Raw genomic sequence first — 70,958 nt, forward strand, 5'->3', positions numbered from 1 at the left:
TACACTACATTGGTTTTGCTCATGCTGGGTATCGGGTCCTTCGTCCTGGTGAGTTGTTGTCTGAGAGTGGCTGTTGGTTTGTGTGCTATTATGAGTCCTAGTGGTCGCAGTAGTCTGGCTGTCAGTTCAGAAATGCTCTTGATGTATGGTAGTGTGGCTAGTCCTTTGGGTCGTGGTATATCCTCATTCCGTTGTCTTTCCCTTAGGCATCTGTTGATGAAATTGCGGGGTATCCGTTTTTGGCGAATACATTGCAGAGGTGTTCTTCTTCCTCTTTTTGTAGTTCTGGTGTACTGCAGTGTGTTGTGGCCCTTTTGAACAGTGTCTTGATGCAACTTCTTTTGTGTGTGTTGGGGTGGTTGCTTTCGTAGTTTAGGACTTGGTCTGTGTGTGTGGCTTTCCTGTATACCTTTGTGGTGAATTCTCCGTTCGGTGTTCTCTGTATCATCACGTCTAGGAATGGGAGTTGGTTGTTCTTTTCTTCCTCTCTCGTGAATTGGATTCCTGTGAGTGTGGCATTGATGATCCGGTGTGTGTTCTCTATTTCTGTGTTTTTAATGATTACAAAGGTATCATCCACATATCTGACCCCGAGTTTGGGTTGAATTTGTGGTAAGACTGTTTGTTCTAACCTTTGCATTACCGCTTCTGCTATGAGTCCAGAGATGGGTGAGCCCATGGGTGTGCCGTTGATTTGTTCATATATTTGGTTGTTGAATGTGAAGTGTGTTGTGAGGCACAGGTCCAGTAGTTTGAGTATGCCATCTTTGTTGATAGGTTCCCTGTTTTGTTTTCTGTTCTGTATGTCCAGCAGGTTGGCTATTGTTTCTCTGGCTAGGGTTTTGTCGATAGAGGTGAACAGTGCTGTTACATCAAATGAGACCATAGTTTCTTCCTTGTCTATGTGTATATTTCTGATGATGTCCAAGAATTCCTGTGTTGACTGTATAGAGTGTTTGGATCCGCTTCACTATCCTATCTACCTGCGACTCCACTTTCAAGGAGCTATGAACCTGCACTCCAAGGTCTCTTTATTCAGCAACACTCCCTAGGACCTTACCATTAAGTGTATACGTCCTGCTCTGATTTGCTTTTCCAAAATGCAAAGAGTGAAAGCAGCCTATAATAGATAGGGCAGGCAATCCCACACCAAGAGGTCAAATCGAGTTTCTGTTGTTCTTTCACAGCCAGTTCGGAATAGTGGTGGGCAATTAACCAACTAGCAGGAGTTGGAAATTGCATAAATATCTCCATCCCCCACAACATGGATGCCCAGCACATTTAAAAGTCAGGGGTGGTGATGAAATTCTCTCCATTTGTCTGGATCAGATTCAGACAACTGTTTCAACAACAATTTCAACAACACTCAAGAAATCATCTAGGACAAAGCATCTTCAACACTCACTCACTTCATCACCGACGCATCTCGCCCACACATTTAGATGGCTTTTAGATTAGATTACTTACTTACAGTGTGGAAACTGGCCCTTCGGCCCAACAAGTCCACACCGACCCGCCAAAGTGCAACCCACCCAGACCCGTTCCCCTACATTTACCCCTTCACTTAACACTACGGGCAATTTAGCATGGCCAATTCACCTAAGCTGTACATTTTTGGACTGTGGGAGGAAACCAGAGCACCCAGAGGAAACCCATGCAGACACAGGGAGAATGTGCAAACTCCACACAGTCAGTCGCCTGAGGCAGGAATTGGACCCGGGTCTCTGGTGCTGTGAGGCAGCAGTGCTAACCACTGTGCCACCATGCCCCCCCGTAATCACAGTGATAACTCTGTGTGCCATCTACAAAATGCACTACAGTACCTTACCAAAGCTACTTGAAGAAATCCTTTCTAACCTGTGACCTTTACTACTTTGAAGGACAAGAACAACAGATACACGCAAATGCCACCACTTTGACATTCCCTTCCAAGGCACACATCATCCTGACTTCAAAATATATTACAGTTTCTCCACCATCCTTTGGTCAAAATATTAGAACCTCATTCTGAGCAGAATTGTGGATATTCCTACACTCCAAGGATTGCAACAGCTCACCATCACCTTCTTGAGAACAATTCAAGATGAGCAGTGAATACTGGTTCATCCAGTGACATCCCATTGCTAGAGCAAATAAAAATAATCTTCAAACAGTCACGGTATAACAATGAGGCAGGTAGATTGTCCTTTATTGAAAAGTGAAAAATGACTGTTCATCTGAAATGGACTGAACTACTAAAACATTAAATCTCAAGAATCCCCTTTCAAAACTGTTTTGCAGTATTTGTCATTGGTTTGCCAATTAGATATAAAAAAATGTCACAATTAGTTTTTCTTTTATAAAGGTTCTTGATGACAATAAAGGAACGGGAATGAATTAATGTCACTTGTAATTAACTTTTCTCATACATCTAGGAAACACGGAAAACGTATCATCTTAAAATAACTCGAAGCCTGGTCAATGGGACAATGGGTTTACATGAAGGCCCACGATGTGGTGTGGCTGTTACCAAGGGCGTCAAAGTTATTCCACATCAATACATATTTGAAAAACACAACATCACCTACAGGTATAGATCTTGTCTATGTGACACGTACTGTTCATTCAGTTACATTGTACAGCCTTATGGGAATTATCTCAATTGAAAACAGCTTAGCTATTAATTAGTTACTGTGTGGATTCAATTTCCATCCATCTCTGTTGGAAAGATTGATTAGGTACAGCTTAACCAGCTTTTTCGTAATCCAGAAAAAGATATGAAATAACCAATGCCTCATTACAATCAGAATCCCTGAACTGTGTTCCAATTGCTCAGATTTTGGTCACTTTGCTTGACAGATGATAAAAAGGTTGCTCTCCAAAATCATATAGCAAATTGTAAATTGCTGGCCTTTTAAGGATACATTAATTTGTTAAAACTGCAATCATCTAAATTACTTAATAGTACTTTGACAGTGGTGTGACTGTTTCATATTGATATTATTGCTTATTCTTGCTAATATTGATATTGGTTTCTTTTTAACAATGGTACTGTGACAGTTCAACAGTCCTAATAAGTATGTGCACGTTTTTGAAAATTCTGACCTACTAAAGGCATCACACACCTCCACCCTCCCACCCAATCACCACCTCAAGGTGCAATGAGAACATACCCACAGCATCTCAGTTCTACAAAAGATACCCTGACTATACAAAAATAAACTCACGGGGACAGACCCACTCTGATCTGTCCATTCCACATTCTACACACTGGGGATTTCAAAATGGGATTCAAACAGAGAGAGTTGACCAGGTAAATGACCAGCCATCTGTCCCAAAACATACTGCTGTGGAAGTCAGAGATGATGCTGCAAGGATATAACGCCTGATTTTCAGCAATTTCACCTTTTTGTATTTGCCCCGATGAAAAGCTTTCTCAAGCATGGAGGAAATCTGAGCTGAGATCGAATAACCAGAGCCTCAGAATTATGTTACTGTTCGATTCTGCTTATGTTTCAATGATTGCAACTTCTAAAGAGCAGCCTGCTTGACAGTTAGTGGAGAAATCCCAGAGCGCAAATTGTCGGTGTCAGGGCTTAAAGGATGAATGTTGATTTGTAAAGACTACAGTCGAAAACTGTGGTGCTGGAAAAACACAGCCGGTCAGGCAGCATCTGAGGAGCCCGAGAGTCAATGTTTCAAGCATAAGCTCTTCATCAGGAATTGGAATGACTACGCCCGATCTCCAATCTGAAAGTGAAAATGACACTTAAAATGTGCACATGACAATGACCCATTCTTGCTGCTGAATCTGGAAGAATCTGTAGCAGCTAACCCTCAGCCCATGATAATTGGATTGAAGATCTGCCTATAACAACTACCATCTTTGTCTGAGGCTCTGACAGAAATGTGCAGATTGAAGAAGCCACACTATATCGGGGACTCAAGGGTTACAGGGAAACTGTGGGGATGTGGAGGTGAGGAATACTGGATTGGCCGTGAGCCTCAGAATAGCAGAGCAGGGTCAAGGGACCAAATACTCGCCTCCTGTTCCTACTTCCTATGGCCTTGTGATTATGGGACACAGACAGATCTGTCAATGATTGCCAGGTGATCATTGTCCAGAGATTTGTTTTAGCTGCTGTTGTTTCTATACAATTGTTGAGGTATCTGTCATTTTCATTGCTGACCATTGCATGTGCCAGTTCCTGGTTGGAAGGTTTTCTGAAGGACAGTATAAATAGGATGTATATAGAACAGTAACAGTACAGGTTCACAATCAAGATGAGTACCATCCTCAACTCATGTCAGAAGAGAAAATTAGTGTATTTCTCTACAAATGGTCCAGTGAGCTTGAGCCGGAGATAGTGACATACGCTTGACATGAAGCCTGAATGTGTCTGAGTGTCACTTCAAGGACCCTGACTGCTTCACTGCTCCTTTACTGTTGTTGGAGCAAGATCTTGGAATTGTCTCCAGAAAGACCTTGTTGGTATTCCAGCCCCACAGAGACTGCAGTGATGCAAGAAAACAGCTCACTTTGTCAGGGCAAGTAGGGGAGGTCAGTAAAAACTGACCCAGCCAGTGAATACCACTGCCTAGATTGAATTTTTAAAAATATGCTGAGGTGTTTTCTGAAGGGTATTAACTGATCTCAGAAACAACTGCATGTGATCAACATCATGATCCCCTCCTGTAGTGGTTGGAAAAAGGGCCTGGTGGATCTCACTGACTACACAATCCCTGATTGGGGTTGTTAACCTGGGCCAATCAGGGAGCCCTGGCTGACTAAGATAACCATTTATTTTGATTTAATCCCTACCCTCCCCTTCACTGTTTTGATCACACAGCATTGCCCTTTGATGTGAAGGGCCGTGCTTGTCACTGGCTACTCGGGTGTTTCCTATCTTCCTGGTGGTGGAAACTGAATAAAGATTTGTGCACCTTGTGTCTCTCACTGTGTCTCACACACCTACACACACACACACACACACACACCATGGGAAAAGAAAAAAAAGTATAACCATTTATTTTGATTTAGTCCCTACCCTCCTCCTTCACTTTCCTCAGGTAAGCCTTGCCCTTATTTAGCTTTGCTTGTTAATGTCGTTGCTACGTGGTGTTTTCCTAGTGGTGGCAAATGTAGAATGAAGTTCTTGCACAACGGTGTCATTTGACTGAGTCACTACATACTGACCCATGGGCAAAGCCGGTGAATTTGAAACACCAGTGCAGGGGCTCTTGTGGGTCTGGTGGCAGTGTGGGGAATGAGTGGAAGAAGGAAACACTACAACAGGAGATTCAGGGAGTCTCCTCAGCCTAGGGCCTGGCTCTAAGCTGGCTGGTTAGAATCCATGTATTGTGTACACGTAGATAAGCAGGGACTTGGCGATGGGATACCAGCCACTGTGCAGTTATTTCATCCACAAAGTGCTTAAGAAAGTAATGTATTGACTCTGACATCATACAGTGTAAAGGAATATACAACTGACTTACCACGGAGAGTTGTGGATGAAGTTCTGAAGCGGGCTTTCGAACTTTGGAGTAACGTCACTGCATTGTCATTTACAAAAACAACAGCTGCAGCAGACATTGAAATTAGCTTTGGTGCTGGAGGTACGCTCAAACATTCAACCAATGTAATAAATACAAACAAGGGCATTAAACATCATGTAGTGGTCCATGCTTTAACAGCCCACCTCAAACCCGACTCTGCATGTTCCCCAGCAGCACGGGAGGTGCTAGGGGCTTGGGTAAATTGACAACATTAATGAACGGTTTCTTAAGGGGCTCCTGTAACCAGCACTGGGATTATACCTCCAGAGCAGTGTGTATGCTCTCATTACCTCCTGGTTAGGCTTGAGCAGGGGGCGCTTCCCTCTTCATACCCACATCCCTTTCCCTCCAAACCAGAATTCTCCTTCTTTAACCTTCCTGCCTGGCCCATGTGAAATGGTTGACTCACCTTCCTTTGTTGAAAGCCTTCCTCAGGACTGCTGCAGGTTAAGCAGCAGTCCCAGCTTATTATCACAGCCTACTAAATTTCCCAGAAACTGTAGAAGATGAGACTTCCTCTTGGAAGGATGTGGAGGCTCATCCACAAGCCAATTAAGGATCTGACATCTGTGGAAAGGGATGTGGGATGTATTGGCCAAATAGAGGGAAGCTTTTATTCATTTCCAAGGTTAAAAGAAATCCTGGGGTAAAATTTAGACCATGAATTCAAATCCCAGCTCAACCACTGCAAATTTAAATTCAAAGTATCTGTTTGTCAACGGATATTACCAAAATATTTTTACTTCAGAATCAAATAAGTAGTTATCATATTTTTATCTGCAGTTGTCAATGAGTATTTCCTGACAGATTTGGTTATATTACCTTCTAGATCATGGTGATCCTTTTCCATTTGATGGACATGGTCATGTTCTGGCTCATGCCTTTCCTCCTGGACCAGGCCTTGGAGGAGATGCTCATTTTGATGACAATGAAACTTGGGTAACAGGAAGTAACGGTAAATGTTTTTCATCACTCCTTGAAACTCATGGAGTTCAGTTGCTAATAGCAAACACCGACTGCTGCTCCTGCATCTTCAAGTTTTGTCAGGAACAGATTATTTGCCCTGGACGTAGGTTTCCTCGCTGAGCTGGAAGGTTCATTTTCAGATGCTGTGTCACCATTTTGAGTAACAGCTTCAGTAAGCCTCCAGCCAAAGCAACGCTAATGTTCCTGCTTTCTATTTATGTGTTTGGGTTTCCTGTGGTTGGTCATGTCATTTCCTGTAGTGATGTCATTTCCTGTTCTTTTTCTCAGGACATGGTAAATCAGGTCCAAGTCAATGTGTTTGTTGTTAAAAATCACACAACACCAGGTTATAGTCCAACAGGTTTAATTGGGAGCACACTAGCTTTCGGAGCGACGCTCCTTCATCAGGTGATAGTGGAGGGCTCGATCGTAACGCAGAATTTATAGCAAACATTTGCAGTGTGATGTAACTGAGATTATACATTGAAAAATTGATTGTCTGTTAAGCCTTTCATCTGTTAGAATACAGTGATAGTTTCACTTCTTTCATGTGTCAATCACAAAACCTTTTTTTAAAGTTGCATTCTCGGGTTAGCTGTTAACAATGGTGATAGCTAGACAATATGTTGAAGGTGTTGGCCCCCTGTGTTCTCTGTCTATGACATGATGTTTAGATTGATTCTAATCTAAAAAGTGAGATAACAGAGTTCGACATGAATGCATGCAGTTTTTGAGCAACGGATGAATGGGCACCGCACAACAATCAACAGACAGGAGGGTTCCCTCCCAGTTGGGGAAAACTTCAGTGGTCCAGGACATTCGACCTTGGACCTTCAAGTGAACATCCTCCAAGGTGGACTTCGGGACAGGCAGCAGAGAAAAGTGGCCGAGCAGAGGCTGATAGCTAAGTTCGGTACTCATAGGGAGGGCCTCAACCGGGACCTTGGGTTCATGTCTCATTACAGGTGATCACCATTGCACTACACACACGCACAGATATTCCTACACACACACATTCTCACATACACATGGACACAGGTACACACAGACGCACACACGGACACCCACACACACCCTTATAGACACACACACACCCACACATGCACCCCATCACAGACTTAAGACACTCTGCACTTACTACACACACACACACTTTCTCACACTCACAACCCCCACCCCAGACAGACACACACACAGACAGACAGAGACCCACATGCACACATATATTTTGTGGGGTGAATTTGTCCTTTCAGGGTTACATTGTACTTTGCTCATTAACTGCATACATTCATGTAGAACTCTGAGCTCCAAAACTGCATGAATTTATATAAAACTCTGTTATCTCACTTTTTAGATTAGAATCAATCTAAACATCATGGCATAGACAGGGAACACGGGGGGGGCCTAACACCTTCAACATTTTGTCTAGCTATCACCATTGTTAACAGCTCACCCGAGAATGCAACTTTAAAACAAAATGTTTTGTGATTTACACATGAAAGAAGTGAAACTAGCACTGTATTCTAACAGATGAAAGGCTTAACAGACAATCAATTTTTCAATGTATAATTTCAGTTACATCACACTGCAACTTTTTGCTATAAATTCTGTGTTACGATCGAGCCCTCCACAATCACCTGATGAAGGAGCGTCGTTCCGAAAGCTAGTGTGCTTCCAATTAAACCTGTTGGACTATAACCTGGTGTTGTGTGATTTTTAACTTTGTACACCCCAGTCCAACACCGGCATCTCCAAATAATGTGTTTGTTGATAGAGTTCCGATTGGAATGCCATACTTCTAGGAATTCTTGTGCATGTCTCTGTTTGACTTGTCCTAGGATGCATGTGTTGTCCCAGTCGAAGTGGTGTCCTACCTCATCCATGCTTAAGTTATCGAACTGACCCTTAACAGACTCTCGAAAAGCCATCTTAGTAAGAGGATAAAATTACAACCTCCAAGATGTGGACAAGATCTCTTAGCCGCATTAGAAACAACACTGAAAGACAACCAATTCACAGAAGAACCCCAGCAATCTATCAGACAGGTAGTCGCACCAACATTAAGCAGGAAAAAGGAAGGAAACACAATCAATACACAAGGAAGGAAAGCACTAGAAAGACTTAAGAAAGATAAAAACATTGTTATCCTACCTGCAGACAAAGTATGCTTGATAGTCATTTTAAATCAAAGAGACTATATTGAGAAAGTGAACATATTACTTGCAGATGCCAACACTTACTGACAAGTGGTGATGGACCCGACCCCACAACTTTAGAACCAAATCACAGCCTTACTCAAAAACCTTCAGAAATCAGGAGAAATAAATAAGACCGACTTCCAAAAAATGAAACCTGATGGATCCAACACACCACGCTTCTACGGATTACCCAAAATTCACAAACCAGGACCCTCCCCCACCCCCCCCCCCCCCCCCCGCCCCTCAGACCTATAGTCTCGCTACCTGGAACACCAACTTACAGATTAGCCAAGAAGCCACACCATAGACTAGAACGCTTAGTAAAACACACTCCATCCACTCTATTCAAGATTCCTTGAGGACCATCAAAGACACCAAGACAGAAGAGGATGAAATAATGGTTTCCTTTAATGTAACAGCCCTGTTCATAGAACATAGAACACAGAACAGGCCCTTCTGCCCTCAATGTTGTGCTGACCTGTGAACTGCTCTTAGCTCATCCCCTTACACTATCCCAAAATCATCCATGTGCTTAGAGTCATAGAGTCATGGAGATGTACAGCACGGAAACAGACACTTCAGTCCAACTTGTCCATGCCGACCAGATATCCCAACCCAATCCCATTTGCCAACACCCGGCCCATATCCCTCCAAATATTCATATAGCCATCCAGATGCCTCTTAAATGTTGCAATTGTACCAACCTCCACCACTTCCTCTGGCAGATCACTCCATACTCATACCACACTCTGCAAGAAAAAAGTTGCCCCTTTGGTCTCTTTTATATCTTTCCCCTCTCACCCTAAACCTATCCCCTCTCGTTCTGGACTCCCCGACCCCAGGGAAAAGACTTTGCCAATTTACCCTATCCATGCACCTCATAATTTTGTAAACCTCTATAAGGTCACCCCTCAGCCTCCGACGTTCCAGGGAAAACAACCACAGCCTGTTCAGCCTCTCCCTATAGCTCAAATCCTCCAACTCTGGCAACATCCTTGTAAATTTCCTCTGAACCTTTTCAAGTTTCACAACATCTTTCCGATAGGAAGGAGACCAGAATTGCACGCAATATTCCAACAGTGGCCTAATCAATGTCCTGTACAGCTACAACTCCTGTACTCAATACTCTGACCAATAAAGGAAAGCATACCAAATGCCTTCTTCACTATCCCATCTACCTGCAACTCCACTTTCAAGGAGCTATGAACCTGCACTCCAAGTCTCTTTGTTCAGCAACACTCCCCAGGACCTTACCATTAAGTGTATAAGTCCTGCTAAGACTTGTTTTCCCAAAATGCAGTACTTCGCATTTATCTGAATTCAACCCCATCTGCCACTTCTCAGACCATTGGCCCAGCTGGTCAAGATCTTGTTATTAACTGATGAAACCCTCTCTGTCCACTATATCTCCAATTTTAGTGTCATCTGCAAACTTACTAACTGGACCTCTTATGCTCACATCCAAATCATTTATGTAAAATGACAAAAAGTAGAGGACCCAGCACCAATCCTTATGGCACTCCACTGGTCACAGGCCTCCAGTCTGAAAGACAACCCTCCACCACCACCCTCTGTCTTCTACCTTTGAGCCAGTTCTGTATCCAAATGGCTAGTTCTCCCTGTATTCCGTGAGATCTAACCTTGCTAACCAGTCTCCCATCGGGAACCTTGTCGAATGCCTTACTGAAGTCCATATAGATCACGTCTACTGCTCTGCCCTCATCAATCTTCTTTGTTACTTCTTCAAAAATCTCAATCAAGTTTATGAACATGATTTCCCAGAAACAAAGCCATGTTGACTATCCCTAATCAGTCCTTGCCTTTCCAAATACATGTATATCCTGTCCCTCAGGATTCCCTCCAACAACTTGCCCACCACGAGACTCACTGGTCTATAGTTCCCTTGCTTGTCTTTACTACCCTTCTTAAAAAGTGGCACCACGTTTGCCAACCTGCAGTCTTCCGGCACCTCACCTGTGACTATCGATGATACAAATATCTCAGCAAGAGACCCAGCAATCACTTCTCTAGCTTCCCACAGAGTTCTCGGGTACACCTGATCAGGTCCTGGGGATTTATCTACCTTTACCCGTTTCACGACACCCAGCACTTCCTCCTCTGTAATCTGGACATTTTGCAAGATGTCACCATCTATTTCCCTACAATCTATATCTTCCATATCCTTTTCCACAGTAAATACTGATGCAAAATATTAATTCAGTATCTCCCCCATTTTCTGTGGCTCCACACAAAGGCCGCCTTGCTGATCTTTGAGGGGCCCTATTCTCTCCCTAGTTACCTTTTTGTCCTTAATGTATTTGTAAAAACCCTTTGATTCTCCTTAACTCTATTTGCCAAAGCTATCTCATGTCCCCTTTTTGCCCTCCTGATTTCCCTCTTAAGTATACTCCTACTTCCTTTGTACTCTTCTAAGGATTCACTTGATCTATCCTGTCTATACCTGACATATGCTTCCTTCTTTTTCTTAACGAAACCCTCAATTTCTTTAGTTATCCAGCATTCCCTATACCTACCAGCCTTCCCTTTCAGCCTGACAGGAATATACTTTCTCTGGATTCTTGTTATCTCATTTCTGAAGGCTTCCCATTTTCCAGCCATCCCTTTACCTGCGAACATCTGCCTCCAATCAGCTTTCAAAAGTTCTTGCCTAATACCATCAAAATTGGCCTTTCTCCAATTTAGAACTTCCACTTTTAGATCTGGTCTATCCTTTTCCATCACTATTTCAAACTGAATAGAATTATGGTTGCTGGCCCCAAAGTGCTCCCTCACCGACATCTCAGTCACTGCCCTGCCTTATTTCTCAAGAGTAGGTCAAGTTTTGCACTTTCTGTAGTATGTACATACATTTATCTAAGGATTGTTTAAATCTCCCTAATGTGGCTGAGTTAACTACATTGGCAGGCAGGGCATTCCACGCCATTACCACTCTCTGAGTAAAGAACCTGCCTCTGACATCTGTCTTAAATCTATCACCCCTCAATTTGTAGTTATGCCCCCTTGTACAAGCTGACATCATCATCCTCAGAAAAAGACTTTCCCTGTCTACCCTATCTACTCCTCTGATCATCCTGTATGTCTCTATCAAATCCCCCCTTAGCCTTCTTCTTTTCAATCAGAACAGACCCAAGTCCCTCAGCCTTTCCTCATAAAAGCTTCCCTCCAGACCCAGGCAACATTTATGGGCGGCACGGTGGCACAGTGGTTAGCACTGCTGCCTCACAGCGCCGGAGACCCGGGTTCATTTCCCGCCTCAGGCGACTGACTGTGTGGAGTTTGCACGTTCTCCCCGTGTCTGTGTGGGTTTCCTCCGGGTGCTCCGGTTTCCTCCCACAGTCCAAAGATGTGCAGGTCAGGTGAATTGGCCATGTTAAATTGCCCATAGTGTTAGGTAAGGGGTAGATGCAGGGGTATGGGTGGGTTGCGCTTCGGCGGGGCGGTGTGGACTTGTTGGGCCGAAGGGCCTGTTTCCACACTGTAAGTAATCTAATCTAATCTTAAAACATCCTGGTAAATCTCCTCTGCACCTTTTCCAATGCTTCCGCATCCTTCCTGTAATGGAGTGACCAGAACTGTGCACAATATTCCAAGTGTGGCCGCACCAGCGTTTTGTATAGTTGCAGCATGATATTGCAGTTCCAAACTCAATCCCTCTACCAATGAAACCTTACATACCGTATACCTTCTTAACAGCACGATCCACCTGGGTGGCAACTTTCAGAGATCTATATACATGGACTCCAAGATTCCTCTGCATATCCACAGTACCAAGAATCATTCCATTGACCAAGTACTCTGCCATCCTGTTATTCTTCCCAAAGTGAATCACCTCACATTTATCTGTATTGAACTCCATTTGCCACCTCTCAGCCCAGTTCTACAGTTTATCCAAATCCCCCTGCAACCTGTAACATTCTTCCACACTGTCCAATACTCCACCGACTTTAGTGTCATCTGCAAACTTACTAATACATCCACCTATGCCTGCGTCTAAGTCATTTGTAAAAATGACAAACAGCAGTGGTCCCAAAACAGATCCTTGTGCCACACCACTAGTAACCAGACTGCAGGCTGAATATTTTCCATCAACCACCACTCACTGCCTTCTTTCAGAAAGCCAGTTTCTAATCCAAACTGCTAAATCACCCTCGATCCCCTGCCTCTGCGTTTTCTCCAACAACCTACCATGTGGAACCTTATCAAAGGTTTTACTGAAGTCCATGTACACCATGTCAACTGCCCTACCCTCATCTACATGCTTGGTCACCTTCTCAAAAAACTCAATGAGGTTTGTGAGACACAACCTGCCCTTGATGAAACCTTGTTGACTGTCTGAAATCAAATTGTTGCTTACTAGATGATTATAAATCTTATCTCTCAAAATCCTCTCCAAAACCTTTCATACAACAGAAGTAAGGCTCACTGGTCTATAATTACCTGGATCATCTCTGCTGCCCTTCTTGAACAATGGCACAACATTTGCAATCCTCTAGTCCTCAGGTACTAAACCCGTAAACAATGATGACTCAAATATCAAAGCCAAAGGCTCTGCTATCTCCTCCATAGCTTCCCAGAGAATCCTCGGATAAATCCCATCCAGCCCAGGGGACTTGTCTACTTTCACTCCTTCTAGAATTGATAACACCTGTTTGTAACTAACCTCGATCCTTTCTAGTCTAATATCTCGTACCTCATTCTTCTCCTCGACATTATTCTCCTTTTCCTGAGTGAACACTGATGAGAAATGTTCGTTTAGCACCTCTCCGATCTCCATAGGGTCTACACTCAACTTCCCACTTCTGTCTTTGGCCCTATTCCTACCCTAGTCATCCTTTTATTCCTCACATACCTATAGAAAGCTTTAGGGTTCTCCTTTATTCTATTTGTTAAAGACTGCTCGTGTTCTCTCTTTACTGCTCTTAACTCTCTCTTTAAATCCTTCCTAGCTGATCTGTAACTCTCCATCGCCTCAACTGAACCATCTTGCCTCATCAACACATAAGCCTCTTTCTTCACATCAATCAGTATTAACGTGGTCAAGGAAACATTGACTACACTATTAGAAGACCCAAAGACACATACACCAAACACCACCAACTTCATCAGCAAGGACAATATCATCAAGCTAGCGGACCTATGCCTTACCACCCACTTCACCTTCAACAACAAAACCTACAGACAAACCAACAGAGCACCCATGGGATCTCCAATATCAGGGTTCTTAGCGGAGGCAGTAATGCAGAGACTTGAACAAACAGCTCTGCCAACCATCCAACCCAAACTTTGGGTCTGCTACGTGGATGACACCTTTGTCATCACTAAACGAAACAAATTAGAGGAAACCTTCAAGACCATCAATAATCCCCTTACTGACATAAAATTCGCTATAGAGGAGGAAAACAACAACAAACTGCCATTCCTAGATGTCACAGTCGAGCGAACAGTCAATGGAGCTTCAAACCAGCGTCTACAGGAAAACAACACATACAGACCAAATACTGAACTACAGAAACAATCATCCCAACATCCACAATCGAAACTGCATCAGAACATTATTTCAATGAGCCAACCCATGCTGCAGCACAGAGGAACTACAGAGAGCAGAGGAAAATCACCGATACAGTGTATTCAAAAAGAACAGGTACCCAATGAACACAGTCCGCTGGTTTCTCAGCAACAAACACAAACAAGCAGACAAAACACATCCAGAAACCCTAGCCACTCTCCCCTACAAAGACATCTTGGAAATGACTGCCAGATTACTCAGATCCCTTGGCATCATGGTAGCCCACAAACCCCCCAACACACTAAAACAGCAACTCATGAACTTAAAAGATCCTATACAGACAACAAACAAAACTAATGTCATTTACAAAATACCATGAAAGATTTGTAACAAACACTGCATTGGACAAACAGGCAGAAAGCTAGCCACTGGGATGCATAAACATCAATTAGCCACAAAACGACATGACCCATTCTCACTAGTATCTTTACATACAGATGAAGAAGGACACCACTTTGACTGGGACAACACATCCATCCTAGGACAAGCCAAACAGAGACACACACAAGAATTCCTAAAAGCATAGCATTTCAACCGGAACTCTATCAGCAAACACATTGACTTGGACCCAATCTACCATGCCCTGAGAAAAAGAACAGGAAATGACATCACCACAGGAAATGACATCACCACAGGAAATGGCACCACAAATCCAAAGAAACCCAAACATATAAACAGAAAACAGGAAACAATAGCAGTGCTTTGTCCAGAGGCTCACTGAAGATGTTACCTAGTCTGAAAATGAACCTTCCAGCTCAGCGAGCAAATCTACACCCAGAACCTAAACCTGGGCTACAAATCTTTTCAAAAGTTGCTAAGATTATTTGCTGCGTGAGTGGATTTGATTTGGAACTTTAAATGGTGACAAATTGAATAGTGACACATTACAACCTCTCATGGAATTATGCATGAGCAATAATCCTTCTTTCTTAAAAAGTACACTAAGATTATATGAGCTGCAGAGGGCATCTGGATTCTAAATCAGGAAACCTTTGATTTTTCAGATGGTCATATTTCACAGTCCATGCCCGTAATGGTCAGATTCTGCATTAGAAATGCATATTCTATAGGGTGTAGGTTTGCTCGCTGAGCTGTAGGTTTGATATCCAGACGTTTCATTACCTGACTAGGTAACATCATCAGTGGCGACCTCCAAGTGAAGCGAAGCTGTTGTCTCCTGCTTTCTATTTATATCTTTCTCCTGGATGGGGTTCCTGGGGTTTGTGGTGATGTCATTTCCTGTTCGTTTTCTGAGGGGTTGATAGATGGTATCTAGATCTATGTGTTTGTTTATGGCGTTGTGGTTGGAGTGCCAGGCCTCTAGGAATTCTCTGGCATGTCTTTGCTTAGCCTGTCCCAGGATTGATGTGTTGTCCCAGTCGAAATGGTGGTTGTTTTCATCCATGTGTTGGGCTACGAGGGAGAGAGGGTCGTGTCTTTTTGTGGCTAGCTGGTGTTCGTGTATCCTGGTGGCTAACTTTCTTCCTGTTTGTCCTACGTAGTGTTTGTGACAGTCCTTGCATGGAATTTTGTAGATGACGTTGGTTTTGTCCATGGGTTGTACTGGGTCTTTTAAGTTTGTTAGTTTTTGTTTGAGAGTGTTGGTGGGTTTGTGTGCTACTAGGATTCCGAGGGGTCTTAGTAGTCTGGCTGTCATTTCTGAAACTTCTTTGATGTATGGGAAGGTGCTTAGGGTTTCTGGCTGTGTTTGGTCTGCTTGTTGTGGTTTGTTCTTGAGGAATCTGTGCACTGTATTTTTTCAGTATCTGTTCTTCTTGAATACGTCGTATAGGTGGTTCTCTTCTGTTTTCCGAAGTTCGTCTGTGCTGCAGTGTGAGGTGGCTCGTTGGAATAGTATTCTGATACTATTACATATCTCCTAAAAAATTACTCAATTCCGGACAATTAAACAAGACGGAATTCCAAAAAATGAAATTTCCAAGCTTCGTTTGTGTGTGTTGGGATGGTTGGTGGTGTAGTTAAGTATTTGGTCAGTGTTTGTCGGTTTTCTGTATACACAGGTTTGTCCTTTCTTTCGACTGTGACGTCCAGGAATGCGAGTTTGTTGTCGGTTTCTTCCTCCTTGGTGAACTTTATGCCTGTGAGGGTGTTGTTGATGATGTTGAATGTCTCTTCTATCTTGTTTTGTTTTGTGATGACAAAGGTGTCATCTACATAGCGGACCCAGATTTTTGGTTTGATGGTTGGTAGGGCTGTTTGTTCTAGTCTTTGCATTACCGCTTCTGCTATGAATCCTGATAGCGGAGATTCCATGGGTGTGCTGTTGGTTTGATTAGATTACTTACGGTGTGGAAACAGGCCCTTCGGCCCAACAAGTCCACACCGACCTGCCGAAGCATAACCCACCCATACCCCTACATCTACCCCTTACCTAACACTACGGGCAATTTAGCATGGCCAATTCACCTAACCTGCACATCTTTGGAGTGTGGGAGGAAACCGGAGCCCCCGGAGGAAACCCACGCAGACACGGGGAGAATGTGCAAACTCCACACAGAGAGTCGCCTGAGGCGGGAATTGAACCCGGGTCTCTGGTGCTGTGAGGCAGCAGTGCTAACCGCTGTGCCACCGTGCCGCCCACGGTTTGTTTGTAGATGATGTTGTTGAAGGTGAAGTGGGTGGTGAGGCACAGGTCCACTAGCTTCATGATGTTTTCGTTGGTAATGTGATTGATGGTGGTTGGGGTGTGTGTGATGGTCTCTTCTAAAAGTGTGGTAAGTGTTTGCCAGGTCGATGTTGATGGAGGTGAACAGTGCTGATACGTCGAATGAGATCATTGTTTCGTCTTCCTCTATTTTGGTATTTTTGATGATTTTTAGGAATTCCTGGGTGAAGTGGATGGAGTGCTGTGACTCTTCTACTAGGTATTTCAGTCTTGCGTGTCGTTCTTTGGCCAGTCTGTAAGTTGGTGTTCCGGGTAGTGAGACTATAGGTCTGAGGGGGGTTCCTGGTTTATGGATTTTTGGTAGTCCGTAGAATCGTGGGGTGTTGGTCCTGTTGGGTTTCATTTTTTGGAATTCCGTCTTGTTTAATTGTCCGGAATTGAGAAATTTTTTAGGAGATATGTAATTTTGTTTCCTCGTTGTGGGGTCGGGTCTAGCGCCACCTGTTGGTAGGTGTTGGTGCCTGCGAGTAGTGCAATGGCTTTCTCGATGTATTCCCTTCTGTTCAGGATGACTGTGAGCCGACCTTTGTCTGCAGGTAATATGTTTTTGTCTTTTTTGAGGTTTGCCAGGGCTTTCTTTTCTTGTGTGTTCAGTTTGTTTCCTTCCCTCTTTCGGCTCAGAGTAGGTGCAACTGTCTGTCTGATCGTTTGTTGTGTTTCTTCCGTGAGTTTGTTGTCCTTCAATGTGGTTTCTAATGCCGCTAGGAAATCCTTCTTGTCAGCGTCTCAGTAATTGAAATTTAGTCCTTTTACTAGTACCACTTCTTCTGTGTCTGATAGGGTTCGGTCTGATAAGTTCTTTATCCATGCCCCTGTGTTATCGGTTTTGTCTTTGTTTGTGAGTTTGTCAAGTTTTTTCTTGACAAACCAACGACACACCCATGGGATCTCCGCTATCAGGATTCATAGCAGAAGTGGTAATGCAAAGACTAGAACAAACCAGCCCTACCAACCATCAAACCAAAAATCTGGGTCCGCTACGTAGATGACACCTTTGTCATCACAAAACGAAATAAGATAGAAGAGACATTTAACATCATCAGCAACACCCTCACAGGCATAAAGTTCACCAAGGAGGAAGAAACGGACAACAAACTCGCATTCCTGGATGTCACAGTCGAAAGAAAGAACAACGGAGAATTACAAACCTGTGTATACAGAAAACCGGCAATCAATGACCAAATACTTAACTACACCAGCAACCATCCCAACACACACAAACAAAGCTGTATCAGAACACTATTCCAACGAGCCACCACACACTGCAGCACAGACGAACTTCGGAAAACAGAGGAGAATCACCTATACAACGTATTCAAGAAGAATGGATACTCAAAAAATACAGTCCGCAGATTCCTCAAGAACAAACCACGACAAGCAGACCAAACACAGCCAGAAACCCTAAGCACCTTCCCATACATCAAAGAAGTTTCAGAAATGACAGCCAGACTACTAAGACCCCTCAGAATCCTGGTAGCACACAAACCCACCAACACTCTCAAACAAAAACTAACAAACTTAAAGGACCCAGTACAACCCATGGACAAAACCAACGTCATCTACAAAATTCCATGCAAGGACTGTCACAAACACTACGTAGGACAAACAGGAAGAAAGTTAGCCACCAGGATACACGAACACCAGCTAGCCACAAAAAGACACGACCCTCTCTCCCTCGTAGCCCAACACACGGAAGAAAAAAACCCATCATTTTGACTGGGACAACACATCTATCCTGGGACAGGCTAAGCAAAGACATGCCAGAGAATTCCTAGAGGCCTGGTACTCCAACCACAACGCCATAAACAAACACACAGATCTAGATACCATCTATCAACCCCTTAGAAAACGAACAGGAAGTGACATCACCACAAACCCCAGGAACCCCATCCAGGACAAACATATAAATAGAAAGCAGGAGACAACAGCTTCGCTTCACTTGGAGGTCACCACTGATGTTTGTCCTACGTAGCGTTTGTGGCCAGTCCTTGCATGGAATTTTGTGATGACGTTGGTTTTGTCCATGGGTTGTACTGGGTCTTTTACCCTCTTCAGGCAGAATAACAAACAAAGCCACACAGACAGATTTAATATCAAAGCACAGGCAGGTCTTGATTGTATTGCTGTTCAAGTCAAAGATCAAAGTGATGTCTGTTCTACTTGATTTATGTGAGGACTGATCCTTCCTGGACCAATCATTGATGAATGTTGGCTGAGTACCAAGATGTCGCAAGACCCAAAAGTGCAAAAGTCAAAAGATTAATTTATAACTTGAAGGAAGATTTCCAGTTGCAGCCCATGATCATTCTAGAAAATCTTCATACATTTGTCTATTTCTTAGAAACCTAGAATCAAATAAACTAACTTCTGCTAGACCCTATGCCTACGCCATTGCCAACTCAAGGCCTGCTCTGACAAACCAGTTTTTCAAATATGTGGCCACCTGGATCAAAACTAAGCAGTCACCAATCTCCAGCAGAACAACTGTCCCCACTCAAGAAAACAAAGGCGGCACGGTGGCACAGTGGTTAGCACTGCTGCCTCACAGCGCCAGAGACCTGGGTTCAATTCCTGCCTCAGGCGACTCTCTGTGTGGAGTTTGCACGTTCTCCCTGTGTCTGCGTGGGTTTCCTCCGGGTGCTCTGGTTTCCTCCCATGGTCCAAAGGTCAGGTCAGGTCAGGTGAATTGGCCATGCTAAATTGCCCATAGTGTTAGGTAAGGGGTAAATGTAGGGGTATGGGTGGGTTGCGTTTCGGCGGGGCGGTGTGGACTTGTTGGGCCGAGATTACTCTACACTGTAAGTAATCTAATCTAATCTAATCTAAACAACATTCCATCACCTCAAGGCTGACAGGAATGAACTCCATGCAAAGACAAATCTGGAAGTAAAGGAGTACATGGTGAAAAGGGAAAAGCCATGGTATCCAATAATGTAGTGATCATCATATTGTGGCAGGAAACAGGAAGCTTAGGGTCAAATGCTCTGGACTCTGTATCAGAAGTTTAGCATTTTGCAATTTACATTATTGTGTATTGATTGATTTGTGAGCTCAGCTGGATATAGATTAAAAGTGTTATTTGTTTATTTTCACTTTTCTGCTCAGTTTCTAGTTCATTTGAACTGGGTGAACTTTGAAACAATAGAGATTTGTGACCTATTGGAAACCTATTAGTGAAAAGCTGAAGTCTGAGGTATCATCGCTGTATAATTCTTAACTTATCATTTTAAAACCAATTTCAGTACCAACATGTTTGATTGACAAAAGAATTAAGATACCATGCAAATAAATAATGAAATTTTTTGATTAATAATGATATTTTACATAATGTTTTAATTTATTTAGGAACCAACTTGTTCATTGTTGCTGCCCATGAAATCGGACACTCTCTGGGGCTCAATCATTCTGAGGATAAAAATGCTTTGATGTATCACACGTATAAGTATGTGGACACACGCGGGTATACGCTTCCAAATGATGATGTGAAAAGAATCCAGTCATTATACGGTACAACAAGATTGACTCATGTTTATGTGGTGTTTTTAATCTAATCAGAATCAGCATATTGCTGCTTAAGGGAGATGAGTTTGGGTGAAGTGATAAGTTATCATTCCAGTCCAGCAAGAAACAGAGCTAAAAAGACAGGGTAGGTCTCAGATGAAATTCCAGAGCATAGAACCTTTACTGCAGAAGGCATGGGAGCGAATTGTAGAGAGATTAAAATTAGGAATACTAAACAAGCAGAATTGTGGAAGTAGAGATGTCCCAGAAGAAATGTGAAAGATTAGAGATGGAAGGCCATCAAGAGATTTGAAAACAAACCTGAGAATTTAGAAACTAATGGATTGCTTAATTGGTCAGTGACTGCATCAAAAGCTATTGCACCTCCTGTCTGTTTATTCGCTCACTGAGTACAGAACCTTTTAATTCTGAATTTTATTGTCTAAAATATCTTAAGATTTTCTTTTCCATCCTTCTTTCAATTTTTAAAATCAGGTCAAATTCATTTTTAATTAATTCTTTCACATGACTCAGTATCAACTTACATTCTGTTTTGCAAACTTGGAGGTAAAGGGGTTTCATTGATGTCTTATACAGTGGAAGCTATGGAGGAACAGCATAAATATTTTATGCTATAATTTTCCTGAGGTTTCAGCAATTATTTCTGCTAAATTAAACAGGGTGATATTGAGAAATCCTATGGAAATTCCATTTCAAAACTTGTGGAACAGAAGAATAATTGTAATTTTGCGTGTGACAAAATATTGTGCAACTCACCTACTCTCAGCATTTCCCAGAATTAATTATTGACTTACTTTCACAAAAGTATGTTCTTAAAGTAATAATATAAAAATTCAATTTTCCTTTCCCAACATCCCAACATTAATATAGCCTTGTGCCATCTTCAATTTTTGAAATGAATTTAAAATATTGGTCAGCCTTTCCTCCAGTACCAAATTGTTGGGTTTATATTGCTCTTTAGATTAGATTAGATTACTTACAGTGTGGAAACAGGCCCTTCGGCCCAACAAGTCCACACTGACCCGCCGAAGCGCACCCACCCATACCCCTTCCCCTACATCTAACACTACAGGCAATTTAGCCTGGCCAATTCACCTAACCTGCACATTTTTGGACTGTGGGAGGAAACCGGAGCACCCGAAGGAAACCCACGGGGAGAATGTGCAAACTCCACACAGTTAGTCGCCTGAGGCGGGAATTGAACCCGGGTCTCTGGCACTGTGAGGCAGCAGAGCTAACCACTGTGACACCGTGCCGCCCACTAATTTCACGTTATTTATAAGGCTGTGTTTGTGCCACTGGGAGATGGAGATGCACACTTGCACTTGCAAAGTCAGATTGTTGCACTAAACTTGCATCACAGGTAAGTCTGTCAAATTGTCAGACTGGTGTGTACTGTATAAATGATTAATATTTATAGATACTGAACTGTGGACAATTTGTCGAAATGAAGATGCAGTGTGATTGTTTTGGGACTGCGTAGAAACATAGAAAATAGGAACAGGAAGAGGCCATTCAGCCCCTTTGTCCCAGCTTTACCATTCAATGCGAACATGTCTGATCATCCAATTCAGTCCCCTGGTTTCACTTCCTCCCCACATTCTTTGATCCCTTTAGATCTAAGAGCTATATCTAACTCCTTCTAGAAAACATTCAATGTTTTGGCCTCTCTGCTTTCTGTGACAGAGAATTCCACAGGATCCCAACTGGCTGGGTGAAGACATTTGTACTTGTCTCAGTTCTGTATGGCCTATCCTGTATTTAATTTTGCCTTGATTTATTACTGTCACGTGTACCGCGGTGCAGTGAAAAATATTATTTTGTGTGTTATCATGCCTTCCATAAGTGCATCAGGATAATAGAATAGAATGCAGAGTATAGTGCTACAGCTACAGAGAAGGTGCAGAGAAAGGGCAGCTCTAACACAGATCTGTTCATAACTCTGATTACAGTGGGGAAGAAGCTATTCTTAAATCTGCTGGTACCCTTTTCAGACATTTGTACCTTCTGCCCGATGGAGGAGAGTATAACCGGGGAGAGTGGGGGAGTCTTTGATTATGTTGGCCGCTTTCCTGAGGCAAAGGAAAACTAGGCAGAGTCAATGGAAGGAGCGTCCTTCAACTGTGACCCCAGGGTCTGGGCTGCCCAGTCATCATGAACATTTATTCACCCTGTCTAGTCTTGTTAGAATTGCATAGATTTCTATGAAATAAATCCCCTTCAATCTTCTAAACTCCAATGAATATAGTACTAACCAATCCCAGTCTCTCTTAATATATCAGTCCTGCTATCCCAGGAATCAGGTAGGTCAAACTTTGCTTCACTTCCTTAATAGTCAGCACGTCCTTCCTCAGATAAGGAACCAAAACTGCACACAATACTCCAAGTTTTTGTTTTATTCAGTCATGGGACTTGGATGTCGCTGGCTGGACCATCCCTATTTGCTCTTGAGAAGGTGGGAGTGAGCTGCCTTCTTGAATCGCTGCAATCTACCTGCTGTGGGTTGACCCACAATGCTGATAGGAGGGAATTCCAGGATTTTAACCCAATGACTGCAAAGCAATGGTGATTTAGTTCCAAGCAGGGGGGTGAGTGGCTTGGAGGGGAACTAGCAGATTGTGGTGTTCCCAAGACCCATGTCCTTCTAGATGGAAGTAGTCATGGGTTTGGAAGGTGCTATCTAAGGATATTTGATGAATTTCTGCAGTGAATCTTGTAGATAGTACACACTTGTAGGTGTTCAAAGTTTGTGCAAAGATTTGTAGCTCGGGTGCTCATTGTTGTGGTTCTGTTTGCCGAGTTGGGAATTTGTGTTGCAGACGTTTTGACCCCTGTCTAGGTGACATCCTCAGTGCTTGGGAGCCTCCTGTGAAGCGCTTCTGTGAGAAAGATTCAAACCACTATAAATGCCGAAGGAAAGATCACAGAAGCGCTTCACAGGAGGCTCCCAAGCACTGAGGATGTCACCTAGACAGGGGACAAAACGTCTGCAACACAAATTCCCAGCTCGGCGAACAGAGCCACAACATAGTACACACTGCTGCAACTGAGTGCCAGTGGTGAAGGGATTGAATGTTTGTAGATGTGGTGCAAATCAAATGAGTTGCTTTGTCCTGGATGGTGTCGAGCTTCTTGAGTGTTGTTGGAGCTGCTCCCATCCAGGAAATTGGGGAATATTCTAACACACTGCTGACTTGTGTCTTGTAGAGGATGGATAGAAAATGGAGTGTCAGGAGGTGAGTTACTCACCTCAGTATCCCTCTGACCTGCTCTTGTAGCTATTGTGTTTATGTGGTGAGCCCAATTGTGTTTCTGATCAATAGTAACCCCAAGGATGTTGATAGTAGGGAATTCAGTGAATTGAATGTCAATGACCATCACCAATAAGAGACCCTCTAACCACCGCGGTTAGAGAGTCTCTTATTGGTGATGGTCATTGTCTGGCATTTGTGTGGTGTGAATGTTACTTGCCACTTGTCAGCCCAAATCTGGATGTTGCCCAGGTTTGTTGCATTTGAGCATGAACTGCTTCAGTTTCTGAGGAGTCGCGAATGGTGCTGAACACTGTATAATCATCGGCGAACATGCTCACTTCTGACCTTATCTCCAGAGGGGAGATCATTGAGGAAGCAGCTGAAGATTGTTGGGCCTAGGACACTACCCTGAGGGACTCTGGTAGAGATGTCCTGGAGCTGAGATGACTGACTCTACACAACCACAACCATCTTCCAGTGTGTCAGGTATGACTCTAACCAGGTGTGGTCTCACCAAGGCTCCGTAGAATTGGCAGCAAGACTCTCACTATGAAGGCCAACATGCCATTTGCCTTCTTCACCACCTGCTGCATTTGTATGTTTACTCTCAAGGACACAAGGGTCTCACTGCATTTCCCCCTTTCCCTATCTCTCACCATTCAGAGAATGATCTGCCTTCTTGTTTTTGCTACCAAAGTGGTTAACCTCACATTTATCTAAATTATACTGCATCGGCCAATAACATAGAAGTGAATGATGACCCTAATCATAATATGAGCTGTAGGAAAACAAAGTTCTGACAACTGTTAAACTATTAACAAGATTCAGTTGATGTTATACAGACCATTTACAAATGCACATGAAATCTGTATATGCAAGTGCAGATGCGTATAGATAGCTTTAGAAGATTCTTTTGAGTTACAGACCACTTCATATTTAAAAGCATATATTTTTAAATTTAGGACCACCAGTTATTACCACACAAATGCCTGGCCAGATGCCAACTCAGAAACAAACACCAGGCCAGAGCCCAACTCAAATACCAGGCCAGACTTCAACAAAAGAAGCATTGATGTGTGACCCAGATGTGTTCATGGATGCTGCTGTTAAAATAAACAGAACTGTTGTATTCTTCAAGAACGGGTAAATATCATACTCGTGAATTTGTCGTCTCAGTTTAAAAATCAGCATTATTAGTTGCAGTCTGCATGGCAACAGCTGTACCAATCAGATTCACTTCACAGCTAATAAGCACTCTCCTCTCAAGAAATATGAATATTGGTTCTCTCTTTGAATTGGTATTCATGCAAAAAGTCCTGATGATTGCAAAACAAAGATGTTTTGACAAAATATGTACTTTACAACAATACTCAAATTCTGTATTACCAAAAACTACTTTCAGATTCCAACGAATCGATGATATTCCAACTATTTTGTTACTTTGCTCACATTACTAGTCATTTAATTTGTTTCTTTTCATGTATTCCTTACCTGACCGAGCATTCTCAAAACAAAGTAATTAGCAATGAAATCAGATTATTTTATCTGAAACGGACTAATTAGTGGGGAAATAATTCTATGTGCAAGCGTATAATGAAAGCTCCTGACTAAAGTAGCAAGCACAGCAATTCCTCCCCATAAAGACGAATGAAAGTATATTGAGATAGTTGCTTATTCGGTACAAATGACTGAGTGCTCTAGCTGTCGACAGAAAAGTAGAAAACCATCCCATCAATCATGTTAACCACTGATGTAACCTTGTTCATTGTTTTTCAGGTTCTACAAGACTGCAGGGTCTTCAAAGATAACCCCTGTGAACAACACTTGGCCAAGTATCACATCAAATATTAATGCTGCTGTTGAGTACAGCAGGAGTCCCCAAAGGAGAAACGATGTTGTTTTTTTCACAGGTTACACATTCTTATGTATTTTTACAATAAGTCTGTTGTAGCACATATTTCTAGTGCACAGTGCTCAGACACCAAATACAGTTTGTGCAGAATTTGTTTTCAAATGAAGCAAAATGCATGGGTCAAACCCTTGCTACAGAATGTGCACAGCTTATTGGGCTTTACCTTCACTCTTCAACTTAGAATATTATGAATTGTAAATTACTAGAAATGACAGCTCAGAAAGTGTGGCAAGAATTACAGGCCTTTGTGAGATTTGCAGTTTTTAACATCATGAAGAAAATGTAAAACAGGCAGGAATTCAACAGAGCTTCAACAATTTAAATTGCCCCTCTCTGGACTGGACAGATCAATTTTGCATTGGCAATTACCATGTGTTAGAAAGGGACTTGTGCTGATCATTATGAAAACAAATTTTCTGCTGTGGGTTTAATTGTCAAATAATACACAAATACTGCAAGTTTTTAAGAAGAATGGGGGCTGAGAGTGAGATAAATTTTACTGTATGCGAAGAAGCGAATGGCAAATGGCATGAATTATGCAGCAAATTGTGGACATTCGGTCAGTGCCCTCTCTAAATCCCCTCAACACTGATAGATGTGTAATTTGCAGGCCTTTAAATCCTCTGATGACCTTGTCAAGATTTAACACTATTACTTTTTCACAAATGTCCTCCTGCAACACGTACTTCCACTAACTCTGTATCGACACAAGAAACTTTGAATTTCCTCATCTGAAAGGTAGATAATATCTTTTAAATGGAGAAACTGGCAAGGGCATTGCTGGCTAGGGCACTCCCCCCTGAGGAGAAACACATGATTGTCTCAGCAAGGGTAAGAGAGGACAGAACCTGGACCCATGGAGACCAAAATCATGCACCAAGCTCCCCGTCAAACCGATGGCAGCACACTGCCAGAAAGGCAGGTCTGCTCAGGTTACAGTGTAAGTATCAGGAAGTGTTCTCCAACGTTTTGCTGGCCAGATTGTGCAAATTCAGTCCCCTCTTTCTTCCCAGATATTTTACACTTACCACATGTCATGTCCCAAATTAATGTATCCCAAGAATCAATTTTGACCATGCTGATTTATTTTGTAATTTATTTTGGAGTAGTTGTTGAGGAGAAGTTGTTTGAACCACTAGGAGAGGCAATAGTTTTGTGGAATTTTTGGTGGACTGTTAATCCAGATTCTGTTCTGGGGACCCGGGTTCAATTCCTACTCTAACAGATGGTAACATTTGAATTCAACAAAAATGTGGAATTAGGAGCTTAATGATGACCATGAAACTATTGTTAAGTGTCAGAGAAGACCATAGCTGGTTCATTAATATCCTTTAGGACAGGAAACTACCATCCTTCCCTGGTCTGGTCTACATGTGACTCCAGACAAAGTACTGAAGGTCAGGCAGTATCCAAGGAGCAAGAGGTCGATGTTTCAAGCAGGAGCCTTCTTCAGGGCTGGGCCCAGCCTGATCTGCTGTGCTTTCTCCTACACCACACTTTACCGACTCCGACACTCCAGCATCTGCAGTCCTCACTATATCTCCATGTGACTCCAGACCCAAAACAATGTGGTGTACTTGTAACTGCTCTCTGGGAAATTAGGAATGAGCAATAAATGCTGGCATAGCCAGAAGTGCCCTTATTCTGTGAATGAACAAATCAGATTGTGCCTATCCTCAGCATTCTCTCCTATAGTACCACTATCATTTTTCTCTTTATCCTCTCCTACATCTTAGAATCGCTCCTTTTTAGTTTTTCACCACATCCACAATATAAAGTGTCACTGCTTCATATTGTGGGTATGTGGGTTCACCACACAGACAATGATATAGACAATCGCCTTGAATTAATTCTTGGGACCTTCCTAAATTGGAAGTAATTATCCTCAGCACCACCAGAACAAAGTAAGAGCTGCTTTAGGGAACTGATAACCAACCAATTGATATGAAGCTGAGTATGGCATTAGATAGCATTTATATGTTAACACGCAGTCATATAAAATGTACCACAAGCTGAATACATCAGCTTGTATCGCACAATTGGTTTGATGCAAATGGTTATGACTAAGGTTGGAGGAGTCACTGACTCCTTTCATAGTCTGCAACAAATTTTAAATGTTATAGGTTTGGTGAAATGACCAGTTATATAGATCTCAGACTGTGTTCAATATTAATAACAAGTCAGAGCTGAAAAATGTGTTGCTGGAAAAGCGCAGCTGGTCAGGCAGCATCCAAGGAGCAGGAGAATCGATGTCTCGGCCATAAGCCCTTCTTCAGGAATCGGGCTTATGCCCGAAACATCGATTCTCCTGCTCCTTGGATGCTGCCTGACCTGCTGCACTTTTCCAGCAACACATTTCTCAGCTCTGATCTCCAGCATCTGCAGTCCTCACTTTCTCCTAGTTGTTCATAACAAGTCAGCTTGGTTTCATTAGTCAACAACTAACTAGCTGATTTATTACCAAAACCAAACTTACTGAACCAAAGCTACAAAGATTACTGACAGTTTGGATTTTGAAAATATAAATTTTTAGAAATCGCACATATGTACACACACACACACACACACAGACACACACACACATAGACACATACACACACACATACACATACATACACAGACACACACATAGACACACAAACACACACATACATAGACACACACACATACACACACACAGACACACACACACATAGACACACACACAGACACGCACATAGACACACACATAGACACATAGTCACACACACATTCACACACACATAGACATACACAGACACACACATAGACACACACAGACACACACATAGACATACACACGTGCACACACATACAAATAGACACACAGGCACACACACACACACACAGGCACACACACACACGGACACAGACACACATACACACACAAACACACACATGGACACACACACAGACACACACATACACACACACAGACATAGGCACACACACAGACACAGACACATAGGCACACACATTGACACAGACACATAGACACATACATAGACACACATACATAGACACACACACAGACACACATAGACACACATACACACGCACATAGACACACAGACACACGCATAGACGCACATACATAGACACACATACATAGACACACACACAGACACACACAAACAGACACACACATTGACACACACATAGACACACACGCATAGACACACACACATAGACACACACACAGACACGCACATAGACACATACATAGACATACACACACACACACACACACACGCACACACAGGAACACATACACAGACAGACATAGGCACACAGACACACACAAACAGATACACACATAGACACACGCATACATAGACACACACATACATAGACACACACATACATAGACACACACATAGACATACACACACATAGTCACACACACACACACATAGACACGCATACACACACCCACAAACATAGACACACACACGCACAAACATAGACACACACATACACACACATAGACACACATACACTCACACACACACACACAGACACACGTACACACACACATAGGTATACGCACACAGACCGACATAGGCACACACATAGACGCACACACTCAGCCACACACACACAGACACACACATAGACACACATACACACACATAGACACACATACACACACATAGACACACACAGACACACACACGCATAGACACACACACGCATACACATACACATAGACACACACATGCATAGACACACACATAGACACACACAAACAGACACACACATTGACACACACATAGACACACACAGACACACACATGCATAGACACACACTCGCATAGACACACACACATAGACACACACACAGGCACAGATACACACACACAGACATACATAGACACACACGCACATTGCCACACACATAGACACACACACAGACACGCACATAGACACACAAACACACACATACATAGACACACACACATACACACACACAGACACACACACACATAGACACACACATAGACACACACACAGACACGCACATAGTCACACACACATTCACACACACACAGAAATACACAGACACACATAGACACATACATACACACACAGACACACGCATAGACATACACACGTGCATTCACATACAAATAGACACACAGGCACACACACACACAGGCACACACACACACGGACACACACACACAGACACACATACACACACATGGACACACACACACAGGCACACACATACACACACACACAGACACAGACACATAGGTACACACATTGACACAGACACATAGACACATACATAGACACACATACATAGACACACACACAGACACACACAAACAGACACACACATTGACACACACATAGACACACACAGACACACACACGCATAGACACACACACGCATAGACACACACATATAGACACACACACAGACACAGATACACACACAGACATACATAGACACACACGCACATTGCCACACACATAGACACACACACAGACACGCACATAGACACACGCATACACATACACATAGACACACACATAGACACATACATAGACATACACACACACACACACGCACACACATAGGAACACACACACAGACAGACATAGGCACACAGACACACAAACAGATACACACATAGACACACACATACATAGACACACACATACATAGACACACACATAGACATACACACACATAGTCACACACACACACACATAGACACGCATAAACACACCCACAAACATAGACACACACACGCACAAACATAGACACACACATACACACACACAGACACACATACACTCACACACACACACAGACACACGTACACACACACATAGGTACACGCACACAGACCGACATAGGCACACACATAGACACACACACTCAGACACACACACACAGACACACACATAGACACACATACACACACACATAGACACACATAGACAAACACACACATACACATACACATAGACACACATACACATAGACACACACATGCATAGACACACACAAGCAGACACACACATTGACACACACATAGACACACACACGCATAGACACACACACGCATTGACACACACACAGACACGCACATAGACACACACAAATAGACAGACACATACACACATACATAGACACACACATACATAGACACACACAGATGCACACATACATAGGCACACACATAGACACACACACATTGCCACACACATAGACACACACACATTGCCACACACATAGACACACACAAGCCTGAAGAGAAAACTTTGCAGAGTGTTAATATTAATATAATTGCGTTAAGGTGGTGGAGTTGACAGAATTACCTTCGCTCCATATGGTGGATAGATTTTAGGCAAATCCTCATCAGGGACATTTTGCAGGTGTTGGCTCTGAGGGAGTTTGAGGGCCCTGGCTGCTGGATCAAATGAGAATGAGTGCAAAGATCATAGAAACCATCAGCCCGTAGAACCAGAGGTAAACACAGAAATAGATTCTTCTGGTCAAGCTGGTGGAATCTGGGTCTTTATTGACAGCTTTACAATCTTTTTGGTGTCTACAGTGAAAAATAAAGACCAATTCTGGGAATAGAAGGTCTTTGTAATTCCTGCCTTGAAAGGCTTGCTAATTGCAACATTTTAAGTTTACCAATGCCATTCGGTGTACAGTGTCAATTGGGTGCAGAGTCCTGTTTTGCCCCATTGTTTTTTAAAATCCGCAAATTATTTATTCATAATCAGTTAAATTAAATTAAATTATATATTCACAATAAGTTGGTTTCACTGAGAGTGTACCTGCAATATAAAGTCAACACAACACAATTTTATCATTAAGTTAAAGTCAGAGCCATTGTTGATCTTCTAACATATAAAAACAGGCATGAAAAACATCAAAGTAAAACAAAGGAAAAAAGCAAAAACTACATGAGTGGAAGGAGTAAGCGTATCACAATTTTACGCAACTCACTGAGATATAAAACTGATGGAATACTTGGCCAATAATTCTGTGATGACTTTTAAAGTAATATGCTGTTCGCCTTGCAGGACATCAATACTGGCGTTTCACTGGGGATGTTCTAAAACCAGGATTCCCAAAGAACATCTCTGAACTTGGCTTTCCAGATAGTGTTAAGCAAATAGATGCTGCAATGAGAGTTAAATTGCACCAGATAATGTTCTTTGTGGGAGATCAGTACTGGAGGTATGTGTTTTCAGAACTTTTCGGGGACATTTAAGCGACTGCTGGACATACACATGGATAGCAGTGAGTTGAGGGGTGCGTAGGTGAAGTTACTTTATTTTACATTAGGATTAAATCTCGGCATAACATCGTGGGCCAAAGGGCCTGTTCTGTGCTGTACTTTTCTATGTTCTATGTTCAATGTTTTCAGATGTTTAATCCATCATCTGATGTTTTCACAGTTGTGCCTGCACTAGTTCTATTTTCTAATATCACTTTCTGCCTTTTCCCCATTTCTCTACAAGTCATTTCAATGTAATCATTCTTTGCCCAACTGAACTTGCCTCCACCATATTTCCATGCAATACATTCTGTATCCTAATTACTCACTGTGTGAAAACCTTTTCTTTCACATTATAAAAACCAAAAGAACTGTGGATGCTGTAAATCAGAAATCAAAACAGAAAAGTCTGGAAGAGCTCTGCAGGTCTGACAGCATCTGTGGACAGAAAGCAGAGTTAACATTTTAAGTCAGGTTCTGACAAAGTGCTACTAGACCCAAAACGTTAATTCTGATTTCTCTTCACAGATGCTGCTGGACCTGCTGAGCTTTTCCAGCAATTTCTGTTTTTGCTTCTTTCACATTTCCCTTTCTTTTTCATGTCACCTGAAATCTAGGTTTTCTCAATCTTTCTTTCTTTTTATGAGTGGGAACAATTTCTCCCTTTGTACTGTATCATGAGCCTGCTCATGATTTCAAAAACCTCTACCAAATTTCCTTTAAGTCTTCTTTTACCAAGGAGAACAATCCCAAATTCTTCAACCTTTTCCCATGGACTGAAGATTCTCATTCATGGAATGATAATTAAAAATCACTGTGCTCTCTCCAAACATGTTTCCTACAATGGAGCACCCACAACTGTACAAAATACTCCAGTTGAGGTTTAACAAGGGTTTTATACATATTCAACATCATCTCCTTGCTCTGTACTCTGTATAACTATTAATAAAGCTGAGGACACTGCATGTTTTACTAATTGCTTTCTCCACCTGTCCTGTCACCTTCAAAGATTTATACATGTATACACCTGGTGCCTCTGCTCCCGCACCTCCTTTAGAATTTTATTTTCTATGTTAGTGCTTGCGGTTGTGTGCTGCCTTCAGATCAGAGTGCACTGTGACATGTAATTCTTTTTAGTTATAATTTAGATGAAAACCAAATGAGCAGCAGAAGCCCAAGATTAATAACAGACACGTTTTCAAACCTTGCAAAAGTGGATGCAGCTGTTGAGCATTTTGGTAAGTGTCCACTTATTAGAAGAAAATTAATTACTGGGTAATTACAGCAACGTTTAAATAATATGATAAATCTGTAAGATGTCAGGTAGATGCATCAGTGGTATTTAAAGTTAACTTCTTTAATTCAGAACCTCCCAACTGAATGGATTTCTTCACCTTAAGAATCTCAGGACTGAGTGCAAAATGTATAGGAACACAGAGCACAGCATCTGACATGGAGAGCAGATTAGTTATTTTCACGGGAAAAGCCAGCATTGTCACAGTTCAGGGACTCTGATTGCATTAAAGCAAGGTCCCAGTAACAGGGCTTCACTAAATCAGCCACAAGTCACTTTCGAGGGACACAATTTTGTCTCTCTTTTTTTAAGAATTTGTGCTTTTTCGAGGACTGGAGAGTAGTTTTCCACAACATAATCATTGCATATTTAGCATGATTTGCCAGTGTATCACAATTCAAATCAGTCACATTCACATTTCTCTGGCATACTTCAGAGATATATAAATGAACAGAGGAATGATTCTAATATACAAACTGTTGGGAGCGGTTTCAACACATGATTAGCAAGGGAATCATGTTGTTTCCATGAGTAATTTTTGAGCAAGTGAATTAGATCATGATATACATTGGAGGGCAATTTTGATGGCATAGAATTCCTTTGGTAAACTCTGATATTTGAGTCATGCAGGTGGGGGGGATGTTTGGTTCAGAATGGAAGTGTTTCTTGTTTTCAGCCAAAACTATCACTTGCTGGTAAACACTTCAGAAGTTTTCTATTTTACTATTTTACTTATTTTACTATAAGTGTGGTCAGAGCAAAATAGGGGAAGGTGCAGAAATCTCTCCAATACTGATCACACATTTTGCTAAGGCCATTTTAACACAATTTCTGTCCAATTTAGTAATTCAAGAAAAATTGTGGAAAAAGGTCCACCTGGCACAATATGGCTATTAATCTCAAATTGCAGTCATTGGATCTCTCTCCAACTCTGATCTTACTGAATTTTGTAGGATCACCAGAAAAGCAATTGCTTTAAGATGGGGCAAGTTGACATTTCCTCAATGCATCTGCAGTATCGCCTGTCCCCTTCTGTCAGGACTATTATCTGCCAACAGATGGAGCTGGAGAGGAGAGTGCAAGTCTTTCACCAATGGATTCCCTCCACTCAGTCTCCTAGTGCAAGGAAACCAATCAAGAATCAATCAATACTTTCTATTGTAGAGTTTCTGAAGCCGAAGCTGTTAATTCATTGGTTGCATTTTCATCAGTGAGTCATACAGTCATACAGCACAGAAACAGAATCTTCAGTCCAACTCATTTTCACTGACCACACTTGCTAAACTGATCAAGTCCCATTTGCCAGCACTTGGCCCATAACCCTCTAAATGCTTCCTATTCCTATACCCATCCAGATACCTTTTAAATAATGCAAATGTACCAGACTCCACCACTTCTTCTGGCAGTACATTCTGTACACGTACCAGCCTCTGTGTGAAAAAGTTGCCCCTCAGGTCCTTTTCAATCTTTTCCCTCTCACTTTTAACCTCTGCCCTCTAATTTTGGACTCCCCAACCCTGGTGAAAAGACCTTGGCTATTCACCCCAAGCATGCCATTTATTTTGTAAACCTCTATAAGGCCACCCCTCAGTCTTTGAGCTCCAGAGAACACAGCACCAGCCTGTTCAGTCTCTCCCTATGGCTCAACCTGGCAACATCCTTGTAACTTTATTTTTCTGAAACCTTTCGAGATTCACAATATCTTTCCCATAGCAGGGAGACCAGAACTAAACACACTTATGTAAAAGTGGCCTATCCAATGTCCTGTATGGTTGCAACATGACCTCCCAACTCCATTATTCAATACACTGACCAATAAAGGAAAGCATATCAAATGCCTTCTTCACTATCCCATCTACCTTGTAACTTTCAAGGAGCTATGAACCTGCACTCCAAGGGTTCTTGGTTCAGGAACACCCCCCAGGACCATACCATTAAGTGTATAAGTCCTGCCCTGATTTGCCTTTCCAAAATGCAGCACCTCACATTTATCTAAATTAAATGTCATCTGCCACACCTTAGCCCATTGGCCCATCTGATCAACATCTTGTTGCACTCCAAGGTAATCTTGTTTGCTCTCCATTATACCTGTAATTTTGGTGTCATCTGCAAACCCACTAACTATATGTTCTATGCTCACATCCAAATCATTGACATAAATGAAGAAAAGCAGTGGATCCATCACTAATCCTTGTGGCACACCACTGGTCACAGGCCTCCAGTCTGAAAAGCAATCCTTCAGGACCACCCTCTGTCTCCTACCTTCTAGCCAATTTTGTATCCAATTGGCTGGCTCTCCCTGGATTCCATGTGATCTAACCTTGCTAACTAGTCTGCCCTGCAGACAATGTGTTATTGAGAGAGGACCAAAGTGTTAAATGAGTCACTTTTCCAATGAGAAGTTAAATGCTTGCTCAGATGGATGGAGCTGATTTTAGAGCTTTATTTTGAAGAAAAGCAAATTCCTTGTGACCTGGCCAACAGTTCCTTTCAAATGATATCACAGAAACAAACTTCTGTTCATGATCACATTGCTGTTTCTGGGGACTCCGCTGCATTCAATTGAATAAGGCAGTTCCCACAATGCAACAGAGACGACACTGAAGAAAACTGACCGTTGAAGCTGGAGGTTAATGAGTCGTGGAGTTCCCCAGGGCTACCATTGGGGTCCTTGCTTTTCCTGCAAAAGGCAGAAATGGTCTAGAGTTTGGGTCACTGGGAATTATTTCACAATTTGTGGGAGGATTGTACACCATGATAATGACAGTTTGGAACTTCAAAAGGTGGAGTGGATGGAGATATGGCAAATGAGGTTTAATCTCGAGAAGCGCGAGGTGATGCATTTTGTTACAAAGGACATAAACAGCCAGCCTGTGAAAGGATGGGCAGGGGCAGACAGACCAGTGTATTGTGAAAGTGGTAGTGCCGCTATTCCTGGACTGGGAGGCCAAGGCACAATTCCCACCTGCTCCAGGGGTGGGAAATAAATACATACATCCATGAAGATGGCTGGACATATGACGAAAGCAGTTAATAAACCATATAAAATTTTAAGCTTCATTAGTAGGGGCTTGGAGTAGAAGAGAAGGGAGGTTCTTGATGAACTTGTATCAGACACTAATTTGAACTTATCTTGAGTACAACTGGAGCCACAGCTCCACATCTGGAGGATTGAAATGAATGTATGGAGGAAATGCAAAAAGGGTTCGGAAGAATATCTCCAGGAATGAGAACATTCAGTTATGAAGATTGATTGGAGAAGTTGGCATTGATTCCCTTTGAGAGAAGTTTAAGAGGATTGATTGAATTTCTCAACATCATTTGGGTTGTGGATAGAGTGGACAGGGAGAAACTGTTTCCATTCATAACAGGGTGAAGAAGCAGAGGGCAGAGATTTGAGCTGTTTTGAAAAAGAACTTTGAAAATAAATACTTTTTCAAACAGCAAGTTAGACAGAGTTTAGAATTCACTGCCTGGAAGTGTGGTGAAGGCAGGTTTAGCTGAATCATTCAATAGGGAATTAGATGGTAATTGTCTGCAGGAGTATGGGGAAAAGGCAGGAGATTGGCACAAAGTCAAAATGTTCAGGGTCAACATAGACTCAATAAAGCAATGGCCCTTACCTGCACCATGACAATTGAAAAGGTGGGGTGGTGATGTAATGGGAATGTCACTCACTTGGGAATACAGAACCTTGGGATGATATTTTAGGGACATGGATTCATGTGCCATCAAACCAGATGCTTTTAGCAAGTGGGTTAAATATTGTGGATGGGCCAAAGGGTCTGGTTCTATGCTGTTTAACTTGAAACCAATTACTTTTTGCTGCTTCCTTTCCTGACAATCGCTGTGGCTCCCAATTCCATTATTTTGGGTGATCATTGTATTTTATTTCTCTTGAAATATCAGTTTAGAATCTTACTCTAATATCTTCTCAGCCAGTTGTGCAGGAATTCTTGATATAAGCAGTCCATGTTCTGCCTATGCCTCCTTATCGTCATTGATCTTGCATGAAGCAGCCAGATGTTTTGTTCACAATAAGGTCAACTCTAAACTCCCAGAGTCAGTAGGAATCTGGCACCTCTCTGTTTCTAAGATATTCCACACTGCTGGAGTTATAACATGGATTGGATAGAACTCACAAGACAATGTGGCTGTTATGTTCTAACTAAATATTTAAGTCACTATTCTTCAATTTCAGGGACTTATTATCTCACAAGTGGACCTCTTATATATGAATATCGGGGGATGCAAGTCATAAAAATTTTAAAACGAGACGGGTGGATGAATTGTAACTAAATGACCATGTTTTGCTATCGCACTGTTGTTCTGCAACTCACACAGAATATTGCTTATAGCGGATGGATTTGTTACTCTAAGTGTATAATGAAATCAGTTGTTCGACAAAGCTTAATCATTAATGTTTTTGTAATATAGCTCCTGTAGTTTAGTTTGAAATTTTCAATCAGTTAGTGTAATTGCTCAATTTATTGCATTATCTTTGATAACATTACTGTTAAATTTAAAAATATAAACATGGTTTTTAACCAATTTCAAACTATGAATATACTTTGTTGTTAGTAAATGCATTGCTTCTCATTTATTATATACTTTCATTGAAATCAGGTTAGAAGTTTATGGTGTATTGAGAAGATCTTTTTTGCTAATGAATAACATCAATGCTTCACGTTACAAATTTGATCTCAAAGATCTTATGAAAAATAAAGGACAAATTAATGGAAACAATTGTTGTCATTGGACAACATTGGATTTAATATGAAGAAAGACAAAATATCCAAAGAACAATGGGTGCTGGAAATCAGAAACAGAAACAGAAATTGTTCGGTACAGTCAGCAGGTCTGGCAGGTGAAACTGCTGTGTCCCTCCAGCATTCCCTGGTTTTGTGTCAGATTTCCAGTGTCCATCATCCTTATACTCATTTTAGTTCTTTGGCATTTTGCCCCAGTTATGTTAAAAGTGGCTAAGCCATCTTGCCTTCACCACTAACCCACTCTAAAATCAACCAAACTCAGTAAGCTTTAATATTGCACGTTAATTAAAGGTATTGGAACGATAAATCCTCAAGCTAGAGTTATAAATCACGTAGAATAGAAATTTGATTGCAATTTAGGTGAACATTTCAGGATATAACTATGTTTTATTGCCTTGAACTGCTTTGGGAAATTTCAACCCTGGGCTGAATTTCTGCCTGTTCCATCAATGCTCACTTGTCTTCATTTAAGAGACAGAATGAACTAGATTTTTAGATAGAGCAAACAAGAATGTCAAGAAATGGCCAATGGCTGAATCTTACCAGAAATCAGCTTTTTGTCCTTTTTGCCTTGTTTCAAGGAGGATTTCTCACCCCAAAGGCCTATTGAGCTTTCTCGTACAATGTTTTAAACTCCTCTCATTAAGAGAAATGAAAGCTGGGTGGTAGGGTGAACTGACATTGGGATGCAGAGATGCTTCAGTGTGGTTTAGACTGATGCAGTATAATGGGAGGTTGTCCACATTAGTAGCAAAAATGGGAATACAGATTATTAGCTGATTGGTGATAGATTGGGAAATGGGAGATGCAAGGAGACCTAGGTGCAGGTGCAGATGGTGACAAAGACAAATGGGATGTTGGCCTTCATAGCGAGAGGATTTGAGTCCAGGAGCAGGGATATCTTGCTGCTATTAATCAGGGCATTGATGAGGCCCCACCTGGAATATTGTGTGCAATTGTGTTCTTCTTATCTGAGAAATGATGTTTGAATTATGGAGAGAGTGCAGTGAAGGGTTCCTGGGATGGGAGGACTGATATATGAGGAGAGACTGGATCGGTTGGGACTATATCCACTGGTGTGCAGAAAGAGGGAAACCTACTGGAAACCTGTGACATTCTAACAGGGGCTACATAAGGTAAATGGAGGAAAGACATTCCCAAAGACCAGGGAGTCCAGAATCAAGGAGAAAATCTAAGGATATGGGGGAGGCCATTTAGGACTGAGCTGAGGTGAAATGTCTTCACTCAGAGAGTAGGGGAGCCTGGGAAGTTCTCTGCCCTAGAAAGCAGGCCAAAACATTGAATGTTTTCAGCTCGGAGTTAGATAGAGTTCCTAGAGTTGAAGGGATCAAAGGGTCTGGGAAGAAAGCAGAACGATGGTCAGTCATGAACATATTGAATGGAGGAGCAGGCTTGAAGGATGAATGGCCTAGTCCTGCCCCTATCGATGACAGCAATGGCACGACTAAAAGCTCACTGCACACCAACCCAAGCACTGTCAGGCCACAGCTACCCTGCACAATGAAGACGTTAATCCCAGACATGGTAAATGAGGAGAGATTTGCTCACCTCTTCTCAGACAGGGGTCTGAGGATACAGATGGATGGGGTGGTATAGAGGAGGGATGTCCTCTTTCCCCAGAACCAGAAGAGGAGGAGGCCATAACACCTGACCCTGCCAGGCTGCTCTGAGGTTGCTATCTGGGTCAGTGCAGTTTCTGTGGCTCGGAGTTGGTTAATTCAAAGGCACTTATCCAATCTCCGGTACTTCAGCCACCTCCCAACAAGGCTCACATTCTCCCGTTCCCATGGATGCATGCAATATCTTCTCTCACTCACAGACCTCCCCCCTTCACCTTACACCATGTAAGCCCTTTGCACTGACTCCTCACTCACTCAGGACACATCCACCCTTCCCCGCATCAGGATTAACAACTGGGCCAGCCATCGTCATGTCCCAGTCACTGAGAAAGAAACATTGTTCATTGATGTGCTTCTTTTCCATTACCCTACTGTGCATGTCCTGTTTACAAGTCATGATCACTCATTCACATCACATTCTGTCATCAAGTCATACACATCCCTCTGAACCTTTCCTATTCATGTACTTACCCAAAAGTCTTTTAAACATTGTTACTGTACCTGCATCTACCACTTTCTTTGGCCGTTTTTTCCACGTACAAGTCATCCTCTGTGTGAAAACGTTGTCCCTCCAGTCCCTTGTAAATCTTTCCCTTTCACCTTCAAAATATGGCTCTGAGGTCTGAGCTCTCCGACCATAGGGAAAAGACCTTGGTTATTCATCTTATCTAAGTCTCTCACGATTGTACAAACCTCTATAAGGTCAGCTCTCAACCTCCTACCTCTCCTTATTAATCAAACTCTCTAGTCCTGGAAACATGGTGGCTATTTGTTTCTGAATCCTCTCCAAATTAATAACATCTTTCCTATAACAAGGTAACCCCCCAAAACTGTACACAGCCTTTTGACTTCTGCAGATATCAGCAGAATATCCAAGGTCCTGCAATCAAAGGGAAACCTTCAACTTATCGCCTCCTCCACCTCCAAGAACAAGAGCACAGACCCTCCCAGTGTCCACCAGTAAGGTTACCTCCCACAGCCTCCCAGTAGCTCAGACCGTGATCCATTGCCAGTATTTGATCCAGTTTATAGTGGGTAGCACCAGCTGGCTAGCACTTCCCCATCACATCTCTGCAGCTGGGAGAGAGAGAGAGAGAAATGCTCCAGGACCCTACCGAGACCAGGCAGGAGAGCAGCCCCCTGGCGTGGCAGTTAGGAACGTCATACAAATGCGCAAGCAAATACAGAAGCAGAAGCAGGTAGGTCAGGGGGCACAATGTAATGTGACCCTACTGCCTCAGGCATATGATCACTTGGCTGTCTGCATGGATGGATTGGTGGATAAGAAGGAAAGCAAGGATCGAGCAAATGATGTGGGTGTGAGATTGATGTAGCACACTACTATACAGCAACATGTCCACCCCCCCCCCCCCAAACTGATGACCAGTCAAAGATGACGAGCTGCCTGACTGTGTGTCTGCACCAAACAGTAAAATAAGACAGAAAGACTGTGAGCCCTGAAGCTCTGTCTGAGGGACGTAAAGCACGGCAGTTATGCTGTAAGCATCCAGTGGACAGTGAGGATGCAAAGATCATCACCAAAGGTGCAGCAATCTCTTCACTCACTTCCTGTAGAAACCTTGGGTATATCCTATCTTGCTGAGGGGACTGATCTATCCTCATGTTTTTCAAAATTTCCAGCACATCCTCCTTCTTAACAGCAAAGTGTTTGAATGTATCAGCCTGTTTCACACTGTCCTCGCAAATAACAAAGTCCCTCTCACTGGTGAATACTGAAGCAAAGTATTCATCAACAATGTGAGTAAGAGTTACATGAGCATGTCAGTAGCCCTGGGTCACAGCATAGTCCGTCCATGAGCTAGTGCCTGGTTGAGGAAGACTGTAGAACTTCCAAAAGGACACTGACAAGTTCATAGAGTGGACAGATAGATGGCAGATAAAGTTCAACACAGAGCAGTATGCACTTTCGGCTGCATTTTGGCAGATAAAACATAAGATCATGATACGATAAAAGATGTCAGCTTTAAGATTGGGCAGGGAAAGAGAGACCTGAATATTAAAGACATTAAAGGTGGTAGGACAGGCAATTACTAAAGCATACAGAATCTTTATATTTTATTAAAGAGAACATACAGTATTTGAGCAGGGAGGTTATGCCAAACTTATGTAAGACACTAGTTAGACCTCAGCTGGAGTACAGTGTGTCACATTTTAGGGAGTGTGTGAACACAATGAATAGAGTGAAGAAAAGGACAATGAGAATGATTCCAAGGGTTGGAAGTCTCAGTTATGAAGAGAGATTGGAGTAGTTATGAAGAGAGGTTGGAGTAGTTGTGAAGAGAGGTTGGAATAGTTGTGAAGAGAGTTGGAGTAGTTGTGAAGAGAGGTTGGAATAGTTAAGAAGAGAGATTGGAGTAGTTATGAAGAGAGGTTGAAGTAATTATGAAGAGAGGTTGGAATGGTTATGAAGAGAGGCTGGAGTAATTATGAAGAGAGGTTGGAGTAGTTATGAAGAGAGGTTGGAGTAGTTGTGAAGAGAGGTTGGAGTACTTGTGAAGAGAGTTGGAGTAGTTATGAAGAGAGGTTGGAGTAGTTGTGAAGAGTGTTTTTTTCTTGGAGAGGAGAAGACTTTGAGAAGATTTGATTGAAGTTTTCAAAATCACATGCAGTCTGAACAGAATTGACAGGGTGAAACTGTCCACTCATGAAAGGATTGGGAACCAGAGAGCACAATTTAAACTGATTTGCAAAGTAATTAAATGCAAGGTGAGAAAAATTACCTGTTTCACACAATGAGAGTGGTTCAGGTCTGGATCACTAAAAAAAGGCTGCAATTGCTGACAACCAACATATACATGGTCTATGGACTCAGTGCAACAATCGCTCACTCTGTTCCTGGAGTTGTTGAAGCAGGTATATTCACCTCAAGTTTCACAAGAGAAAGAGACAGAAGCCACAGCACCGTGTCCACTGAATGCACTTCCAAGAATCCCTGCAAGACAAATTCAGCCCTTCAGGTCTGACCCACACTCCACTCCCCACCCAATCCCCGTCATCCTATATTTACCATGGAAACTATGGACAAATTAGCATGGCCAAGTCACCTGACTTGTACGTCTTTGGAAGCCCACGCAGACCCCAGGAGAACATACAAACTTCACACAGCTAGTCATGAGAGGCTGGAATCATTGACAGGATCCTGGTGCAGTGAGGCATCATTGCTAATCCACGTGACCCTCCTCTCACATATATGAACAACCTAAAAGAAGAAAAGAAGTCGCGAATGTTACATTTTTACCAATTGTCTAAATTTCAATTATATTTTAGCTATCTTATAATATCCCTGGATATTATAAGGGTCCAGCTCTAATCCCCAGTAAATATTTCTTGACCAGGAAGGGAATACATTCACTGAGTGCTTCATATGGGTCGGGTATGTTTTGGCGCCGATCATTTGGCCCTGCCGTTTTGGCTCTAATCTGTTTTGGCACTCATTACTTTGGCGCTAAGCTGTTTTGGCGCCAGTTCAGAATAAAAAAATAAGAAGAGAGGTTGAAGAAGAGAGGATGACTAACAACCCGATGTAATTTTCTCAACCAGCAAGAGTTGATAGTCAAAGCTGTAATGACCCGCTGTAGATTCAAATCTCATTTTGTAATCATTTTCTCATTTAACAATTGTTAATAGACATCTCTTGCCTTGATGATACTCAAGCCCTTCTGTCTTCACATTGGAAAGCTGTAAAACAATTCTCTTTCTATTTTCTTGTTGAGCCCATACCAGAAATGGCTGAAAACATTCTAAGCAAGAGAGACAAACCAAATTTTCACACGATGGTTATCTATGTGTTTGATAAATGTAGCAAAATGTAGAAATTCATTTTTATAATGAATAGGTTAAAAATAATGAATAAAAAAAATTAGATTTATTTCTTACAATGCAATAAAAACAAACTTCTTACTGCCTCTACAAGACTTTTTTTATGCTGAACTGGCATCAAAACAGCTCAACGCCAAAGTAATGAGCGCCAAAACAGATTAGAGCCAAAATGGCGGGGCCAAATGATCGGCGCCAAAAGGGCGGCGCCAAAGAGTCCCATTCTGCTTCATAGACGACATGGGATGAGAAAAGTGGCATTCTAAGTACATACACAAAGTTATTCTCATCAACATCTGGCAATCTGGTGGTTTACAAAACATACGTTTCTTTTCTTATTTTTGGCACAACACAGGCCCTTCAGCCCTCGGTGTTGTGCCGGCCTTTTATCTGACTCTAAGACCAGACTAACCTTCATACCCTTCATTGTACTAACTTCCATGCACCTATGCAAGAGTCACTTAAATGTCCCTAATGTTTCTGACTCTACTACCACTGCTGGCAGTGCATTCCTCGCACACACCACTCTCTGTGTAAAGAACTGACCTCTTTTAGCTCCCCAAACCTTCCTCCAATCACCTTAAAATTATGTCTCCTTGTGATAGACATTTCTGCCGATGGGAAAAAGTCTCTGGCTATCCACTCTATCGATGCATCTCTTCATCTTGTACACCTCTATCAAGTTACCTCTCATCCTTCTTTACTCCAATGATAAAAGCCCTAGTTCCCTCAACCTTTCTTCATAAGCCCTGCCCTCCAGTCCAGGCAGCATCCTGGTAAATCTCCTCTGCACCCTCTCTAACGCTTCCATATCCTTCCCATAATGAGGCAACCAGAACTGAACACAATATTCCAAGTGTGGTCTAACCGGGGCTCTATAGAGCTACAACATAACCTCAGGCTCTTAAACTCAATCCCCTGCTAATGAAAGCCAACACACCATGCGCCATCTTATTTGTTGATGTATATTTGTTCCACAAATCCGGACAACACAAGTTTCTGTACAACAGTAGATGCTTTATTATCGGGCAGCCAGCGAGAGATTCTCAATGTCCCCAAAAGTAATTGTGCATCTACTCGTGGTAACACTTCTCTACAAATGTTTGTTCTACATACAGAGACAGTACATTTTATACGAATAATACAAAAGGGCTATAAGTCACATGGTTGATTGTTATTACATTGCTTAAGGTAGGTAATCATGATTTAACAATGCCCAGTTATTGTCGTGTCCTGTGATAACTAATGGATGGATTATAGGGATTGGTTATCGTATTCTTCATAATGATGTTTTGATGGGAAGAGACTTAGACAATTGATACTGCAGAGAGCCTTTTAACAGTGGCATGTTTACCCCTTGAGTCCCCAGTATGTCAGAAGAAAGAAATAAAAGTGGAACTGATCCCTTTGTGGCTTTCTACCTTTCTCACTCCCTCTTATTGACCATACGATCAACCAGATCCCGTCCGAGCCTATAACAAAAACACTCAGACATCAGTGGCACAGAGACACTGGAGCACTCGAACGCAGGTGATCACAATAAGTGCTGGATTGTAATTCCGAATTGTAGCAGCAGGCCTCCCAGTCCTCTAACAATGCCCCCTACGGGCCACCCCGCCATGCCATCACAAAAACCCTTGTCAATAATTTGGAAAGTTTGGATTTCCCATGTGTTGTCTTTATAGAGGTCAGTGATGTTAGTGGACTCATCATGGATATAGGTGCAGCACTCTGCCCCAGCAGTAGCAGGGTTACCCCAGAGACCCCCCCTCCCCCTCCCTGCAACACCCTGGGAGCAGGGGTATCCCAGAGACACCCCCCTCCCCCTCCCCCGTCCCTGTAACACTCTGGGAGGTGGGGTATCCCAGAGACACCCCTCTCCCCCTCCCCCGTCCCTGTAACACTCTGGGAGGTGGGGTATCCCAGAGACACCCCCCTCCCCCCTCCCTGTATCACCCTGGGAGGTGGGGTATCCCAGAGACACCCCCCTCCCCCCTCCCTGTAACACCCTGGGAGGGGGGTATCCCAGAGACCCCTCCCCCCCTCCCCCCTCCCTGTAACACTCTGGGAGGTGGGGTATCCCAGAGACCCCTCCCCCCCTCCCCCCTCCCTGTAACACTCTGGGAGGTGGGGTATCCCAGAGACACCCCCCCCTCCCTGTAACACCCTGGGAGCAGGGGTATCCCAGGGACACCCGCCCCGCCCCCCCCCGCCCCTGTAACACTCTGGGAGGTGGGGTATCCCAGAGACACCCCCCCCCCCTCCCTGTAACACCCTGGGAGCAGGGGTATCCCAGAGACACCCCCCCTCCCCCTCCCTGTAACACCCTGGGAGGGGGGTATCCCAGGGACACCCCCCCCCCCCCTCCCTGTAACACCCTGGGAGCAGGGGTATCCCAGAGACACCCCCCTCCCCCCGTCCCTGTAACACCCTGGGAGCAGGGTTACCCCAGGGACACCCCCCCCCCTCCCCCGTCCCTGTAACACTCTGGGAGGTGGGGTATCCCAGAGGCAGCCAAATGCAAAGGAGCCATTCAGCCACTTTGTGCCAGCGAAAAGATACAGACACAAAGGGGGTTCCGTGTGCCCCCACCTCAAGTGGGTATCTCTCCGTGTCACATGGGCTGTCTGGTAGGACAGGTGCAAAAAGGGATTATGCATCAAGGTGTCAGTTTGACATCCATCTGTTCCCAAGGCCACATTTCCCCACTCTGGAAAACATCTTTGTCTTTAATTGGTGTCGGTTTCTGTGCTGATTCCTTTGCAGTCGGTTCTGTGTATCCCCCGGCGCTGTCCTTGTACTTGCACAGCTGTGGGAGTGGTTAGCAGCACCTGGAACGGTCCTTTCCATCTCTGTCCCAGTTTCTGTCATTCCCAGTCCTTTATCAGGACCAAGTCCCCTGGCTCTGCAGCAGGGTATTCCCCTTCAGGCAAATTGTCTCTCTCTTGGTGAACCTGACGTACCTGGAGTCCAAACTTTGGAGAGTTTTGGTTAGCCCCTGTAGGTACACCCCCACCTCCTCTCTTAGGGAAGGGGTGTTGGACTATATGGCCGTTAATCAGTAAAGTGAGAAACCTTGCTGAAGCAGACCGTATTCCTATTGTTTATTTGACTGATCGCGGAACTGAGAGACTCCTCCCGGGGGTTGAGATCTTCAACCTAATATAAGTGCAGAACTGCACCATCACAACAATGCTCTTCTCCAACATCATCATTACAAAACTCCACGGCCTCTCCACAAAGCTCCCCACCAGAGTGAAGCTAACCTCCAGGGTGAGGGGGAAACTGTTCAACCTTTGTGCCTCCAGGCCAGAGCCAAGACCTGGGAGAAAATGAGAACTGCAGATGCTGGAGATCAGAGTCAAAAAGTGTGGTGCTGGAAAAACACAGCGAGACAGAAAGCATCTGAGGAGCAGAAAAGTCAACATTTCGAGCATAAGCTCTTCATCAGGGAGGTGTGAGCATTAGTGAGGTGTGGGTGTTGGTGAGGTGTGGGTGTTGGTGAGGTGTGGGCATTAGGGAGGTGTGGGTGTTGGTGAGGTGTGGGTATTGGTGAGGTGTGAACGTTAGTGAGGTGTGGGTGTTGGTGAGGTGTGGGTGTTGGTGAGGTGTGAACGTTAGTGAGGTGTGGGTGTTGGTGAGATGTGGGTGTTGGTGAGGTGTGGGTGTTGGTGAGGTGTGGGTGTTGGTGAGGTGTGGGTGTTGGTGAAGTGTGAGCGTTAGTGAGGTGTGAGCGTTAGTGAGGTGTGGGTGTTGGTGAGGTGTGGGTGTGGGTCAGGTGTGGGTGTTGGTGAGGTGTGGGTGTTGGTGAGGTGTGGGTGTGGGTGAGGTGTGGGTGTTGGTGAGGTGTGAGCATTAGTGAGGTGTGGGTGTTGGTGAGGTGTGGGTGTGGGTGAGGTGTGGGTGTGGGTGAGGTGTGGGTGTTGGTGAGGTGTGAGCGTTAGTGAGGTGTGGGTGTTGGTGAGGTGTGGCTGTTGGTGAGGTGTGGGTGTGGGTGAGGTGTGGGTGTTGGTGAGGTGTGGGTGTTGGTGAGGTGTGAGCGTTAGTGAGGTGTGGGTGTTGGTGAGGTGTGGGTGTTGGTGAGGTGTGGGTGTTGGTGAGGTGTGAGCGTTAGTGAGGTGTGGGTGTTGGTGAGGTGTGGGTGTGGGTGAGGTGTGGGTGTGGGTGAGGTGTGGGTGTTGGTGAGGTGTGGGTGTGGGTGAGGTGTGGGTGTGGGTGAGGTGTGGGTGTTGGTGAGGTGTGGGTGTTGGTGAGGTGTGGGTGTGGGTGAGGTGTGGGTGTGGGTTAGGTGTGGGTGTTGGTGAGGTGTGAGCGTTACAGAGGTGTGGGTGTTGGTGAGGTGTGGGTGTTGGTGAGGTGTGGGTGATGGTGAGGTGTGGGTGTTGGTGAGGTGTGAGCGTTAGTGAGGTGTGGGTGTGGGTGAGGTGTGGGTGTTGGTGAGGTGTGAGCGTTAGTGAGGTGAGAGCGTTAGTGAGGTGTGGGTGTGGGTGAGGTGTGGGTGTTGGTGAGGTGTGGGTGTGGGTGAGGTGTGGGTGTTGGTGAGGTGTGGGTGTTGGTGAGGTGTAGTTGTGGGTGAGGTGTGGGTGTTGGTGAGGTGTGGGTGTGGGTGAGGTGTGAGCGTTAGTGAGGTGTGAGCGTTAGTGAGGTGTGGGTGTGGGTGAGGTGTGGGTGTTGGTGAGGTGTGGGTTTTGGTGAGGTGTGGGTGTTGGTGAGGTGTGGGTGTTGGTGAGGTGTGAGCGTTAGTGAGGTGTGGGTGTTGGTGAGGTGTGGATGGTGGTGAGGTGTGAGCGTTAGTGAGGTGTGGGTGTGGGTGAGGTGTGGGTGTTGGTGAGGTGTGGGTGTTGGTGGGGTGTGGGTGTTGGTGAGGTGTGAAAGTTGGTGAGGTGTGAGCGTTAGTGAGGTGTGGGTGTTGGTGAGGTGTGGGTGTTGGTGAGGTGTGGGTGTTGGTGAGGTGTGAGCGTTGGTGAGGTGTGGGTGTTGGTGAGGTGTGGGTGTTGGTGGGGTGTGGGTGTTGGTGAGGTGTGGGTGTTGGTGAGGTGTGAGCGTTAGTGAGGTGTGGGTGTTAGTGAGGTATGGGTGTTGGTGAGGTGTGAGCGTTAGTGAGGTGTGAGCGTTGGTGAGGTGTGGGTGTTAGTGAGGTGTGGGTGTTGGTGAGGTGTGGGTGTTGGTGAGGTGTGAGCGTTAGTGAGGTGTGGGTGTTAGTGAGGTGTGGGTGTTGGTGAGGTGTGGGTGTCGGTGAGGTGTGGGTGTTGGTGAGGTGTGAGCGTTAGTGAGGTGTGCGTGTCGGTGAGGTGTGAGCGTTAGTGAGGTGTGGGTGTTGGTGAGGTGTGGGTGTTGGTGAGGTGTGGGTGTGGGTGAGGTGTGGGTGTTGGTGAGGTGTGAGCGTTAGTGAGGTGTGGGTGTTGGTGAGGTGTGGCTGTTGGTGAGGTGTGGGTGTGGGTGAGGTGTGGGTGTTGGTGAGGTGTGGGTGTTGGTGAGGTGTGAGCGTTAGTGAGGTGTGGGTGTTGGTGAGGTGTGGGTGTTGGTGAGGTGTGGGTGTTGGTGAGGTGTGAGCGTTAGTGAGGTGTGGGTGTTGGTGAGGTGTGGGTGTGGGTGAGGTGTGGGTGTGGGTGAGGTGTGGGTGTTGGTGAGGTGTGGGTGTGGGTGAGGTGTGGGTGTGGGTGAGGTGTGGGTGTTGGTGAGGTGTGGGTGTTGGTGAGGTGTGGGTGTTGGTGAGGTGTGGGTGTGGGTGAGGTGTGGGTGTTGGTGAGGTGTGAGCGTTAGTGAGGTGTGGGTGTTGGTGAGGTGTGGCTGTTGGTGAGGTGTGGGTGTGGGTGTTGGTGAGGTGTGGGTGTTGGTGAGGTGTGAGCGTTAGTGAGGTGTGGGTGTTGGTGAGGTGTGGGTGTTGGTGAGGTGTGGGTGTTGGTGAGGTGTGAGCGTTAGTGAGGTGTGGGTGTTGGTGAGGTGTGGGTGTTAGTGAGGTGTGGGTGTTGGTGAGGTGTGGGTGTCGGTGAGGTGTGGGTGTTGGTGAGGTGTGAGCGTTAGTGAGGTGTGCGTGTCGGTGAGGTGTGGGTGTTGGTGAGGTGTGGGTGTGGGTGAGGTGTGGGTGTGGGTTAGGTGTGGGTGTTGGTGAGGTGTGAGCGTTACTGAGGTGTGGGTGTTGGTGAGGTGTGGGTGATGGTGAGGTGTGGGTGTTGGTGAGGTGTGAGCGTTAGTGAGGTGTGGGTGTGGGTGAGGTGTGGGTGTTGGTGAGGTGTGAGCGTTAGTGAGGTGTGAGCGTTAGTGAGGTGTGGGTGTGGGTGAGGTGTGGGTGTTGGTGAGGTGTGGGTGTGGGTGAGGTGTGGGTGTTGGTGAGGTGTGGGTGTTGGTGAGGTGTGGGTGTGGGTGTGGGTGAGGTGTGGGTGTTGGTGAGGTGTGGGTGTGGGTGAGGTGTGAGCGTTAGTGAGGTGTGAGCGTTAGTGAGGTGTGGGTGTGGGTGAGGTGTGGGTGTTGGTGAGGTATGGGTGTTGGTGAGGTGTGGGTGTGGGTGAGGTGTGGGTGTTGGTGAGGTGTGAGCGTTAGTGAGGTGTGGGTGTTGGCGAGGTGTGGATGTTGGTGAGGTGTGAGCGTTAGTGAGGTGTGGGTGTGGGTGAGGTGTGGGTGTTGGTGAGGTGTGGGTGTTGGTGGGGTGTGGGTGTTGGTGAGGTGTGAAAGTTGGTGAGGTGTGAGCGTTAGTGAGGTGTGGGTGTTGGTGAGGTGTGGGTGTTGGTGAGGTGTGGGTGTGGGTGAGGTGTGGGTGTTGGTGAGGTGTGGGTGTTGGTGAGGTGTGAGCGTTAGTGAGGTGTGGGTGTTAGTGAGGTATGGGTGTTAGTGAGGTGTGGGTGTGGGTGAGGTGTGGGTGTTGGTGAGGTGTGAGCGTTGGTGAGGTGTGGGTGTTGGTGAGGTGTGGGTGTTGGTGGGGTGTGGGTGTTGGTGAGGTGTGAGCGTTAGTGAGGTGTGGGTGTTAGTGAGGTATGGGTGTTGGTGAGGTGTGAGCGTTAGTGAGGTGTGAGCGTTGGTGAGGTGTGGGTGTTAGTGAGGTGTGGGTGTTGGTGAGGTGTGGGTGTTGGTGAGGTGTGAGCGTTAGTGAGGTGTGGGTGTTAGTGAGGTGTGGGTGTTGGTGAGGTGTGGGTGTCGGTGAGGTGTGGGTGTTGGTGAGGTGTGAGCGTTAGTGAGGTGTGCGTGTCGGTGAGGTGTGAGCGTTAGTGAGGTGTGGGTGTTGGTGAGGTGTGGGTGTTGGTGAGGTGTGGGTGTGGGTGAGGTGTGGGTGTTAGTGAGGTGTGAGCGTTAGTGAGGTGTGAGCGTTAGTGAGGTGTGGGTGTTGGTGAGGTGTGGGTGTGGGTGAGGTGTGGGTGTGGGTGAGGTGTGAGCGTTAGTGAGGTGTGGGTGTTGGTGAGGTGTGAGCGTTAGTGAGGTGTGGGTGTTAGTGAGGTGTGGGTGTTAGTGAGGTGTGGGTATTAGTGAGGTGTGGGTGTGGGTGAGGTGTGGGTGTGGGTGAGGTGTGAGCGTTAGTGAGGTGTGGGTGTTGGTGAAGTGTGGGTGTTGGTGAGGTGTGGGTGTTAGTGAGGTGTGGGTGTGGGTGAGGTGTGGGTGTTGGTGAGGTGTGGGTGTTGGTGAGGTGTGAGCGTTAGTGAGGTGTGGGTGTTGGTGAGGTGTGGGTGTTGGTGAGGTGTGGGTGTTGGTGAGGTGTGAGCGTTAGTGAGGTGTGGGTGTTGGTGAGGTGTGGGTATCGGTGAGGTGTGGGTGTTGGTGAGGTGTGGGTGTTGGTGAGGTGTGAGCGTTAGTGAGGTGTGGGTGTGGGTGAGGTGTGGGTGTTGGTGAGGTGTGAGCGTTAGTGAGGTGTGGGTGTTGGTGAGGTGTTGGTGTTGGTGAGGTGTGGGCGTTGGTGAGGTGTGGGTGTTGGTGAGGTGTGGGTGTTGGTGAGGTGTGAGAGTTAGTGAGGTGTGGGTGTTGGTGAGGTGTGGGTGTTGGTGTGGTGTGGGCGTTGGTGAGGTGTGGGTGTTGGTGAGGTGTGGGTGTTGGTGACGTGTGGGTGTGGGTGAGGTGTGGGTGTTGGTGAGGTGTGAGCGTTAGCGAGGTGTGGGTGTTGGTGAGGTGTGGGCATTAGTGAGGTGTGGGTGTTGGTGAGGTGTGGGTGTGGGTGAGGTGTGGGTGTTGGTGAGGTGTGAGCGTTAGTGAGGTGTGGGTGTTGGTGAGGTGTGGGTGTTGGTGAGGTGTGGGTGTTGGTGAGGTGTGGGTGTTGATGAGGTGTGGGTGTTGGTGAGGTGTGAGCATTAGCGAGGTGTGGGTGTTGGTGAGGTGTGGGTGTTGGTGAGGTGTGGGTGTTGGTGAGGTGTGGATGTTGGTGAGGTGTGGGTGTTGGTGAGGTGTGGGTGTTGGTGGGGTGTGGGTGTTGGTGAGGTGTGGGTGTTGGTTTGGTATGAGCGTTAGTGAGGTGTGGGTGTTGGTGAGGTGTGGGTGTTGGTGAGGTGTGGATGTTGGTGAGGTGTGTGTGTGGGTGAGGTGTGGGTGTTAGTGAGGTGTGAGCGTTAGTGAGGTGTGGGTGTGGGTGAGGTGTGGGTGTTGGTGAGGTGTGGGTGTTGGTGAGGTGTGGGTGTTGGTGAGGTGTGGATGTTGGTGAGGTGTGGGTGTTGGTAAGGTGTGAGCGTTAGTGAGGTGTGGGCGTTGGTGAGGTGTGGGTGTTGGTGAGGTGTGGGTGTTGGTGAGGTGTGGGTGTTGGTGAGGTGTGGGTGTTGGTAAGGTGTGAGTGTTAGTGAGGTGTGGGTGTTGGTGATGTGTGGGCATTAGTGAGGTGTGGGTGTTGGTGAGGTGTGGGTGTTGGTGAGGTGTGGGTGTTGGTGAGGTGTGGATGTTGGTGAGGTGTGGATGTTGGTGAGGTGTGGGTGTTGGTGAGGTGTGGGTGTTGGTGATGTGTGGGCATTAGTGAGGTGTGGGTGTTGGTGAGGTGTGGGTGTTGGTGAGGTGTGGATGTTGGTGAGGTGTGGGTGTTGGTGAGGTGTGGATGTTGGTGAGGTGTGGGTGTTGGTGAGGTGTGGGTGTTGGTGAGGTGTGAGTGTTGGTGAGGTGTGGATGTTGGTGAGGTGTGGGTGTTGGTGATGTGTGGGCATTAGTGAGGTGTGGGTGTTGGTGAGGTGTGGGTGTTGGTGAGGTGTGGGTGTTGGTGAGGTGTGAGTGTTGTTGATGTGTGGGCATTAGTGAGGTGTGGGTGTTGGTGAGGTGTGGGTGTTGGTGAGGTGTGGGCATTAGTGAGGTGTGGATGTTGGTGAGGTGTGGGTGTTGGTGAGGTGTGGATGTTGGTGAGGTGTGGGTGTTGGTGAGGTGTGGGTGTTGGTGAGGTGTGGATGTTGGTGAGGTGTGGATGTTGGTGATGTGTGGGCATTAGTGAGGTGTGGGTGTTGGTGAGGTGTGGGTGTTGGTGAGATGTGAGCGTTAGCGAGGTGTGGGTGTTGGTGAGGTGTGGGTGTTGGTGAGGTGTGGGCATTAGTGAGGTGTGGGTGTTGGTGAGGTGTGGGTGTGGGTGAGGTGTGGGTGTTGGTGAGGTGTGGGCGTTAGTGAGGTGTGGGTGTTGGTGAGGTGTGGGTGTTGGTGAGGTGTGGGTGTTGGTGAGGTGTGAGCGTTAGTGAGGTGTGGTTGTTGGTGAGTTGTGGGTGTTGGTGAGGTGTGGGTGTTGGTGAGGTGTGAGCGTTAGTGAGGTGTGGGTGTTGGTGAGGTGTGGGTGTTGGTGATGTGTGGGTGTTGGTGAGGTGTGGGTGTTGGTGAGGTGTGAGCTTTAGTGAGGTGTGGGTGTTGGTGAGGTGTGAGCGTTGGTGAGGTGTGAGCATTAGTGAGGTGTGGGTGTTGGTGAGGTGTGGGTGTTGGTGAGGTGTGAGCGTTGGTGAGGTGTGAGCGTTAGTGAGGTGTGGGTGTTGGTGAGGTGTGGGTTTTGGTGAGGTATGAGCGTTAGTGAGGTGTGGGTGTTGGTGAGGTGTGAGCATTGGTGTGGTGTGAGCGTTAGTGAGGTGTGGGTGTTGGTGAGGTGTGGGTGTTGGTGAGGTGTGAGCGTTAGTGAGGTGTGGGTGTTGGTGAGGTGTGAGCGTTAGCGAGGTGTGGGTGTTGGTGAGGTGTGGGTGTTGGTGAGGTGTAGGAGTTGGTGAGGTGTGAGCGTTAGTGAGGTGTGGGTGTTGGTGAGATGTGAGCATTAGTGAGGTGTGGGTGTTGGTGAGGTGTGGGCATTAGGGAGGTGTGGGTGTTGGTGAGGTGTGGGTGTTGGTGAGGTGTGGGTGTTGGTGAGGTGTGGGCATTAGTGAGGTGTGGGTGTTGGTGAGGTGTGAGTGTTGGTGAAGTGTGGGTGTTGGTGAGGTGTGGGCATTAGTGAGGTGTGAGTGTTGGTAAGGTGTGGGTGTTGGTGAGGTGTGGGCATTAGTGAGGTGTGGATGTTGGTGAGGTGTGGATGTTGGTGAGGTGTGGGTGTTGGTGAGGTGTGGGCATTAGTGAGGTGTGGTTGTTGGAGAGGTGTGAGCATTAGTGAGGTGTGGGTGTTGGTGAGGTGTGGGCATTAGGGAGGTGTGGGTGTTGGTGAGGTGTGGGTGTTGGTGAGGTGTGGGCATTAGTGAGGTGTGGGTGTTGGTGACGTTTGAGTGTTGGTGAGGTGTGGGTGTTGGTGAGGTGTGGGCATTAGTGAGGTGTGGGTGTTGGTGAGGTGTGGGTGTTGGTGAGGTGTGGGCATTAGGGAGGTGTGGGTGTTGGTGAGGTGTGGGTGTTGGTGAGGTGTGGGTGTTGGTGAGGTGTGGGCATTAGTGAGGTGTGGGTGTTGGTGAGGTGTGGGTGTTGGTGAGGTGTGGGCATTAGTGAGGTGTGAGTGTTGGTGAGGTGTGGGTGTTGGTGAGGTGTGGGCATTAGTGAGGTGTCGGTGTTGGTGAGATGTGGGTGTTGGTGAGGTGTGGGTGTTGGTGAGGTGTGAGCGTTCGTGAGGTGTGAGCGTTAGCGAGGTGTGGGTGTTGGTGATGTGTGGGCATTAGTGAGGTGTGGGTGTTGGTGATGTGTGGGCATTAGTGAGGTGTGGGTGTTGGTGAGGTGTGGGTGTTGATGAGGTGTGGGTGTTGGTGAGGTGTGAGCATTAGCGAGGTGTGGGTGTTGGTGAGGTGTGAGCGTTAGTGAGGTGTGAGCGTTAGTGAGGTGTGGGTGTGGGTGAGGTGTGGGTGTTGGTGAGGTGTGGGTGTGGGTGAGGCGTGGGTGTTGGTGAGGTGTGAGCGTTAGTGAGGTGTGGGTGTGGGTGAGGTGTGGGTGTTGGTGAGGTGTGGGTGTTGGTGAGGTGTGGGTGTGGGTGAGGTGTGGGTGTTGGTGAGGTGTGAGCGTTAGTGAGGTGTGGGTGTTGGTGAGGTGTGGATGTTGGTGAGGTGTGAGCGTTAGTGAGGTGTGGGTGTGGGTGAGGTGTGGGTGTTGGTGAGGTGTGAGCGTTAGTGAGGTGTGGGTGTTGGTGAGGTGTGGGTGTTGGTGAGGTGTGGGTGTTGGTGAGGTGTGGGTGTTGATGAGGTGTGAGCATTAGCGAGGTGTGGGTGTTGGTGAGGTGTGGGTGTTGGTGAGGTGTGGGTGTTGGTGAGGTGTGAGCGTTAGTGAGGTGTGGGTGTTGGTGAGGTGTGGGTGTTGGTGAGGTGTGGATGTTGGTGAGGTGTGGGTGTTGGTGAGGTGTGGGTGTTGGTGAGGTGTGGATGTTGGTGAGGTGTGGGTGTTGGTGAGGTGTGGATGTTGGTGAGGTGTGAGCGTTAGTGAGGTGTGGGTGTTAGTGAGGTGTGGGTGTTGGTGAGGTGTGGGTGTTGGTGGGGTGTGGGTGTTGGTGAGGTGTGGGTGTTGGTGAGGTATGAGCGTTAGTGAGGTGTGGGTGTTGGTGAGGTGTGGGTGTTGGTGAGGTGTGGATGTTGGTGAGGTGTGTGTGTGGGTGAGGTGTGGGTGTTAGTGAGGTGTGAGCGTTAGTGAGGTGTGGGTGTGGGTGAGGTGTGGGTGTTGGTGAGGTGTGGGTGTTGGTGAGGTGTGGATGTTGGTGAGGTGTGGGTGTTGGTAAGGTGTGAGCGTTAGTGAGGTGTGGGTGTTGGTGAGGTGTGGGTGTTGGTGAGGTGTGGGTGTTGGTGAGGTGTGGGTGTTGGTAAGGTGTGAGTGTTAGTGAGGTGTGGGTGTTGGTGATGTGTGGGCATTAGTGAGGTGTGGGTGTTGGTGAGGTGTGGGTGTTGGTGAGGTGTGGGTGTTGGTGAGGTGTGGATGTTGGTGAGGTGTGGATGTTGGTGAGGTGTGGGTGTTGGTGAGGTGTGGGTGTTGGTGATGTGTGGGCATTAGTGAGGTGTGGGTGTTGGTGAGGTGTGGGTGTTGGTGAGGTGTGGATGTTGGTGAGGTGTGGGTGTTGGTGAGGTGTGGATGTTGGTGAGGTGTGGGTGTTGGTGAGGTGTGGGTGTTGGTGAGGTGTGGGTGTTGGTGAGGTGTGGATGTTGGTGAGGTGTGGGTGTTGGTGATGTGTGGGCATTAGTGAGGTGTGGGTGTTGGTGAGGTGTGGGTGTTGGTGAGGTGTGGGTGTTGGTGAGGTGTGAGTGTTGTTGATGTGTGGGCATTAGTGAGGTGTGGGTGTTGGTGAGGTGTGGGTGTTGGTGAGGTGTGGATGTTGGTGAGGTGTGGGTGTTGGTGAGGTGTGGGTGTTGGTGAGGTGTGGATGTTGGTGAGGTGTGGATGTTGGTGATGTGTGGGCATTAGTGAGGTGTGGGTGTTGGTGAGGTGTGGGTGTTGGTGAGATGTGAGCGTTAGCGAGGTGTGGGTGTTGGTGAGGTGTGGGTGTTGGTGAGGTGTGGGCATTAGTGAGGTGTGGGTGTTGGTGAGGTGTGGGTGTGGGTGAGGTGTGGGTGTTGGTGAGGTGTGAGCGTTAGTGAGGTGTGGGTGTTAGTGAGGTGTGGGTGTTAGTGAGGTGTGGGTGTTGGTGAGGTGTGGGTGTTGGTGAGGTGTGAGCGTTAGTGAGGTGTGCGTGTCGGTGAGGTGTGAGCGTTAGTGAGGTGTGGGTGTTGGTGAGGTGTGGGTGTTGGTGAGGTGTGGGTGTGGGTGAGGTGTGGGTGTTGGTGAGGTGTGAGCGTTAGTGAGGTGTGAGCGTTAGTGAGGTGTGGGTGTTGGTGAGGTGTGGGTGTGGGTGAGGTGTGGGTGTGGGTGAGGTGTGAGCGTTAGTGAGGTGTGGGTGTTGGTGAGGTGTGAGCGTTAGTGAGGTGTGGGTGTTAGTGAGGTGTGGGTGTTAGTGAGGTGTGGGTATTAGTGAGGTGTGGGTGTGGGTGAGGTGTGGGTGTGGGTGAGATGTGAGCGTTAGTGAGGTGTGGGTGTTGGTGAAGTGTGGGTGTTGGTGAGGTGTGGGTGTTAGTGAGGTGTGGGTGTGGGTGAGGTGTGGGTGTTGGTGAGGTGTGGGTGTTGGTGAGGTGTGAGCGTTAGTGAGGTGTGGGTGTTGGTGAGGTGTGGGTGTTGGTGAGGTGTGGGTGTTGGTGAGGTGTGAGCGTTAGTGAGGTGTGGGTTTTGGTGAGGTGTGGGTATCGGTGAGGTGTGGGTGTTGGTGAGGTGTGGGTGTTGGTGAGGTGTGAGCGTTAGTGAGGTGTGGGTGTGGGTGAGGTGTGGGTGTTGGTGAGGTGTGAGCGTTAGTGAGGTGTGGGTGTTGGTGAGGTGTTGGTGTTGGTGAGGTGTGGGCGTTGGTGAGGTGTGGGTGTTGGTGAGGTGTGGGTGTTGGTGAGGTGTGAGCGTTAGTTAGGTGTGGGTGTTGGTGAGGTGTGGGTGTTGGTGTGGTGTGGGCGTTGGTGAGGTGTGGGTGTTGGTGAGGTGTGGGTGTTGGTGAGGTGTGGGTGTGGGTGAGGTGTGGGTGTTGGTGAGGTGTGAGCGTTAGCGAGGTGTGGGTGTTGGTGAGGTGTGGGCATTAGTGAGGTGTGGGTGTTGGTGAGGTGTGGGTGTGGGTGAGGTGTGGGTGTTGGTGAGGTGTGAGCGTTAGTGAGGTGTGGGTGTTGGTGAGGTGTGGGTGTTGGTGAGGTGTGGGTGTTGGTGAGGTGTGGGTGTTGATGAGGTGTGGGTGTTGGTGAGGTGTGAGCATTAGCGAGGTGTGGGTGTTGGTGAGGTGTGGGTGTTGGTGAGGTGTGGGTGTTGGTGAGGTGTGGATGTTGGTGAGGTGTGGGTGTTGGTGAGGTGTGGATGTTGGTGAGGTGTGAGCGTTAGTGAGGTGTGGGTGTTAGTGAGGTGTGGGTGTTGGTGAGGTGTGGGTGTTGGTGGGGTGTGGGTGTTGATGAGGTGTGGGTGTTGGTGAGGTATGAGCGTTAGTGAGGTGTGGGTGTTGGTGAGGTGTGGGTGTTGGTGAGGTGTGGATGTTGGTGAGGTGTGTGTGTGGGTGAGGTGTGGGTGTTAGTGAGGTGTGAGCATTAGTGAGGTGTGGGTGTGGGTGAGGTGTGGGTGTTGGTGAGGTGTGGGTGTTGGTGAGGTGTGGGTGTTGGTGAGGTGTGGATGTTGGTGAGGTGTGGGTGTTGGTAAGGTGTGAGCGTTAGTGAGGTGTGGGTGTTGGTGAGGTGTGGGTGTTGGTGAGGTGTGGGTGTTGGTGAGGTGTGGGTGTTGGTGAGGTGTGGGTGTTGGTAAGGTGTGAGTGTTAGTGAGGTGTGGGTGTTGGTGATGTGTGGGCATTAGTGAGGTGTGGGTGTTGGTGAGGTGTGGGTGTTGGTGAGGTGTGTATGTTGGTGAGGTGTGGATGTTGGTGAGGTGTGGGTGTTGGTGAGGTGTGGGTGTTGGTGATGTGTGGGCATTAGTGAGGTGTGGGTGTTGGTGAGGTGTGGGTGTAGGTGAGGTGTGGATGTTGGTGAGGTGTGGGTGTTGGTGAGGTGTGGATGTTGGTGAGGTGTGGGTGTTGGTGAGGTGTGGGTGTTGGTGAGGTGTGGGTGTTGGTGAGGTGTGGATGTTGGTGAGGTGTGGGTGTTGGTGATGTGTGGGCATTAGTGAGGTGTGGGTGTTGGTGAGGTGTGGGTGTTGGTGAGGTGTGGGTGTTGGTGAGGTGTGAGTGTTGTTGATGTGTGGGCATTAGTGAGGTGTGGGTGTTGGTGAGGTGTGGGTGTTGGTGAGGTGTGGGCATTAGTGAGGTGTGGATGTTGGTGAGGTGTGGGTGTTGGTGAGGTGTGGATGTTGGTGAGGTGTGGGTGTTGGTGAGGTGTGGGTGTTGGTAAGGTGTGGATGTTGGTGATGTGTGGGCATTAGTGAGGTGTGGGTGTTGGTGAGGTGTGGGTGTTGGTGAGATGTGAGCGTTAGCGAGGTGTGGGTGTTGGTGAGGTGTGGGTGTTGGTGAGGTGTGGGCATTAGTGAGGTGTGGGTGTTGGTGAGGTGTGGGTGTGGGTGAGGTGTGGGTGTTGGTGAGGTGTGGGCGTTAGTGAGGTGTGGGTGTTGGTGAGGTGTGGGTGTTGGTGAGGTGTGGGTGTTGGTGAGGTGTGAGCGTTAGTGAGGTGTGGTTGTTGGTGAGGTGTGGGTGTTGGTGATGTGTGGGTGTTGGTGAGGTGTGGGTGTTGGTGAGGTGTGAGCGTTAGTGAGGTGTGGGTGTTGGTGAGGTGTGAGCGTTGGTGAGGTGTGAGCATTAGTGAGGTGTGGGTGTTGTTGAGGTGTGGGTGTTGGTGAGGTGTGAGCGTTGGTGAGGTGTGAGCGTTAGTGAGGTGTGGGTGTTGGTGAGGTGTGGGTGTTGGTGAGGTGTAGGAGTTGGTGAGGTGTGAGCGTTAGTGAGGTGTGGGTGTTGGTGAGATGTGAGCATTAGTGAGGTGTGGGTGTTGGTGAGGTGTGGGCATTAGGGAGGTGTGGGTGTTGGTGAGGTGTGGGTGTTGGTGAGGTGTGGGCATTAGTGAGGTGTGGGTGTTGGTGAGGTGTGAGTGTTGGTGAAGTGTGGGTGTTGGTGAGGTGTGGGCATTAGTGAGGTGTGAGTGTTGGTGGGGTGTGGGTGTTGGTGAGGTGTGGGCATTAGTGAGGTGTGGATGTTGGTGAGGTGTGGATGTTGGTGAGGTGTGGGTGTTGGTGAGGTGTGGGCATTAGTGAGGTGTGGTTGTTGGAGAGGTGTGAGCATTAGTGAGGTGTGGGTGTTGGTGAGGTGTGGGCATTAGGGAGGTGTGGGTGTTGGTGAGGTGTGGGTGTTGGTGAGGTGTGGGCATTAGTGAGGTGTGGGTGTTGGTGACGTGTGAGTGTTGGTGAGGTGTGGGTGTTGGTGAGGTGTGGGCATTAGTGAGGTGTGGGTGTTGGTGAGGTGTGGGTGTTGGTGAGGTGTGGGCATTAGGGAGGTGTGGGTGTTGGTGAGGTGTGGGTGTTGGTGAGGTGTGGGTGTTGGTGAGGTGTGGGCATTAGTGAGGTGTGGGTGTTGGTGAGGTGTGGGTGTTGGTGAGGTGTGGGCATTAGGGAGGTGTGGGTGTTGGTGAGGTGTGGGTGTTGGTGAGGTGTGGGTGTTGGTGAGGTGTGAGCGTTAGTGAGGTGTGGGTGTTGGTGAGGTGTGAGCGTTGGTGAGGTGTGAGCATTAGTGAGGTGTGGGTGTTGTTGAGGTGTGGGTGTTGGTGAGGTGTGAGCGTTGGTGAGGTGTGAGCGTTAGTGAGGTGTGGGTGTTGGTGAGGTGTGGGTGTTGGTGAGGTGTAGGAGTTGGTGAGGTGTGAGCGTTAGTGAGGTGTGGGTGTTGGTGAGATGTGAGCATTAGTGAGGTGTGGGTGTTGGTGAGGTGTGGGCATTAGGGAGGTGTGGGTGTTGGTGAGGTGTGGGTGTTGGTGAGGTGTGGGCATTAGTGAGGTGTGGGTGTTGGTGAGGTGTGAGTGTTGGTGAAGTGTGGGTGTTGGTGAGGTGTGGGCATTAGTGAGGTGTGAGTGTTGGTGGGGTGTGGGTGTTGGTGAGGTGTGGGCATTAGTGAGGTGTGGATGTTGGTGAGGTGTGGATGTTGGTGAGGTGTGGGTGTTGGTGAGGTGTGGGCATTAGTGAGGTGTGGTTGTTGGAGAGGTGTGAGCATTAGTGAGGTGTGGGTGTTGGTGAGGTGTGGGCATTAGGGAGGTGTGGGTGTTGGTGAGGTGTGGGTGTTGGTGAGGTGTGGGCATTAGTGAGGTGTGGGTGTTGGTGACGTGTGAGTGTTGGTGAGGTGTGGGTGTTGGTGAGGTGTGGGCATTAGTGAGGTGTGGGTGTTGGTGAGGTGTGGGTGTTGGTGAGGTGTGGGCATTAGGGAGGTGTGGGTGTTGGTGAGGTGTGGGTGTTGGTGAGGTGTGGGTGTTGGTGAGGTGTGGGCATTAGTGAGGTGTGGGTGTTGGTGAGGTGTGGGTGTTGGTGAGGTGTGGGCATTAGTGAGGTGTGAGTGTTGGTGAGGTGTGGGTGTTGGTGAGGTGTGGGCATTAGTGAGGTGTCGGTGTTGGTGAGATGTGGGTGTTGGTGAGGTGTGGGTGTTGGTGAGGTGTGAGCGTTCGTGAGGTGTGAGCGTTAGCGAGGTGTGGGTGTTGGTGATGTGTGGGCATTAGTGAGGTGTGGGTGTTGGTGATGTGTGGGTGTTGGTGAGGTGTGGGTGTTGGTGAGGTGTGGGTGTTGGTGAGGTGTGAGCGTTAGTGAGGTGTGGTTGTTGGTGAGGTGTGGGTGTTGGTGAGGTGTGGGTGTTGGTGAGGTGTGAGCGTTAGTGAGGTGTGGGTGTTGGTGAGGTGTGGGTGTTGGTGATGTGTGGGTGTTGGTGAGGTGTGGGTGTTGGTGAGGTGTGAGCGTTAGTGAGGTGTGGGTTTTGGTGAGGTGTGAGCGTTGGTGAGGTGTGAGCGTTAGTGAGGTGTGGGTGTTGGTGAGGTGTGGGTGTTGGTGAGGTGTGAGCGTTGGTGAGGTGTGAGCGTTAGTGAGGTGTGGGTGTTGGTGAGGTGTGGGTTTTGGTGAGGTATGAGCGTTAGTGAGGTGTGGGTGTTGGTGAGGTGTGAGCATTGGTGTGGTGTGAGCGTTAGTGAGGTGTGGGTGTTGGTGAGGTGTGGGTGTTGGTGAGGTGTGAGCGTTAGCGAGGTGTGGGTGTTGGTGAGGTGTGAGCGTTAGTGAGGTGTGGGTGTTGGTGAGGTGTGGGTGTTGGTGATGTGTGGGTGTTGGTGAGGTGTGGGTGTTGGTGAGGTGTGAGCGTTAGTGAGGTGTGGGTTTTGGTGAGGTGTGAGCGTTGGTGAGGTGTGAGCGTTAGTGAGGTGTGGGTGTTGGTGAGGTGTGGGTGTTGGTGAGGTGTGAGCGTTGGTGAGGTGTGAGCGTTAGTGAGGTGTGGGTGTTGGTGAGGTGTGGGTTTTGGTGAGGTATGAGCGTTAGTGAGGTGTGGGTGTTGGTGAGGTGTGAGCATTGGTGTGGTGTGAGCGTTAGTGAGGTGTGGGTGTTGGTGAGGTGTGGGTGTTGGTGAGGTGTGAGCGTTAGCGAGGTGTGGGTGTTGGTGAGGTGTGGGTGTTGGTGAGGTGTAGGAGTTGGTGAGGTGTGAGCGTTAGTGAGGTGTGGGTGTTGGTGAGATGTGAGCATTAGTGAGGTGTGGGTGTTGGTGAGGTGTGGGCATTAGGGAGGTGTGGGTGTTGGTGAGGTGTGGGTGTTGGTGAGGTGTGGGTGTTGGTGAGGTGTGGGCATTAGTGAGGTGTGGGTGTTGGTGAGGTGTGAGTGTTGGTGAAGTGTGGGTGTTGGTGAGGTGTGGGCATTAGTGAGGTGTGAGTGTTGGTGAGGTGTGGGTGTTGGTGAGGTGTGGGCATTAGTGAGGTGTGGATGTTGGTGAGGTGTGGGTGTTGGTGAGGTGTGGGTGTTGGTGAGGTGTGGGCATTAGTGAGGTGTGGTTGTTGGAGAGGTGTGAGCATTAGTGAGGTGTGGGTGTTGGTGAGGTGTGGGCATTAGTGAGGTCTGGGTGTTGGTGAGGTGTGGGTGTTGGTGAGGTGTGGGCATTAGTGAGGTGTGGGTGTTGGTGAGGTGTGGGTGTTGGTGAGGTGTGGGTGTTGGTGAGGTGTGGGCATTAGTGAGGTGTGGGTGTTGGTGAGGTGTGGGTGTTGGTGAGGTGTGGGCATTAGGGAGGTGTGGGTGTTGGTGAGGTGTGGGTGTTGGTGAGGTGTGGGTGTTGGTGAGGTGTGGGCATTAGTGAGGTGTGGGTGTTGGTGAGGTGTGGGTGTTGGTGAGGTGTGGGCATTAGTGAGGTGTGAGTGTTGGTGAGGTGTGGGTGTTGGTGAGGCGTGGGCATTAGTGAGGTGTCGGTGTTGGTGAGATGTGGGTGTTGGTGAGGTGTGGGTGTTGGTGAGGTGTGAGCGTTAGTGAGGTGTGAGCGTTAGCGAGGTGTGGGTGTTGGTGATGTGTGGGCATTAGTGAGGTGTGGGTGTTGGTGATGTGTGGGTGTTGGTGAGGTGTGGGTGTTGGTGAGGTGTGAGCGTTAGCGAGGTGTGGGTGTTGGTGAGGTGTGGGTGTTGGTGAGGTGTGGGTGTTGGTGAGGTGTGAGCGTTAGCGAGGTGTGGGTGTTGGTGAGGTGTGGGTGTTGGTGAGGTGTGGGTGTTGGTGAGGTGTGGGTGTGGGTGAGGTGTGGGTGTTGGTGAGGTGTGGGTGTTGATGAGGTGTGGGTGTTGGTGAGGTGTGAGCATTAGCGAAGTGTGGGTGTTGGTGAGGTGTGAGCGTTAGTGAGGTGTGAGCGTTAGTGAGGTGTGGGTGTGGGTGAGGTGTGGGTGTTGGTGAGGTGTGGGTGTGGGTGAGGCGTGGGTGTTGGTGAGGTGTGAGCGTTAGTGAGGTGTGGGTGTGGGTGAGGTGTGGGTGTTGGTGAGGTGTGGGTGTTGGTGAGGTGTGGGTGTGGGTGAGGTGTGGGTGTTGGTGAGGTGTGAGCGTTAGTGAGGTGTGGGTGTTGGTGAGGTGTGGATGTTGGTGAGGTGTGAGCGTTAGTGAGGTGTGGGTGTGGGTGAGGTGTGGGTGTTGGTGAGGTGTGAGCGTTAGTGAGGTGTGGGTGTTGATGAGGTGTGGGTGTTGGTGAGGTGTGGGTGTTGGTGAGGTATGGGTGTTGATGAGGTGTGAGAATTAGCGAGGTGTGGGTGTTGGTGAGGTGTGGGTGTTGGTGAGGTGTGGGTGTTGGTGAGGTGTGGGTGTTGGTGAGGTGTGAGCGTTAGTGAGGTGTGGGTGTTGGTGAGGTGTGGGTGTTGGTGAGGTGTGGGTGTTGGTGAGGTGTGGGTGTTGGTAAGGTGTGAGTGTTAGTGAGGTGTGGGTGTTGGTGATGTGTGGGCATTAGTGAGGTGTGGGTGTTGGTGAGGTGTGGGTGTTGGTGAGGTATGAGCGTTAGTGAGGTGTGGGTGTTGGTGATGTGTGGGCATTAGTGAGGTGTGGGTGTTGGTGAGGTGTGGGTGTTGGTGAGGTGTGGGTGTTGGTGAGGTGTGGATGTTGGTGAGGTGTGGATGTTGGTGAGGTGTGGGTGTTGGTGAGGTGTGGGTGTTGGTGATGTGTGGGCATTAGTGAGGTGTGGGTGTTGGTGAGGTGTGGGTGTTGGTGATGTGTGGGCATTAGTGTGGTGTGGGTGTTGGTGAGGTGTGGGTTTTGGTGAGGTGTGGGTGTTGGTGAGGTGTGGGTGTTGGTGAGGTGTGGATGTTGGTGAGGTGTGGATGTTGGTGAGGTGTGGGTGTTGGTGAGGTGTGGATGTTGGTGATGTGTGGGCATTAGTGAGGTGTGGGTGTTGGTGAGGTGTGGGTGTTGGTGAGGTGTGGGTGTTGGTGAGGTGTGGGTGTTGGTGAGGTGTGGATGTTGGTGAGGTGTGGGTGTTGGTGATGTGTGGGCATTAGTGAGGTGTGGGTGTTGGTGAGGTGTGGGTGTTGGTGAGGTGTGGGTGTTGGTGAGGTGTGAGTGTTGTTGATGTGTGGGCATTAGTGAGGTGTGGGTGTTGGTGAGGTGTGGGTGTTGGTGAGGTGTGGGCATTAGTGAGGTGTGGATGTTGGTGAGGTGTGGGTGTTGGTGAGGTGTGGATGTTGGTGAGGTGTGGGTGTTGGTGAGGTGTGGGTGTTGGTGAGGTGTGGATGTTGGTGAGGTGTGGATGTTGGTGATGTGTGGGCATTAGTGAGGTGTGGATGTTGGTGAGGTGTGGGTGTTGGTGAGATGTGAGCGTTAGCGAGGTGTGGGTGTTGGTGAGGTGTGGGTGTTGGTGAGGTGTGGGTGTTGGTGAGGTGTGGGCATTCGTGAGGTGTGGGTGTTGGTGAGGTGTGGGTGTGGGTGAGGTGTGGGTGTTGGTGAGGTGTGGGCGTTAGTGAGGTGTGGGTGTTGGTGAGGTGTGGGTGTTGGTGAGGTGTGGGTGTTGGTGAGGTGTGAGCGTTAGTGAGGTGTGGTTGTTGGTGAGGTGTGGGTGTTGGTGAGGTGTGGGTGTTGGTGAGGTGTGAGCGTTAGTGAGGTGTGGGTGTTGGTGAGGTGTGAGCGTTGGTGAGGTGTGAGCGTTAGTGAGGTGTGGGTGTTGGTGAGGTGTGGGTGTTGGTGAGGTGTGAGCGTTGGTGAGGTGTGAGCGTTGGTGAGGTGTGGGTTTTGGTGAGGTATGAGCGTTAGTGAGGTGTGGGTGTTGGTGAGGTGTGGGTGTTGGTGAGGTGTGGGTGTTGGTGAGGTGTGAGCGTTAGTGAGGTGTGGGTGTTGGTGAGGTGTGAGCGTTAGCGAGGTGTGGGTGTTGGTGAGGTGTGGGTGTTGGTGAGGTGTAGGAGTTGGTGAGGTGTGAGCGTTAGTGAGGTGTGGGTGTTGGTGAGATGTGAGCATTAGTGAGGTGTGGGTGTTGGTGAGGTGTGGGCATTAGGGAGGTGTGGGTGTTGGTGAGGTGTGGGTGTTGGTGAGGTGTGGGTGTTGGTGAGGTGTGGGCATTAGTGAGGTGTGGGTGTTGGTGAGGTGTGAGTGTTGGTGAAGTGTGGGTGTTGGTGAGGTGTGGGCATTAGTGAGGTGTGAGTGTTGGTGAGGTGTGGGTGTTGGTGAGGTGTGGGCATTCGTGAGGTGTGGATATTGGTGAGGTGTGGGTGTTGGTGAGGTGTGGGTGTTGGTGAGGTGTGGGCATTAGTGAGGTGTGGTTGTTGGTGAGGTGTGAGCATTAGTGAGGTGTGGGTGTTGGTGAGGTGTGGGCATTAGGGAGGTGTGGGTGTTGGTGAGGTGTGGGCATTAGGGAGGTGTGGGTGTTGGTGAGGTGTGGGTGTTGGTGAGGTGTGGGCATGAGTGAGGTGTGGGTGTTGGTGAGGTGTGGGCATTAGGGAGGTGTGGGTGTTGGTGAGGTGTGGGTGTTGGTGAGGTGTGGGTGTTGGTGAGGTGTGGGCATTAGTGAGGTGTGGGTGTTGGTGAGGTGTGGGTGTTGGTGAGGTGTGGGCATTAGTGAGGTGTGAGTGTTGGTGAGGTGTGGGTGTTGGTGAGGTGTGGGCATTAGTGAGGTGTGGGTGTTGGTGAGATGTGGGTGTTGGTGAGGTGTGGGTGTTGGTGAGGTGTGAGCGTTAGTGAGGTGTGAGCGTTAGCGAGGTGTGGGTGTTGGTGATGTGTGGGCATTAGTGAGGTGTGGGTGTTGGTGATGTGTGGGTGTTGGTGAGGTGTGGGTGTTGGTGAGGTGTGAGCGTTAGCGAGGTGTGGGTGTTGGTGAGGTGTGGGTGTTGGTGAGGTGTGGGTGTTGATGAGGTGTGGGTGTTGGTGAGGTGTGAGCATTAGCGAGGTGTGGGTGTTGGTGAGGTGTGAGCGTTAGTGAGGTGTGAGCGTTAGTGAGGTGTGGGTGTGGGTGAGGTGTGGGTGTTGGTGAGGTGTGGGTGTGGGTGAGGCGTGGGTGTTGGTGAGGTGTGGGTGTTGGTGAGGTGTGGGTGTGGGTGAGGTGTGGGTGTTGGTGAGGTGTGGGTGTGGGTGAGGTGTGAGCGTTAGTGAGGTGTGAGCGTTAGTGAGGTGTGGGTGTGGGTGAGTTGTGGGTGTTGGTGAGGTGTGGGTGTTGGTGAGGTGTGGGTGTGGGTGAGGTGTGGGTGTTGGTGAGGTGTGAGCGTTAGTGAGGTGTGGGTGTTGGTGAGGTGTGGGTGTTGATGAGGTGTGGGTGTTGGTGAGGTGTGGGTGTGGGTGAGGTGTGGGTGTTGGTGAGGTGTGGGTGTTGGTGAGGTGTGGGTGTTGGTGAGGTGTGGGTGTGGTTGAGGTGTGAGCGTTAGTGAGGTGTGGGTGTTGGTGAGGTGTGGGTGTTGGTGAGGTGTGGGTGTTGGTGAGGTGTGAGCGTTGGTGAGGTGTGGGTGTTGGTGAGGTGTGGGTGTTGGTGGGGTGTGGGTGTTGGTGAGGTGTGAGCGTGAGTGAGGTGTGGGTGTTAGTGAGGTATGGGTGTTGGTGAGGTGTGTGCGTTAGTGAGGTGTGAGCTTTGGTGAGGTGTGGGTGTTAGTGAGGTGTGGGTGTTGGTGAGGTGTGGGTGTTGGTGAGGTGTGAGCGTTAGTGAGGTGTGGGTGTTAGTGAGGTGTGGGTGTTGGTGCCGTGTAGGTGTGGGTGAGGTGTGGGTGTCGGTGAGGTGTGAGCGTTAGTGAGGTGTGGGTGTTGGTGAGGTGTGGGTGTTGGTGAGGTGTGGGTGTTGGTGAGGTGTGGGTGTGGGTGAGGTGTGGGTGTTGGTGAGGTGTGAGCGTTAGTGAGGTGTGAGCGTTTGTGAGGTGTGGGTGTTGGTGAGGTGTGGGTGTGGGTGAGGTGTGGGTGTGGGTGAGGTGTGAGCGTTAGTGAGGTGTGGGTGTTAGTGAGGTGTGGGTGTTAGTGAGGTGTGGGTATTAGTGAGGTGTGGGTGTGGGTGAGGTGTGGGTGTGGGTGAGGTGTGAGCGTTAGTGAGGTGTGGGTGTTGGTGAAGTGTGGGTGTTGGTGAGGTGTGGGTGTTAGTGAGGTGTGGGTGTGGGTGAGGTGTGGGTGTTGGTGAGGTGTGGGTGTTGGTGAGGTGTGAGCGTTAGTGAGGTGTGGGTGTTGGTGAGGTGTGGGTGTTGGTGAGGTGTGGGTGTTGGTGAGGTGTGAGCGTTAGTGAGGTGTGGGTGTTGGTGAGGTGTGGGTATCGGTGAGGTGTGGGTGTTGGTGAGGTGTGGGTGTTGGTGAGGTGTGGGTGTTGGTGAGGTGTGAGCGTTAGTGAGGTGTGGGTGTGGGTGAGGTGTGGGTGTTGGTGAGGTGTGAGCGTTAGTGAGGTGTGGGTGTTGGTGAGGTGTGGGTGTTGGTGAGGTGTGGGCGTTGGTGAGGTGTGGGTGTTGGTGAGGTGTGGGTGTTGGTGAGGTGTGAGCGTTAGTGAGGTGTGGGTGTTGGTGAGGTGTGGGTGTTGGTGTGGTGTGGGTGTTGGTGTGGTGTGGGCGTTGGTGAGGTGTGGGTGTTGGTGAGGTGTGGGTGTTGGTGAGGTGTGGGTGTGGGTGAGGTGTGGGTGTTGGTGAGGTGTGAGCTTTAGCGAGGTGTGGGTGTTGGTGAGGTGTGGGCATTAGTGAGGTGTGGGTATTGGTGAGGTGTGGGTGTTGGTGTGGTGTGGGCGTTGGTGAGGTGTGGGTGTTGGTGAGGTGTGGGTGTTGGTGAGGTGTGGGTGTGGGTGAGGTGTGGGTGTTGGTGAGGTGTGAGCTTTAGCGAGGTGTGGGTGTTGGTGAGGTGTGGGCATTAGTGAGGTGTGGGTGTTGGTGAGGTGTGGGTGTGGGTGAGGTGTGGGTGTTGGTGAGGTGTGAGCGTTAGTGAGGTGTGGGTGTTGGTGAGGTGTGGGTGTTGGTGAGGTGTGGGTGTTGGTGAGGTGTGGGTGTTGATGAGGTGTGGGTGTTGGTGAGGTGTGAGCATTAGCGAGGTGTGGGTTTTGGTGAGGTGTGGGTGTTGGTGAGGTGTGGATGTTGGTGAGGTGTGGGTGTTGGTGAGGTGTGGGTGTTGGTGAGGTGTGGATGTTGGTGAGGTGTGGGTGTTGGTGAGGTGTGGATGTTGGTGAGGTGTGAGCGTTAGTGAGGTGTGGGTGTTAGTGAGGTGTGGGTGTTGGTGAGGTATGAGCGTTAGTGAGGTGTGGGAGTTGGTGAGTTGTGGGTGTTGGTGAGGTGTGGATGTTGGTGAGGTGTGAGTGTGGGTGAGGTGTGGGTGTTAGTGAGGTGTGAGCGTTAGTGAGGTGTGGGTGTGGGTGAGGCGTGGGTGTTGGTGAGGTGTGGGTGTTGGTGAGGTGTGGGTGTGGGTGAGGTGTGGGTGTTGGTGAGGTGTGGATGTGGGTGAGGTGTGAGCGTTAGTGAGGTGTGAGCGTTAGTGAGGTGTGGGTGTGGGTGAGGTGTGGGTGTTGGTGAGGTGTGGGTGTTGGTGAGGTGTGGGTGTGGGTGAGGTGTGGGTGTTGGTGAGGTGTGAGCGTTAGTGAGGTGTGGGTGTTGGTGAGGTGTGGGTGTTGGTGAGGTGTGGGTGTGGGTGAGGTGTGGGTGTTGGTGAGGTGTGGGTGTTGGTGAGGTCTGGGTGTTGGTGAGGTGTGGGTGTGGGTGAGGTGTGAGCGTTAGTGAGGTGTGGGTGTTGGTGAGGTGTGGGTGTTGGTGAGGTGTGGGTGTTGGTGAGGTGTGAGCGTTGGTGAGGTGTGGGTGTTGGTGAGGTGTGGGTGTTGGTGGGGTGTGAGCGTGAGTGAGGTGTGGGTGTTAGTGAGGTATGGGTGTTGGTGAGGTGTGAGCGTTAGTGAGGTGTGAGCTTTGGTGAGGTGTGGGTGTTAGTGAGGTGTGGGTGTTGGTGAGGTGTGGGTGTTGGTGAGGTGTGAGCGTTAGTGAGGTGTGGGTGTTAGTGAGGTGTGGGTGTTGGTGAGGTGTAGGTGTGGGTGAGGTGTGGGTGTTGGTGAGGTGTGAGAGTTAGTGAGGTGTGGGTGTCGGTGAGGTGTGAGCGTTAGTGAGGTGTGGGTGTTGGTGAGGTGTGGGTGTTGGTGAGGTGTGGGTGTGGGTGAGGTGTGGGTGTTGGTGAGGTGTGAGCGTTAGTGAGGTGTGAGCGTTTGTGAGGTGTGGGTGTTGGTGAGGTGTGGGTGTGGGTGAGGTGTGGGTGTGGGTGAGGTGTGAGCGTTAGTGAGGTGTGGGTGTTAGTGAGGTGTGGGTGTTTGTGAGGTGTGGGTATTAGTGAGGTGTGGGTGTGGGTGAGGTGTGGGTGTGGGTGAGGTGTGAGCGTTAGTGAGGTGTGGGTGTTGGTGAGGTGTGGGTATCGGTGAGGTGTGGGTGTTGGTGAAGTGTGGGTGTTGGTGAGGTGTGGGTGTTAGTGAGGTGTGGGTGTGGGTGAGGTGTGGGTGTTGGTGAGGTGTGGGTGTTGGTGAGGTGTGAGCGTTAGTGAGGTGTGGGTGTTAGTGAGGTGTGGGTGTTGGTGAGGTGTGGGTGTTGGTGAGGTGTGGGTGTTGGTGAGGTGTGAGCGTTAGTGAGGTGTGGGTGTTGGTGAGGTGTGGGTATCGGTGAGGTGTGGGTGTTGGTGAGGTGTGGGTGTTGGTGAGGTGTGGGTGTTGGTGAGGTGTGAGCGTTAGTGAGGTGTGGGTGTGGGTGAGGTGTGGGTGTTGGTGAGGTGTGAGCGTTAGTGAGGTGTGGGTGTTGGTGAGGTGTGGGTGTTGGTGAGGTGTGGGCGTTGGTGAGGTGTGGGTGTTCGTGAGGTGTGGGTGTTGGTGAGGTGTGAGCGTTAGTGAGGTGTGGGTGTTGGTGAGGTGTGGGTGTTGGTGTGGTGTGGGTGTTGGTGTGGTGTGGGCGTTGGTGAGGTGTGGGTGTTGGTGAGGTGTGAGTGTGGGTGAGGTGTGGGTGTTGGTGAGGTGTGAGCTTTAGCGAGGTGTGGGTGTTGGTGAGGTGTGGGCATTAGTGAGGTGTGGGTATTGGTGAGGTGTGGGTGTTGGTGTGGTGTGGGCGTTGGTGAGGTGTGGGTGTTGGTGAGGTGTGGGTGTTGGTGAGGTGTGTGTGTGGGTGAGGTGTGGGTGTTGGTGAGGTGTGAGCTTTAGCGAGGTGTGGGTGTTGGTGAGGTGTGGGCATCAGTGAGGTGTGGGTGTTGGTGAGGTGTGGGTGTGGGTGAGGTGTGGGTGTTGGTGAGGTGTGGGTGTTGATGAGGTGTGGGTGTTGGTGAGGTGTGAGCATTAGCGAGGTGTGGGTTTTGGTGAGGTGTGGGTATTGGTGAGGTGTGGATGTTGGTGAGGTGTGGGTGTTGGTGAGGTGTGGGTGTTGGTGAGGTGTGGATGTTGGTGAGGTGTGGGTGTTGGTGAGGTGTGGATGTTGGTGAGGTGTGAGCGTTAGTGAGGTGTGGGTGTTAGTGAGGTGTGGTTGTTGGTGAGGTATGAGCGTTAGTGAGGTGTGGGAGTTGGTGAGTTGTGGGTGTTGGTGAGGTGTGGATGTTGGTGAGGTGTGAGTGTGGGTGAGGTGTGGGTGTTAGTGAGGTGTGAGCGTTAGTGAGGTGTGGGTGTGGGTGAGGTGTGGGTGTTGGTGAGGTGTGGGTGTTGGTGAGGTGTGGGTGTTGGTGAGGTGTGGATGTTGGTGAGGTGTGGGTGTTGGTAAGGTGTGAGCGTTAGTGAGGTGTGGGTGTTGGTGAGGTGTGGGTGTTGGTGAGGTGTGGGTGTTGGTGAGGTGTGGGTGTTGGTAAGGTGTGAGTGTTAGTGAGGTGTGGGTGTTGGTG

At 47.6% G+C, this 70,958-nt stretch overlaps 1 protein-coding gene across 1 annotated transcript; it reads left to right on the forward strand.

Annotated features, from left to right (window-relative positions):
* Window positions 1-2,468: 2,468 nt before the first annotated feature.
* On the forward strand, window positions 2,469-37,522 carry LOC140481675 (macrophage metalloelastase-like). Its single transcript, XM_072578229.1, has 9 exons — window positions 2,469-2,569; window positions 5,450-5,595; window positions 6,365-6,490; window positions 20,318-20,479; window positions 24,711-24,891; window positions 25,525-25,658; window positions 31,733-31,889; window positions 33,067-33,167; window positions 37,425-37,522. The coding sequence occupies exons 1-9, from the start codon at window positions 2,469-2,471 to the stop codon at window positions 37,520-37,522; spliced, it is 1,206 nt and encodes a 401-aa protein (XP_072434330.1).
* Window positions 37,523-70,958: the final 33,436 nt, after the last annotated feature.

This window comes from Chiloscyllium punctatum, chromosome 9, assembly GCF_047496795.1.
Source record: "Chiloscyllium punctatum isolate Juve2018m chromosome 9, sChiPun1.3, whole genome shotgun sequence".
Lineage (NCBI taxonomy): Eukaryota > Metazoa > Chordata > Chondrichthyes > Orectolobiformes > Hemiscylliidae > Chiloscyllium > Chiloscyllium punctatum.

What these genes read in the sequence shown, in the direction of transcription:
- LOC140481675 (XM_072578229.1), top strand. Translation starts at nt 2,469, where the DNA reads ATGGGTTTACATGAAGGCCCACGATGTGGTGTGGCTGTTACCAAGGGC. An exon ending in AAGAATCCAGTCATTATACG is followed by an intron (nt 20,480 to 24,710) that starts GTACAACAAGAT and finishes TTTTAAATTTAG; the next exon opens with GACCACCAGTTATTACCACA. An exon ending in CGATGTTGTTTTTTTCACAG is followed by an intron (nt 25,659 to 31,732) that starts GTTACACATTCT and finishes TTCGCCTTGCAG; the next exon opens with GACATCAATACTGGCGTTTC.